This window comes from Sabethes cyaneus, chromosome 1, assembly GCF_943734655.1.
Source record: "Sabethes cyaneus chromosome 1, idSabCyanKW18_F2, whole genome shotgun sequence".
Taxonomy (NCBI): Eukaryota; Metazoa; Arthropoda; class Insecta; order Diptera; family Culicidae; genus Sabethes; species Sabethes cyaneus.
The window spans coordinates 164,163,447-164,234,651 of NC_071353.1; the positions used below are offsets into that span (position 1 = coordinate 164,163,447).

Sequence of the window (71,205 nt, forward strand, 5' to 3'; positions counted from 1 at the left end):
TGTTGTTGTTTGCCTCATTTTCAAGCACCAATACACACACAACTGGAAAGCTCTATTCATCAATCGATATATGATTCGTGCTTGGTGGGCAGGTTATCAACTATACCGAGGGCAACAGAAATTCGAGAACGATAGGCGAAAGTGGATCGGATATACACCTTGAGGAGGCTTGAGGAAAGCAGCGAACGAGATCCGCACAACCTACACACTTAAACGATTCGGTAAAATTTACCGAGATCTAAACAGCTGAACGTTCGGTAAATTTTTTTATTGCACCAAACATTACTAATGATCTGTAAACGTCGATTGGCACTATCGAATTTTTTACCGAACGTTCAGCTGTTTAGATTTCGGTAAAATTTTACTGACTTCGGTGCTTTTTGTTAAGTGTGTATAGAAGACGCAACCTCAGAGGCTCATACCGACACAATTCAGCCAACGATATCCGGGCTGTAGACCTGAGAACGTGATCTAGCGACAGGTGAAGGCCACGGAATGTCCATCGTCGGCAGTGGAGCTCTCTGATTTCATTCCTCTGTTCTGCAGGACCGGCGGACACGGATCAAACTTCCTTGATTGTTCGTGAACTAAACTATAACATAACATATAACCAGTACAATGCGGCAATGTCCGACCGAGCACGCATAGCAGTGTACAATAATATCTCGAACAAATTGCTCTGAACTTAACTGAATTTTTGAAAATGTTGAAATGCTGAGTCTGATTGTAATGTTTTTTTATAGTGTGCATTTTTATTCGGGTTTCATGTTTTCTCATTGGTTGACGACTGGCGCATTTTGCAATAAAATAATTAAATGTCGAACAAGAAAAGATTGGAACCTGTACAATTTAAAGAAATCAAACCTCGAAACCCTTGCCGGGCTTGCCAAAAACCTAAATTTTTGCTGAAAACGATTGCACGCTTTTCAAAAACCGCAGCGCGGTCGCATATGTGGCGCAGCTTCAGGCACGGTCACACGCCCGCGCAATGCGAGCAACGCGGCGAAATTTACCTGTCAAGGTGGTACTTTTCGCCCGGTTCCGCATCGGGATGGCAACACTTTGTGCCATCGTCCCGCGAGTCCCGTCACCGTCGCACCAACCCAACCCAACCCAACCCTCTACGACCCATCTACACACGCAAGACTGGGCACGATAGACTGCTCGTTCGAATCATCTTCGCTCGCTTGCACACATTCCCTGGCCATCATCAAAGTCGCGAACAAGCGGATTTTTTTGCTGCGTGAAAAGAGAGTGCGTGAATCGAGTTCGAGTACCAGCTTTTCCGAATGGCTGCGAACAAAAGTCGCGAATTGATTCGCATGTGTCGCTAGAAGTGCTTTTTCAGGTGCGATAATCGTTCGTTCATAAGTAGTGTTGCGTATTGTGCATGCTTTCGGGTGAAAAATTTGCGTTTGAAAAACCGAGAAGTGCCTCAAAATTTTCCCTGTGGTGAAGCAGTAGAGAAGAAAAAAAAAAGGTTGAAGTGTCGCACACGAACACATCGATGTGCAGTTCTCATCATTACAAGAGCAGTGTGCCTTATTATACCTATACCAGCGAAGCTAACCATCATCATTGTCGGTCGGCGGAATAATAGCAGCAGCAGCAGCGGTAGAAACAGCTAAAAGGGAACCGAACCGATAGAAGCCCACAGCCAACCAAACCAAGGCGGCTGACTGTCATCAATAGGCAGCATCGGTCGGTCGGTCGGTCGGATCGGATCGGAGTAGGAAGGAAGCACAGTATTCGCTGTTTTTAGAGGAGACGGTACGGTGCACACGGGAAGAGGCTCGGTTGCGGCGGCAGCGGCAACAGCAGCAGCAGAGGTAGTTGTGGCATTTTTTATATATATTATACCTTTCGTTTTGCCTTCATTTCTCGGTGTCTTTTCTCTCCGCCGAGGCGATGTGTATCGAATAAGGGATGCCAGGTGTTATTGGGGAATATTATTTGTTTCTTCGGACGGGGTATTATTGTGCGCTTTCGTGTGCCGGAGGAGGGTTCTTCACAAAAGTGTGGGTGGCCGGTCGGAAAGGTCGGCGGAAGAGCCCCGGGTCGGAGCGGGAGGTTCGTCAGTCATCCAATCTGCCTGCCCCGAAGTCGTGTGCTGACTGCTGCCTGCTGGACTGGACTGATGGAGGCGACTGGAAGCCGAGCTAGGTCAAGTGTGAGCTTGCCAGACAGAGTTACCGTCCGTGTTGTGGTGCCTGCCTGAGTGGGCCTCTTGAGGGGGTGGAAAAGAGCAGGAGGAGGCTTGCTCAGCTTTCCTTGAAAACAAGTTTTTATTAGATTACTTGAAGCTCGGTCAATACGGTCAACCGGAGAGCCGATTGTCGGGTAATAGCTAATTGTTACATTAGTATTCATGTAATAGTTTACTTCCTTAATTGATTCCGTTTCTATTGTAATTGGTCGGTAATTATAAGCAGTCATGTTTTTATTGACCTTTTCCAGTTCTAGTAGTTGGTAGACTTGAATGTTGAATTTGTTAACATACAAATCTCACTTGTTAGAGATTTGATTAATTGGAAACTAAAAATCCAAGATAAAACTAAAATTAACTTATTGAATGTACTCGCAATTTCCTCCTCTAATGCAAGGTTCGAATCGATCGCGATACTGCAATTAATTAATACTTTTCAATTTGATTAGTACCAAAGTATTCTGCCCATTTACAATTTGATTTGTAGCTTTACACGAGTGAGAAACAACCGGACGAAAGGTTTCAACATGAACGTGGAGAGAGAGAGACAGCAGAGGCAACGGCGGCAGCAGCATTCGACCGCGATTCACATCGGATTTCTTCCGCTGGCTGGCTGGTTGGTTGGCTCGTTATAGATAGATGGGGTTACATTGTGCCCGCCATCGCTGCAAGCAAGGCAGAGCCAGGCAGGCTCGATCAAATCGTCGCCATCATTAGCCCATTCATCCGAAACCATGAACAAACCCACGGTCAGTTGCACGCCGACAATTCCACAAAGCCACCGAATAGTGCGCGGCTTTAATTTTACCCGCTCATACTAAATAAGCGTGAAAAAGCGATTCTCCGATATTTCATCATTTTCTGGTGTTTTTCTTGTTCCTCAAAGTTCACCTTTCGCGCCAACCGCTTTTGACTTGAAGTCCGTCGTCGTCGTCGCCGCCACCTGTGAGTTCGACTAACTGCATGCCTCCCCCAACCGTGTAAGCAATCCATCGGGGCACAGGGAGGAACAACTGCACACAGAGAGTTCGCTGTGCCCACTGGAACGAGGGGAGCGGAAGCGGCAGCGAAGCAGGAACAGGGCAAAGAACGCCGTTGTTCGGTTGTCTTCTGGAATGCGATCAGATCCGATAAAAGTGCGGCGATTGGGAAAAAACAGACTCGAAAGCTTATTGCTAACGCTTATTGTGTTAGAAGCGGAGAAGTTGTTGAACTTTTGCTGCTGCTGAACATTTCAGGAGAACGGTGACAATTGAAATTTAACTTGTATCAATCTTATTATTGTCATCACAACCTTGTGAGGTACTGTTCCTTAAAACAGTTTATTTGATACTTTGGGTACGGATTTCATCGTTCAATAGATTTACAACTAAAAGTATCGATTATTTAAATGTTTTCCTTGGCCTTTGCTTCACATATAGTAGTCTATATTGTTCCGCAAGGCAATAACTTGGGTTCTTGGTAGGCAATAGTTATTCTTACGAAAATCTATAAATGCTTAAGTAATAAGAAAAGGCAAACCTATTTTGTGCATTTCCTCAACCAGAATCTTCCATCCCTGCGTCCTACATAGTTAGTATTGTAGCTGCAGTTCCTGGACACGATCCTGGTGGCGATAAGGGTTATTTAACTTGCTCTCTCAGGTTTCGTGAAGTTCTCTCTGTGCGTAGCGATAGTTTCTGCGATGACATCCTTCTATTCTTAGCGCTCGTCCGAAAGCTCTCGGTTTCAGCTGTTTTTCCATAGTCGAGCCACCAAAGCTAGTGTTTATCGTTCGTCCCAGTTCTGTACGTTGGAGTGGTGACGTTAGATTGCAACATCAGGGAAGTATACCGCAGGAGTATCCGTTCGCATACTTCCGATGTACTATCAGAACGTCAGAGGTTTGTAGGATAAATTCGCTCCGTTGGACTTTCTATACCCAGCTCTGAGTGTACTGTACCTATCTTGAAGAAAATGTGCTTTGGGGCTGACATCTCACTCACGAAATGGTAGGATATTGTATGCATTTGATAACTCTGGAATGGAAATCCATTTCTCCTCCAATCTGCTACATTGCTACATTTCGTTTTTGAACGTCGTATCTCGAAGCCAGCTTAAAATCAGACCTTTGTTTCATCCCTAGAAAGTGTTTCGATTAAAAGAATGGTTAAAATACGCATTCGTAAGTGCCCCCTTCCTAAATGATATAAAACCTGGCTAAAAGTAAATTTGGACGCATAGAACAATCTATAACTCAAGGCTGAATTGTCGCAGAACAACCCATAAATGACTGGATTACAGTATTTTTATTCAGCCTTATGTTTCACAGTGCTACATCATTGCATTTCTCTGGTTCTGATAAAATCTTGAACTTTTACTTTATAGAACTCATCATAGCCTGCACAGTTGAAGATGCAACTGAATCAGCATGTCTCTTCCACTTCTAACGCTTTTCTTTAGCACTGTTGACGGTCTCCCCGCTTCACCGAAATCTTTGTTTGACAATTGCCCAAAATTTTTCAGATCGAAGCTCCGGACAATTTGCAGGGTTCATCTCTTTCGGCATCAAATCGACCTCTGTAGCTGCATACCACTCTAGCACCGCTTTTCAGTAGTGACAGCTAACTAAATCAGGCCAGAATATAACGTTACCCTTACTTTAGTGGCAACGGTCCGTTACCGATCCTGCGCCGAACGAATTATGGTCCTCCTGCACCGTCGGTCCTGGGCTGCCGTTCTCCAATCCCCACGAACACCAGCTGAACGTGCATCGTCTTCAACAGCACACATCCACGGGGTCTGCGGGGCCTGGTTCTCTGCTGAAAATAGTTTTGGCTATTCTTTCGTCGGGCATTCCGGCCACGTGTCCAGCCCACCGCAGCCTGCCACATTGCACTATACCTTCACTATATCAGCAAATTTGTATACTTGGTACAGCTCGTGATTCATGCGTCTACGCCACACTCCATTTTCCATTTTGCCATCGCAGAATTTTACGCTAAAAAACCCCAAGCACTCGCCAGGTTCCTTTAGCGTCCCTGATTCGCGTCCGGAAAGGGCCACCGGGAGGATTAGTCTTCTGTAGAGCGCCAATTTTGTGCGAATTTGCAAACTACGGGACTTCAGCTGGCTGCAACTCGTCGTTTCACTTCGCGGCTTACATCATTCCTCCGGCATTTGTTCTTCCTCCCAGATCCTGATAATGATCCGGTGGATTGCTTCGTACAGCCGCTCGCTCCCTGCTTTTAGAAGTTCAGCCGGGATACCGTCCTTCCCAGCAGCCTTATCGTAACTACCTAACAGGAGCATATATGTTCAACTTCAATGGTTGGATAGAAGCTTCGCAGCGAAGACAGCTTGGGCAATTCGTCGTCTCAACTCCAAAGGCTGAATACCAAGAAGTCGGCAGCGATCTTCGTATGATGGCAGGTTCAGCGGGTCACTCCAAGGCAAATGGCGAAGCGCGTAGCGGATAAGTTTCTTCTGCACCGTTTCTATTCTGTTGCACCAGTTGGCGTGAAATGGGCACCAAACAACAGAATTAGTTTCTAGGATCGATCTCACAAGAGGCGCGATTTAAGGCAGAGAGGATCACGAAACTCATCGGTAATTTTGAAAATAAATCCTAGCTGGCGGTTAGCTCTTGAGATGATACTTTCATAGTGGTTCCTGAATGTTAGCTCGTTGTCTAGCAGCACTCCCAGGTCTTTGAGACATTGCACACGAAGGAGGCAGTGGCCCGAAATAGTGTAGTTATGTTCGCTTGGCGCACGCTTTCGGTGAAACGAAATTATGTTGCACTTGTCTATACTTAATGTTAGACAGTTTGTTGCACACCAACTCACAAAAGAATTCAGGTATTCCTGTAGTTCCACGCAGTCGCTTTGGCACGTGATGACCCTAAAGATTTTTGTATCGTCAGCATAAAACAACCGACAGTCCTGCGGAAGCCAAAGCGCGACATCGTTTATGAAAATCGAGAAAAGAGGCGGGTCCAGGTTGCTGCCTTGTGGAACTCCAGATCGATTGGAGAAGCAGTTGGAAACAGTAGATCCTACTTTGACACTCCATTTTCTCTAGCCCTATTCCGCGATCTGCACGGTAGAAAGCAGCTTTCAGGTCTAGATAGATAGCATCGGTTTGCAGGCTAGAGTCCAAGCTTTGGATACAGCAGGAAACAAACTGCATCAAATTTGTGGTTACTGATCTTTTTGGAAAAAATCCATGCTGCTCAGCATCAATGTAGAATTTACAGCAAGCAAACAAAGCGTCATTAACAATTATCTCGAAAAGTTTTGAGCAAGCGCACAAGGACGTGATCCCGCGATAATTAGTTATGTCGCGTTTATCGCCTTTTTTATATATTGAAAAAAGATAAGAAAATTTCCATCGGTCAGGGAATTTGCGTTGCTCTATCGACATACTCAAAAGCTTGGCGATAGGAGAACTAAGTGCAGAACCGCATCGTTTCAATACAGCAGAAGGGATGCCATCCGGTCCAACTGCATACGAGGTCTTCAGGTTATCCAATCCAGCAATAACGTCAGTATTAATATGGGGCAGCTCGAATGGGAAAGCGTCACGTGGTGCTACGTTGCTGGCTTCCTCAATTTGGGCGCGAGAAGCGATGGAGTAGTTGAATGTTAATTTGAAATGTTCGGCGAAAAGGTCGCACTTCTCACGTTCACTGTTGGCGACGCAATTCCCTGAAAACATGGACGACGGAAATCCATATTCCTTGTGCTTTGTGTTCACAAATGACCAAAATTGTTTCGATTGCATACGAAGATTATCTTGGATGCGCTTCACATATCGGTTGTACAAATAACGATTGTAGCTACGGTATTGGTGGCTTGCAATATTAAACAGAGTTTTGTAGTACGGAGAGCGATGGCAACAGTACTTCCGTAGTGCGGCGGAACGCAAGCGCTTAAACTTGCGTAGGCGTGCATACGACCACGCTGGCTTCCGTGGCGGTGCACGAACAGGAACTACCCGATTGATGACGGCTTCAATAATACTGCTGAAATGGCATACGGCATCGTCAATACTGGGCGAGGCTTCGAGAAATGTATTCCAATCAACATCAGAAAACGCAGCGCTGAGTGCTAGATAGTCAGCCCGACGAAAATTCAATCTTAGATTTTGAGACGGCTGGTCGTACAGCACTGGTAGATTTAACGACACAGCTATAGCAGGATGAATAGCTTCCAAGTATATCAGCGGTTCATGCGAAACAGATACGGCACAGTTGGGCACAGCTAAATTGTTCGCAAGAATGAGATCCAGCATGCGCTCGTCCAGATTCAATATGCTATTGATTTGGGTCAACCCATGCAGGTTAAAACCGTCTAACAAGGAACAGCAGCTGACAGGCATTTGTGAGCGCATCGTATCCACTACGGGTAAACCATCATCTGAAATTACCCAGTTCAAACCAGATTGGTTGTAGTCGCCGAACAGTAACACTAATGTGCGTGGATCCACACGAGACAACACAGAACCGATTGAATCAATATGCTGTTTAATAAGCTGAGAGTCAGGGGGCAAATATATGACACCCACACTGACAATAGCACACGACGTTTCTATAATCACCCACAACTGTTCGAGAGTGTCATAGATAGGGGCTGGATCGATGCGGCAATTAAAATTATTGGAAACAGCTATCAGTACACCTCCACCGCGCACCTTGCGACTATCCGGAACACGGTATACTGATTTCCAAATAGTTGCGTCGAGAAAATGCGGTCGTCAAGCCACGTTTCGGTAAGCACTATTATTTCAACGGCGTTTAGGACAGTGATGGTCAAACTGTGACCCGCCAGCCGCATGCGGCTTTTAAATATGGTCCTTGCGACCCGCGGATTGGTTGGATGGATGGTGGACGGGAACTATAGGCGCCTTATGCTTATACCGTGGCCATCACTGGTTTAGAGAAAATACAACAATTCTCGGGTACTTTTTCATTTCGACGTATCTGCAAATGAGAGATTATCTTCGTGTCTCCTCTCTTCCGCTTTTTACGGCGATACTCATTTGCGATATCGATATCTCTCATTTGCAGGTACGTTGAAATGAAAAAGTACCCGAGAATTCATTCGATTCGCCCCCGCTCCAGCTGCCAGGATACGAAGTGCGACTGATGCGAACTGGACTGGATACCGTAGCAACTAAGGTTGTGAACCATTTCGCGAAATTTTTAACTTTTTGGTTAAAATTTGACAGTACGATGGTTTTTCGAAAATAACCCTTCACTGATTTTTTGTTGGATTTTTTTTACATTGGTATGGATGCTTATCGCATAATAAATTTGTCCAAACAACCCGGGTTGAAATGAGATGCATTTTATCTATAAAATAAAAGCAAATGAACATCAAAAATTCAGCCGATTTTAACTCGGACAGAATAAACAATATTTTCATCCTCACCTTATATGCTCTCATTGAGCAAAAAAAACTATCAATCTGTCAAATATGAAATGGTTCACATTCTGAACTGATTTTAACCACTCAAGGAGAAATAACCACCGAACTGTAAAATTTTAACCAAAAAGTTAAAAATTTCGCGAAATGGTTCACAGCCTAAGAGAAATTGGTGCAGAGCAATCCTTGTAGCTGATATCCTGATTCGGAGGGCCGAAGACCGGAGAACGTGAACTCCGCGCAGTAAATCCTATTGCGGGCACGACATTCAAGTGTCACATCTACTGCAGTGGCGGCGATAAAACAGAGCATGGAGTCGGATTCGTATTACATGGACAACAAATGAAGCGTGTCATTAGGTGGAGGCCCATCAATGACCGACTATGCGTGTTGAAAATTAAGGGCAGATTCTTTAACTACAGTCTGATAAATGTGTACGCACCGACGAACGACTAGCCCGATGACGTAATAGAGGCGTTCTATGATCTTCTCTACAGGACACATGGAGAGTGCCCAAGACATAACAGCCTCCATCCTACCTACAATCCTACATCCCACAAACGACAATGGTCTGAGGCTAATCAACTTCGCTGCAGCCAGAGGAATGTTTATCTGTAGTACCCATTTTGCACGATGGAACATTCGGAAGCACACATGGAAACACCCTAATGGAGAGGCTTGCTCTCAGATCGACCACGTTCTGGTAGATGGCCGGCACTTTTCTGATGTCGCAGACGTGCGATCCTTTCGGGGACCAAACGTTGCCTCGGACCACTATCTCGTAGTAAGCATGTTCCGCACCCGGTTGTCCAACGTATTCAAATCGAAGCCAACGAGGAAGATGCGACTGAACATTCGGTGGTTATCAGCGGAGGGAGTTGCTGCAGAGTACTCTCGGAAAACTGGTGAACGGATCGGTGAAAATCTCGGAGAGAACCTGAACGAACAGTGGAGACACATCCACGACGCGAACAGTACTACAGCGCGGCAAGGGTTGTGTACTACTGCTGCAGCCACTTCCAGTGAGTGGTTTGACGCAGAGTGCCAGCGAGTGACTGATGAGAAGAATCGAGCCAGAAGTCTCACCATTTATAGACTTCAAGGCGGCGTACGATTCAGTTAAACGAAACGGCAGATTATGCTTGAACATGGTTTTCCAACAAAACTGATTAGGCTGATACGTGCTACCCTTGATGGTTCAAAATCAAGCGTCAGGATACCGGGTGAGACTTCAGACTCGTTTGTGACGTTAGATGGTTTGAAGCAAGGTGACGGACTATCAAATTTGCTGTTCAACATTGCATTGGAAGGTGCTATTCGAAGGGCCGGCGTGCAGAGAAGCGGTACCATCATCACAAAATCTCATATGCGATCCTAGGGTTCGCGGACGACATCAATATCATCGGTGTTAACCGTAGAGCTATGGAAACAGCGAATACGCGTCTTGAAGTGGAAGCTGTGCGAATGAGGCTTTTCATTAAATCTTTCAAAACAAAGTATATGTTGGCCCGTGGGTGTTGGAACTGCGGTGGTGATAGTAGGAGATACTTTTGAAGTGGTCGACGAATTTGTTTACCTTGGTACGTTAATGGCAACCGGGCCTTTAACGGATTACCTAGCCAGCTGAAGTCCCGTAGCCTGCAACTCCGTACAAAACTCGCGCCCTATAAGACGCTAATTCTCCCGGTGGCACTCTACGGCCACAAACCGTGGAAATTGAAAGAAAGCGGCCGATGAGCTCTTGTCGTTTTTGATCATTTTCGCGATTATTTCTTGGCGGCATATCAGACAAAAGAGGCGCCACATTCTCTGATGGTGCATGAAACCAAGATGCGGATATTGTAAAGCGACTAAACCACGGCAGACTAAAATGAGCTGGTCACGTAGCAAGGATGTTGGATGAGAGACCAGCGAAAGCAGAGCGCGTACCCGTTGGATGAGCGCTGTTGACATAGCTGCTAGAGCAGCGGGTGTTAGGGGCTACTGGAGAGCAGCGGCTCAAGGCCGAGAAATATGGAGACGGCTCCTGAAACCGGCATGGATTCGATAAGTAGATTGTCGCCATAAAAGTCAAATAAGTAAAGGATGAAGGAGGTGTTATTGGACATAGTTGAAGAGTTTTAAAAATTAATTCGTGGTCCGGTTATAAGCAAATGATGGAGTAGCCGCAAATCGCTCAGAAAAAATTGAAAATCATTTTACTTCCGCCTGACTCAACCTCGGTTGTGTAAACGGCAGATATATACATTAATCGACCATTTAAGGGGCAATTCTAGACATGCTTTGGTACCAAGGCTTGAAAGTTTTTATGGTATCATGGTATTCATGGTATCGGACCGACTTCATTGATGAACACCCATATGAATTTAATACACCAGTGCAATTTTTGTTTTTCTTGTTCAAGATACGCAACATGCAAAAGACAATCTTGCATGAATTTTTGTTTTTTCAATTACATTTGTAGTTTCAGTTCAGAACACCAAACATGCGTACCGGAATTAACGAAGAGAAAAGTTTAATAACACTTTCAGGTGAACGAAAAAGGGATTTTAGAAAGGCTTGTAGCATAATCTAATTATCCTTTTTCAAACAATATCATTTTCTTTTTGATCTGTTACAAACGTTTAGGATATTCACAGTGTACCATGCGCCTCCATTAAGTCAAATGCCCATACAAATTTCAAGTTAAGTTTTCTCAAAAAAGTTCCAAAGGCTACACCTATACGAGCAGTGCAGTGAAGTTCTAGATCGACAGGACTACACTATGGTGTATATGGTTAAGCTCTAAGCCTGTGATCGATAGTGACGTTTCCTTGTTAGTTGTGATATTAGATAACTAACTGCGATTCAATGAGCATGTAGCATTAACTGCTGCCAAAGCTTTTTCTGTTCTGGGTGCCGTTAGCCTCCATACAGCTTTTATTACAGACATTTATGCTCTTAAGTCACTGTATTGCTCATTGGTACGGAGTATACTTGAGTATGCAGCACCAGCATGGGAACCTTATCACGTGTCGCACGCCCAATAATTTGAACGAGTTCAAAAAACATTTTATACGGTTTGCCCTTCGTCAACTCCCCTGGACTAACCGACCCTACAGAGTTGCCTCCATATACCTCACTCTGTTTGCTGGTTGGCTTGGAAACACTCTCCGCAAGACGCCTTTTAGGCCCAGACACAATGCATACGGATTTTACTACGTTGCGGAAATTTGACAGAAACCCCATGGAAAAACTGTAGGCAGGGCATGCTGCAAGAATGCCGGACAACTGCCGTATAGTGTGCTTCTAATAGTGTTTGCTTCTAATACGATAGAAAAGACAGTGAGAAAAATGCTTAGACCCGGTGAGGTGAGAATAAAAAACAGGAGGTCAAGTTTGGAATTCTAAAATGTACGCCAATAAACAAGCTTCACTTCAAAACCTTCAAGGTTTTTTCAAACGGGTTTTTTTCTGAAGCACCTGAAAAGGCTTGCTGTGCATTAAATTTTAAGAAGGGTAGAAAATTGAACGAACATTCTCCAATTTTTCTTCACACATTACAAAACTCTTCAATAACAGCTACTAACTATCAAAAACAGCGGTATATCAGTCGTATCCCAAAAACAGCTATTTTGTTCCGAAAACCACGTACGTTCTGGTAATGCGTCAATCTTAGATTGAAATTATGATTTGATAGAAGTTTGTGCATTCATTGATAGCAAATCATAGGCAGAGTTATCGTGAAAAAAGCTAATAAATGATACGGCATACATGTTTGTCCCTAAACGGTATGCTCGGGACGACAATTGTTGTATTCTTGACGCCATAGGGTTATTGTTGTGAATGAAATTGTTATTGAGAACCATTATTTTTTATGAATATAATAAATAAGCTAAAACTAAGACAATCTCTTATTTTATAAAAACGCCAATATCAAGTGAGGAATACTACACATCGAAAGATAGAACGACTCATCTGGCAGAATTGTACATAAATCGGTTAGTGTGCTTTGTGTGCAGCCTCCCCCAGCGGAGAGCCAGGTCGCCACCATCCATCTGAAATGCCACACCGATTCCAACCCCGACCTCCCCACACCACACCCGCAAGTCGGGAACAATTCGAGCAGATGTTCCACATTTTCCACAACTCTCTCATCACACGGCCGCGGCGCACTGATCATCAAGCAAGTGGCTGTGCTGTGCCTGTGAGATGGCTGAAATTCAAATCTGTTGTTAACGATACACAACGAGCACTTGTAACCGGGGGCAAACGGAGTACCAATGTAAAGTAAAACAGCTACAAAACAGCCATAAAATTGCCCATTCCCATCCCTCCCAACAATCAGTCAGTCAGTCAGTCCAGCGGTCGGTCGGTCGGCCCGCCGCGTCGGGGTCTGGGCAAAATCCGCTCTTACACACCGCCAAGGCGCCCAATTTCGATTCACTATAATTGTCTTCGCTTTCTGCTTGTTTCTGGCTTTTCCTCAATTTTTATATTCACATTTCATTTGCCGCTCGCTGCTGTTGCGCTGCTTTATGTGCGTGTAATACAGGGCCTGTTGGCGGTGTTGGCCACTGGCTGGCTGGCCAGCCAGGCTGGTCTCCACATCACAGCACAGAGCGAAACCCGATTGAAAAGGCATAGCCAGCAAGCAACCAATTGTCCAGCTCAAACCCAACTGCTTCTTGGTCTGGTCGGACGGAGGCCAGACCGAAGACCAGTTAGTTACAGTCGGGTCTCTTTCTTGTGCCAGCCAGCCAGCCAGCACATTCTTCCTAACCTGCCTATGTATGTACACCACCTTCTTTGCTTTGAACTTTGGAAGCCCGATTGCTTCTGCCGCTTGCCATCATTATTTTTTTGTTCGTAATTTTCATTTCGTTCTCTCTCTACCTTTCTGTTTTTTTTCCTCCGTTCCAGAGATACTCCCCGACATCGTCATCGTCGTCATCGGTTTTGGCGAGGAGGGACCACCACCGTCGACGAGGACCACAACTGCTGCTAACACACACACTCTCTCTCTCTCTCGGATGGCCTGCTGCTGGCATACGGCCAACGTCCGACGTCGTCGCAGCGGAGACAGACAAGTACTTGCATCGGTGAGACGCGAACCCGTTGCTTTTTAGGCTGCGGCAGCTTTTCGACAACCGCCGGCCGTCACAAAAGCAGCACCAGCACCGCCCAGAGGAGAAGGGGAAGTGAAAATGTAATTGTTTTCGTTGCGCGATGAGTACCGCAAAGTGTTAGAGATTGGTGACCCCTGTGGGAAGAATCGAAGCTAGCGCTAGCTACCAAGCTAGCCAGCCAGAACTGAGGGGGGAAGAGCCAGCCAGCCTGCTTGCTTGCTTGCGTGTGTTTTCTGTACAATGAAACTGGTGTGTCGCGATCGATTTTCCTACGAAGACGAAGACGCAACCGGGCAAGATCGACAACGACAACGGCGACGACGACGACGATTGGCAGCGAGATTCGACGGTGAGAATGATGCCCTTGCCATCCGCGAACGTTGGTCATCTGCATCTACTTCCTACCCGTTGTCGTTTACGGCCAGTTTCCCCTGCTGGCAGTGTTACATTCAGGCAAAACACAACTTTCATCACCAACAGCAACATCAGCAACAACCATCAGAGCAGCAGGTCTTCTATCGCCATCCCACGGAGCACTGTAAGCAATGGAATGCCGCTGAACGGTCATCGATTGGTTCTGTCCACCACGCCTGCTGTCCCCGTGACTGTCACACTAGCGCCGGTTATAAACTTCCAGTGGACCAGTCCCGCTTCTACCGCCGCTAAGCTGCTGCCCCGAGATTCGGCTCTAAAGTCTGCTGACACTGTTCCTTCGCGAGAATCGACCGCAACAGCATCCGCCGCACCGTCCGTTTCCAGACGTTCGAAGGAGAACGACAGTCACTGCCATCAGACACCCGTCGTCAGATCGAACGTCAGCAGCTGTACAGGTGAATGAAACCTACCCGGCCGGAGTTCCGTCATCCGTGCTACGACAGTCATCTGCAGCAGAGCAGCAGTACCAGCAGCATAACTTACCGCTGGTTTCTTCTCTTCCACAGTACCATCAGCAGCAGCAGCAGCAGAGTTCAGTGAAATCACATTCTGTCAGTGCAAGTGCAACAACGAATAGTTTAGTTAAATCACCCTCCCCAACCACATAGATAACATCATCCACTAAGACGAAAAGTTACACGAAAATAATAATAGTTTATTACACTGCCTGTGTCGTACAATAATCGCTAGTGCCGCAACAGCAGAAGCAGAAGAAAAAGAAGAAAAGTTCGAAAAAAAAGCGAGCAAAAGACTCGTCAGTGAAGCACATTTTTGGAAAAGAAAAAAAAATAAGCGAAAAAAAGTATCCCGTGTGAAGGGCTGGGAGAAAGACTCCCCCGACTGGCTAATAAGAAGACGAGACCAGCAGAAGACGACGACGAAAAAGAAGAAGAAGCAAAGTTAAAAAAAAGTTAAAGTGAAAAGTTTTGCGCCGAAAGGCACGCAGAGAATAACCGAGTGTGTTGTTGTTGTTGTTGTTGAAGTTAATTTTTTTTTCTTTTCGCCACACACTGAGTGAGTGTTGTTCTCCTCCTCCCCATAGCCGACCGTGTACCGTGTACCGACCCGTACCGTGCCGTGCCGTGCCGTGCCGTAGGTACGTGAGAGTTAAGAAAGAAACCGAATCACCGCACACACACACCCAAACAAACACAAACACACACACAGGTACAGTCCCAGAAGCAGACCGGAGAAGAACAAAAATAAAGAATAAGTGAGCATAAAGAAGACGAAGACGACGAAAGCCAACCTTTTTTTCATTCAGAGCAATGAATAGAAATATAGTAAAATTCTATGCAATACTATTCATCATGCTGTCATCAGTTGTGTTAATCACAGGTGAGTTTGTTTTTGTTGACTTACCATGCAAACCACGGGGTTGACTGACTAGTATAAATGGGGCTAAACTAACGACGACTGACCGACCGACCGGCGCGGCGGGGCGGTGGCTCTCTTATCAATGATCTAGTTGTTGTTTTGTGTTCATTTTTTTTACGCCTCACAGTTTATGTGGTGTGAACAACAGAACACCTCCCGATCCGGGCGGTCGGTCCCAGCCAGTCGGTCGACCGTCGTTTGTTGATAATCATGGAACCCGGCCGGGTTCAAACGCACGTATAGTGAAGCAACGCATCGCACTCGCACGCCACCCAGGTTGATGTTGGGATTTTACGGGTGACAAACAACGGTGATCGATGCGTGCCGTGACGTGCCGTGCCGGCACAGCAAGAGTGCAAAAGTTATTGCCTATGTAAAATTATGCCGGAATTTATTCGTTTTAATATTTTGATATACCTACACTAATAATAATGAAAAAGACGGAACCGTTCTGAATTAATTCAATGGTCGTCGTAATTTATTGTATAACAAGTGATTATCGCGGCGAACGCTGACAGCTCCTACCTTAATCGCGATAATTAATCGTTCGTTGGGGGAAATTTTGAGCGCTCTGTTTAGCATCATTGGAGTAAATTATCACTTAATTTGCGCTGCCCGACCGAACTGCTGTTCCAGAATTGAGCAAGAATTGGTGTTTTTATTAATAAGTTGGTGCTTGTAAACCAGGAAAAATTAGAGCATGATACTTCCACAATCAAGTAAAGTTTTTGCTCGATAGAATACATTCTGTTAACCGACGTGCATCTACAGCTAACTTCTAAAGAACGGCAAATGAGTTAGTGAATAATAACTCCTGGATGTTATCGTCCTGGTTAGAAAGCTTAGGTACAATTTATTGTGAAACTGTTGGGGGTTTACAAAATTTTCGTACAGAATGGGGGAAAGGAATCATGAGCCCTACGATAAAACTGAACCTTGTCGTGGTGTAGGGCTATTTATCACAACTGTCACAAATATCTCCGAAAAATGTCGGATTGATTGAGTTGGTCGGGGGCTTAGGGTTAGTAAGGGGATGTAAGCGGGATACCAGATCCGGTTGGATGCCGAAGGACCACTCTGTAATGATTACGGGTAGTAACAGATCTTAGGTAGCAGATGGGAAAATTAGGTCAATTCGTGTCGCGTGTTCGAGTTTCGGCTAGGCGGTGCTGCTAGATAGAATAGGAATTTTGCACTGGCACCGTGGCTGTCCTGAGCTCTGATGGCCGCCCGCGGGCTCTGTCGATGGGAAGGGGTCGAGTCTTAAAGAGACGTTTAAGCCCAGAGCTTTACAGCACTTTGGTCTCGAGGGTTGGAAGGCGGGCGAGTCTCTATATTTTGAAGCTTCTGTCGACTATCGCGAACGTCCAGCTTGTGCTGCGCTCAATTTACTTTGTATCGTGGGAATGCACTGTGAATGCTAAGGGGATGAAAGATTAAATTTGCCCTGATAAGTTGATAACCACTAATGCTCCGAAATTTGTCTTACCTATTGGTTCATTTGTGGTTGTTTGTGTTGGAAAACTGAAAGCGGGCGCGCGGTTGAAGACCGGTATCAGGCGGGGCTGACGAATCCTCCACTTCTTCACTATACCACATATTGCAACTCGAGTGGTACAAAAAGTCCAAAGCACATTTACAAATTCGATCTATTATTTTTCTTCTCATCATCATAATTATCATCATCATCGTCATCATCATCATTATATTTAAAATATGACATTCCGGTCTTTGGCAGAGAGATTTTAGAGTCAGTTCGTGGAGTCCGCGCAGGGTCGAAACGCCTCCGCCTGCGGGTATAGGCGTGACGGCTATGCTTGGGGCTCTACCTGTGTTTTAGTGGGCGACAGTGCCTGTCTCGTCAGGTAGAACTGATGTTTGAGGTCCCTCTGACACTTTGTTGACATCACAAAAGGGCCCAGCGCAGAGTTTTATACGCTATTAAGCGACCAGTTGGATAACCCGAAAAAAAGGAAAAAGCAAACATTTGCATCTCTTAAAAGCATACACTTTTGCAGAAGAAACTAAACACGTATCTTCTATACAGAGCGAGTTGATGAACAATTTGGGTAAACATGAGCAATATTTCGTACTGCTATAGATTAAAAAGTTGCAAAACATTCAAAACTGATATCCAACCAACTGATCTCCTGTCTGAAGAAATCTTTCAGACAAACGATGTGGATCTGCTACCAGTTGATGTCTTTCGGAATGGTGGATGGTTTCCGGAAAAGACTCGTCCAGTGCTGCGTACCCGTTCGTACACGTCTTCCAAAATAGCCTTATTCCTGTCTGTATCTCGGACCCCGGCTGGTAAACGGCTGGATAATGCGGAATATAGACCCATAGTGGTCGTTAGCCTCTTATCCAGCAACTTCGATCCCGACCTCCTCGTGATACCAGCCGGAATACGAGCAACCTTTGCGGAGATCGGGTAACCAACCCCGGTGGAAACTAAGGTCGCATACTAACCGGGAAGGAGGTATAGTGAGTCTCGGCACTTGGGACACTTGGGACTTGGAAATGCAGATCGCTAAATTTCGCAGGTTGTGAGCGGGTGCTGATTGAACAGCTTGAACCCCGCAGACTCGGCATCGTAGCTCTGCAGGAAATCTGTCGCAAAGGACAGAAGACATGGAAGATCCGTGGTGGAAAGGCCCAGTTTCACCAAAGCGGTGGCGCTACCAACGAACTGGGAACGGGCTTTGTAGTGCTGGGCGGAATGCAGGATCGCGTGATTGATTGGAAGGCGATCAACGAGAGAATGTGTGTATTGAGGATAAAGGGCCGTTTCTTCAACTATAGCATCATTAACGTGCACTGCCCGCACGAAAGTAGACCCGACGATGAGAAAGAAGCGTTCTACGCGAGGCTGGAGGCATCGTACGACAGCTGCTCGTCACGGGACATCAAGATCGTCATCGGGGATATGAACGCCCAGGTCGGTAGGGAAGAAATGTATAGACCGGTGGTAGGACCCCATAGCCTGCACACCGACACAAACGATAACGGCCAACGATGTATAAACTTCCCGAGGCCTGGTGATCCGAAGCACCTTTTCCCGCGCAAGGATATCCACAAAGCCACCTGGAGACCACCTGACCAACGTACAATGAACCAAATTGACCACGTTCTCATAGAGGGATGGGTTTCCCTAACATCACGAACGTATGCTCCCGTCGGGATGCGGATATTGATTCTAACCATTACCTAGTAGCAGTACATGTGCGCTCAAAGCTGTCCACCGTATACCGGACACGTCAAAGCCGCCCTCCTCGGCTGAACATCAGGCAGCTAGATAACCCGCAAGCTGCCGAGAACTACACGCGAGTACTGAATGAGGCACTGCCTTCTTCCGATGAGTTAGATGCTTCAAACCTCGAAGACGATTAGGGCAGAATACGCTCGGCCAACGGAGAGGCCGCTACCGCGGCACTAGGTATTGAGCCTCGGAGTACACAAAATGATTGGTTTGATGGGGAATGCCAACAAGCGGTGGAGGAGAAAAAAACGCTTGGAAAAATTATCTAAGTATTGCCACTAGAGAGAACCTGGCCAAGTACCGACGAGCTAGGAACCAGTTGACCACGATCCTGAGGAGAAAAAAGCGCCAAAAGGAGGACAGAGATCGTGAAGAATTAGAGCAACTATTCCGAGCTAATGACACGCGCAAGTTTTATGAGGTGAACCAAACTCGGAAGGGCTACACACCGAAATGTGTAGGGACGAGGAAGGGAACCTAATTACAAACGAGCGCGAGATGGTCGACAGATGGAAGCAGTTCTTCGATGAACACCTCAATGGCGAAGTCGCAGAAGGAGGCGGAACGGAAATTAACCTAGGAGCGCCCATGCACGCTAGCAAAGGCTCTACACGGGGATATTTCGAGGATTTGGGAGGAGGAAAAGCTACCGGAGGAATGGATGGAAGGAGTGGTTTGTCCCATCTACAAAAAGGGTGAACGGCTAGACTGCTGCAACTATCTTGGTATTACGCTGGTAAACGCCGCCTACAAGGTACTCTCCCAGATCCTGTTACGCCGGCTGTCACCGATAGCACAAGGTTTCGTAGGGAATTATCAGGCGGGTTTCATGGGGGCTCGCGCAACTACGGACCAAATTTTTACTATCTGACAGATCTTGCAGAAATGTCGGGAGTACAACGTGCCCACGCATCACATCTTTATTGATTTCAAAGCAGCATACGATACAGTCGATCGAGACAAGCTATGGCAGATAATGCACGAATACGGTTTTCCGGACAAACTGACGCGACTGATCAGAGCTACATTGGATCGAGTAATGTGTTTCGTACGCATCTCTGGGACACTCTCGAGTCCCTTCGAGACGCGACGAGGGTTGAGACAAGGTGACGGTCTATCCTGCATGCTGTTCAACATCGCTCTTGAGGGGGTGATCCGACGAGCGGGCATCGAAACGAGAGACACGATTTTTACCAAGAGTAGCCAACTTCTAGGCTTTGCAGATGACTTCGATATCATTGCCAGGAACTTTGCGACGGCGAAGGCAATCTACGCCAGACTGAAAGCGGAGTCTAGGAGAATTGGACTAAAAATAAATGCGTCGAAGACCAAATACATGAAAGGAAAAGGCTCAAAGGAAACAAATGTGCGCCTCCCACGGACGGTAACCGTTGACGGCGACGAACTAGAAGTGGTAGAAGAGTTCGTGTATTTGGGATCGCTGGTGACCGCGGACAACAACACTAGTAAGGAGATTCAGCGGCGCATCCAAGCGGGAACTCGGGCCTACTTTGCCCTTCGCAAAACGCTACGATCAGGAAGCATACGCCGCCGCACGAAGCTAACAATGTACAAAACCATTATTAGACCGGTAGTTCTTTATGGACTTGAAGCCGTGACGCTGCTTACGGAGGACATACGCGCCCTTGCCGTGTTTGAGCGGAAAGTGCTGCGGACGATATTTGGCGGAGTACAAACTGAAAGCGGAGAGTGGCGGAGGCGTATGAATCACGAGCTACAGGCACTGCTTGGGGAGACTCCCATCGTACATCTAGCGAAAGTTAGCAGGCAACGGATGTCGTAAGGATGCCGGACGACAGTGCGACGAAAATAATCCTGTTCAACAACCCCACCGGCACCAGGAACAGGGGGGCACAACGTGCACGATGGCTCGACCAGATCGAAAGCGATTTGCGACTTCTGAGACGACTAGGAAATTGGGGACGAGTGGCCCAAGACCGAGTTGAATGGAGACGAGTGCTTGAAACAGCACGAGCCACCCCGGCTCTATGCTGCTGAAGAAGAAAAAGATCTCTGAGCCCGATAGTTTTGACCCGGATTTTATGTTAAACGATGAAGAATGAAACTAGCCCTAGTGGGTTATGAACACGTAGTTTCTTCGACAAAGTTGTAAAAACTGGAAAAACACGTAACTGTTGAAGAAATAAAATTTCTATCTCTGCCGATTGCAGAACTAGAGGCCATTTTCTTCAAAAGTTCTTTAGTTTTTTATGTTTAGCTTTTGTTAGTTACATTCTACAAGGTAGTTAGTTCTTAGTTACATTGTTCTAACCTAGGTAATTATCGAAGAACTCAAAACATACGTTTGTGTAGAATACCGTAAATCTCTTGGACCTTTACTTGCTAAGTTATCGCATATCCAGGCAGGATTAATTCGTCACCCAGCGATCGTTGTTCATTTCTCCAAATATGCTGCATTTGCGACAGTTGCTGCAGTGGCACATTTCGCTAACCATATTATCCACGTTAACGGCAAGTACAGTCAACTTTCACTAATTGCACTAAGCTCTTAGCCCATTTAGTGAAAGACTTTCGTTAATTGGGCTGAGACGTCAAAACCGAGGGATATATCGATTGTTTTTGTCGAAATCGTCGCAGAAAGGTTTATACAAATATACACTTATATTAAATACGGAATCAAAGTGGAACCTAATCTTTGCGTTGTTGAAATTTATTTCTAGATTATTTAACAAGTAAGTAGTAGAATTTCATGCGACAATGTTAATATATATTGGCATTTTTAACTGTTTCACCGTGATTCTAAAAATGGGAGGGTCAAGTTCATAATTGATCGGAAAACGATGTGATGCAATTGTATTCCATTTAATTAATTTTAATATTTTCTATATAAAATATTTTCCACACTTGAATGAACTATATTCAAGAGCCCCTCAGAAGAGAAAATACGCTGTCAGAAATGACGTTTGACTTCGTTTTAGATGGGCTATAGCCCAATTAACGGGAGCCCGATTAAAACGTAGCCCACTTAAAGATAGCCTAACGAACGAAAGTTGACTGTAACTGTCTTCTTACTGCTACAAATCTTGGATAAACTAGAATCACGTGTTCCGATGTTTCTTCAGTGTGTCCACAGTCGAGACAGAGCGGCGACGTGGCGTGCCCAAATCGATGCAAATACGCGCCTCTATTCTACAAGACGATCGAAACCGGATTCGATCAAAAATTGCGCTTCGATCAGAATACAACGTATGCTACAACACACGTCGATCGGGACGTTTCTGATCGTAACAGGCTCGATCGGAATGCAGAATCGAGGCGACTGTCTGAAGCAGCCACGCCCGGACAAAAATTGCGTCAGGCAGAAGTCGTCCATCGAGAGATCTGGAATAAGCCGGTAGGTCCATCGTCCTTTCCCCGTCGTATTTCACTCTTGCTGCCTCTTCTTGGCCAACGACTCGGTTCTCGCAGTTTTCCGACTTCCACGGATTTCCGTCTGTTTATAACACTTCAAAGAATCACTGACCACTGTTCGCAGTGGTTCTACGAAGAGATCCCGTTGGTTAGGCTGCGTCTCCATGAGCCTCTGGGTCTGCCTCTTCTACGCTCTCCTTGCGGATTCCAGCCGAGTGCTTCACTGCAGATTTCGTTCGCTCCTTTCCTCAAGGTATGACCGATCCACTTCCACCTACGTTCATGAATTTCTGTTGAGTTCCTCATTGGATATCCAGCTGTCGGGCCACCAGGCACGAATAATATATCGCAGGCACCGGTTAATAAATAGGGTAAGGAACGAGTTAAGCAATGTCACCTATTTTAATCAGTTGAACATAAATGAGCCGAAAATGCACTTTTTTATTCATATTTTCAAAATCTTTTGATAGGATCATCTTCACAAATCACTTAACCATACATTTGATTCACACAAACACAATTTATTGGATTTCCGACAAGAAATATGATGAATTAAAAATTGTTGTCCAAAAACGTACATTTTTCAGTTACTGAAGGCAATCGCCACCTCGCTACTAACGAATCCATCACATTTTTCAGCACTGATTACAACCACTCTAAAAGTCAAGCACTCAATTGTCACATACCATATTATTCACTCTCTTTTTTTCTATTATCTAAGGCTTTGTCACTAGCCGAAAGTTTTATTATTTTCTAACAAAACTGAAAACAAATTCTGAATTGACGGAACCTGTTCACCAGTAGCAGCAGCAAGCAACGATGTGTTTCAATGTTATTTGCTTTGACAACACTGTTCTGAGTCGGATCGTTTGTACTGCTATATGTTTACCTCTTTTGTTCTCCCACCATCCTTATGAACAGCGAGTGAGACGTCAAACTCGCAGTTTCCCATAAGAACACCAGAGAATAAAAGAGACGACGAATACCGTTAGCCGAACGGTGCGGTGAGTGTATGCCCCGATAAACAATTTAGACAGATGGCATTTTACGCATCTATGCCGATACGCTATGCCGATTACGCATCAGATGCCGATTAGTAGGTCGCGGATAGGAACGCGAACTTACTGAATAGGGGGAAAAGTTCGAGGGATTTTTTAAGGGGACGTAAAAAAATTCAGATTTCAGGATTGCTTAAAAAAGCACCTTGCGGGTGAAAATGGGTTCGGTCTGTTCAAAATTAGTTCCGCCGCTCGAACTTTTAAAGCGAAAAATCAAAAGTTTAGCTCAACAATAGTGTCTTCCAATGATAACAGCTTGAAAAACTAAAGATAGCAAGAAGATTGGTATGCTGATATCCCCCACTTAGTCAACCCAACGCTTGTAATAAGGTAAAACAATCAGTGACCCGCTTAGACTGCTTAAAACTAGTTCTTTACCCTACCTGCATTTTTTGCGTTGCCTCCGCTGAGACGCACCACGTTTCGCAGACATACAGCAGTACGGATTTAACGTTTTAATTAAAGATTCGGGTTTTCGTATGTAGAGTGATCTGGTTTGAGCGCCAAATGTTTCACAGATCTGCAAAGGAACCGCTGGCCTTCCTAATCCGTGTGGCTATATCAGTCTTGGTACCACCATCGCGCGTTGTCTAACTACCAAGATATTGAAAGGCGTCTACCTGCTCAACTTGTTGTCCCGCTACTGTGAAGCTGGTGGAATTGTCAGTGTTCACTACCATAGACTTAGTTTTTGCTACATTGACTGTGAGACCGGCCGCCTGGGAGCTCTCGGAGAGGTCATTTAACTTGCTCTGCATATCATCTCGGCGTTGTGCGAGCAAGACAAAGTCGTCGGCTAGGTCGAGGTCATTTAGCTGCTCCATCGTTAGAGGATTCCAAGACAACCCTCGATTTGGTCTACTGTCAACTACTTCAACTAATATCTCATCCATAACGCAGCCAGCAGCACCACCAGCAGAAGAGAATCCTGGAATTCGTTGACCTGCTCCAATATAATGCAGAGCGTTGTGATATGGTCTACACATGATCGGCCAAATCCGGCTTGCTGCCGCCGGAGAGTAGCATCAATCTTCTCCTGGATCCGGTTGAGGATTACCTTACAGAGTACTTTGAGAGTAATACAGAGCAACTTAATACAGCAGAGAGTAATACAGAGCAAAATAATACAGAGTTACCGCATTCAATTAGGTCTCCTTTTTTTTAGGACCTGGCCAATACGCCCTGCATCCAGTCCACCGGAAAAGTTGCGGCTTCCCATATTTTGCTAAAAAGCTGATGCATCATCTGAGCTGACAAAGATAGGTCAGCTTTGAGCATCTCGGCTGAAATACTTAAATGTCTATCCCTAACGCTCTATTGTGGATTTCATACCTCTTGATGGCTGCTGCAATTTCATCCAGCGATGGCACCTCCGAGTCATTCCCGCTTTCACCTCGACGATCAGGGCATCTCCCTTACTCCACTCCCTACGAGGTTTAGGTTTCTGCTGTTTCCTTGTCGCGTTCTTCTCCACTTGTCGCCTTTCCCTTTTTTTCGTTTGGGCTTTCGATGGTACGCCATCCCTCATCTGCTTGCTTTTGGTTACTTTCCTCATAATTTTTAAGCTTCTTCCAATTTTCTTCGCCAAGCGTTTCTCTTTATCGTTTTTCCGAGCGAACTCGAGATCCTCTCGGTGTCATTTGTACTTCCGCAAGCATGGCATCTGCAGTGCCTCCAACAGCTTGGTTCCATGCTGGTAACCGCTAGTTATCTAGCGCTAGCGAGGAGGCCAAGCTTGGGTTGACATTGTCCTTCCTGGGGTTATGAGAGCCAGATCAGCGTTAGTCGGGAATGTTACATCTGAGCCTATCAACCACCAACATTCATGCTGATAAGTTTTGAACATATTTGGAGGCCTGCCAAGGTTGTAACGGGACGGGGACAACCATGCCAATATTTTGCTTGGCAATTCCAAAAAGGTGTCACCCTCTTTTACCCAGGTAGTAAAGTGACCCAGTTGCCGACTCTTCAAGCGCCAAATTGGATCCATTAAACCATAACGTGTCCATTACGCAATATCATGGCCAGTATGCCGTAATCAGGACTACTGGCGTCGATCCTAGATCATAGGTTGGTGAAATTACACAATGAGGAACAGCTCGCTGTCCCAAGTATGCTTTTTCCAACCATCATTTTGTAATTTTCATTTTCAATAACGTAGTAGTAGTAGTGGCGGTATTCTACGCTTATTCTTAATTTGGATTATTTCCAACCAAATGTGTCCTGCAGTACCTAATCTTTTCGACCGAAAAGATCAGAGAATCAGAGAAATTGATTTAGAAAATGTGATTGTGCCACCCTGTAGTAATAGTTCCAGGGTAACTATGGTTACGCAATTGAGTCGTGTTGTCGACAATATCACTTCAAAGTGAAAATTTCTTTACTGCGTAGTTTGGTGAACAATATATCAATGCTTAATACAATACTAACCTGAATTTTTCGTTTTCTATTACCTTACCTTCGACTTTTTTATTATCTTATATCAACTATTAACTTAAATCAGATCGCCTTATAACCAAATACCAAATAGAGCCTATATGCATTTCTTCTGCTTCAGCACGCACAATGGAATACAAGATGAGTTTTGATTCTGCCATAGCATACTTGGATAACTTCTCTACATTTTTATTTGTTTACATTCACATTTTGCTGGCCCAATAAAAGATCTACACTGAAGATTACTTTCTCAAAGTGAATGCAAATGCGCATCGTGCGATTCTCAGAAAGCAGGCATCATTTTCGGAACGTTGCGCAACGAACAATGACATTCAACCTATGATTCATCATTCTAAAAACACCTTTTTACGTTCTCCATTTTCTCCCACATACAGACTGCTGTTCGAGCAGATCCATGCCGAAATCCCGCCCCCGGCCGGTTTCGCACTTTCGTGGTGTGATAACGACATCGTCGGCGAAGATCACCACCACAAATGGCAATGGCGATTCTACCACGTTCACCCTGATAACAACCAAGACGACTTCGACGACGGTCAGCGAGTCGCAGTCGGAGACGACCTCGACGGTGACGGATCCGCGCAGCGGTCCCGGACCCGGTCCTGGAGGCGGAGGCGGAGGCGGCGGCGGTGGTAGTGGCAGCGCGAAAAGCAGCAGCCCCACCAGTAGCAACAACAGTAACAACAACAACAAGGACCAGCTGATGCGCATGGGTAAGTGCTCGCTGCTGTTCGAGGAAAACTACTGCCTGAACGGTGGCAAGTGCTACAACTTTACGATTGCCAACTCTACGATGCCCACGTGCGAATGTGCCGACGGATTCATGGGTGAACGGTGCGAGTCAAAGTACTTGGATGGGACTTACCTAAGCATGCGTAAGTCCAAGATACACATCGAGACGGCCAGCATCTACTACGGGGCGGCACTGGCACTGATAGTGGTGCTTATTTTGCTATATTTCCTACACTGTTTCCAGTCCACGTCGGCGGTGGGCTCCTCCGCGTCCTCCGTGGCGGGAAGCAGCACCAAGCTGCTGAGAAAGAGCAAAAAGGTGGTGAGTTAGCAAACTTCCTCCTGATTACTGATAAAGTACACCGAGCCAGGTCGTATTTCGTTTCGTTGTTTTGTTCATGTTGGATATAGGGTAGGAGTTTAAGGGATCGAACGATCCGAAGACGACGATAAATTATGGACAAATTTAGACAGCTTACACACAAACACACACGTTATGGCATGCAATGCGCAAAATAGGAGACGAGTTCCACCTTATCACAGGAGGGTAATTATAAATAATTCTGCCTTCGGCGTCCTGCGCTCAGGAGCAGGAGCTGCCAGGGCAGAATGCGCGAAATTGCAAACAAACTAATAATAATCGAAAGAGAATCCCAACGCGTGCGTCCGTGATCCGTGATCGGCCGTTCGAGTTTCCAGCGTGCCAACTGACTGTGTTGTTATTTTTTTGTTGCATGCAGGTTGTGCATGGGTATGAAGCCGAAGTATGACGGGACCGCTGGAAACTCGGATACCGTCCGCGGCAGCCGGAACCACACCGCGTAGAGTGGTTGTGGTCTCGGTGGCGGCAGCTTGTTTGCGCTGGAATAGCAAACAAAAGTCGCGCGCACTCGTTGGACCCCGCGAAACAAGATAAGAAGATCGAATCGAAACAGTGACAAAAGAATACTGCATTAATTTATTGCTTATCCTTTATATTTTCTTCCTTTAAGAAGTATTTCCCAAGTGTAAAAAGTAGTTGTTCTAAGAAGAAGCATAGTGTTTAAGGGAAAGTGAGGTTAGTAGGTTTAAGAGATGGGAAAAAGTGTAGGTAGCCGTTAACGAGTAAGAACAAAAATCAATGCCTTTAACGAAAACATAAGAAAAGCTATAACAATACAAAGAGCAAATATAACACAAAGCAATAATAGTAACGAACATACAAGCCAACAAACAATAGAACAAAACGAGTCAACAGTAAAAATCCGGTTTCCTGTTTTGCCAAGAAAACAATTACACCTCAGAAATAATAGACAAACAATCGATATCATTCATTACATACCCACACACACTCACATTCACATCCATTTGCCCCCGAGCACGAACTACTAACGAGAGCCAAAGAGTACGTTTTAGTACTTTTAGAATTTGTAAGCAGCAACAGAAGCAAACAGCTTAGGGATTTTTTTTTTGTTCTGTTTAATAATTATTAGTTTTCTTGTTTACGTACGCAAACGCCAGATATTATTATATGCGCATACCTTAATAGTAATCTCATTGCGCGCATGCGCGACGCAAGCAAAAAAGAAAAGAAAAGAACACAACAACAGCAGCAGCAGGTCGCTTAATATTTCTGAATAAAGCAAACTCCATCAAAACGGGGAAGCGCGCGCGCCCGCTGGCTGGTGGGGTCAGTTAGTTCTCAATATCTGCGGGCTATAATGGGCAGAAGAAGACGCGAGGCGCGCATTTGGGGAGTCTTTGCGATCTGGCGCAAGAACCGCGCGCTCGGATCGTTTGGATACAAGGATGGAGAGATTTGGATAACAGTTCGATCTGGGTGGAGTAAGTCTTTGACTGGTTTGTTTGTTGGAAATGAAAAAAGGCAGTTAACAACACGGATTTTCAACAATTCTTTGCCTATTTTATAAGATTCTTTGCTGGTTAATGTGCATATTTCTGGAAATGGAACTGTTTTTAATGTCTAACATTTACATAATCTCGATTAGCTAGGTCGTCCAATGAGGTATTGAGCGGTAGTGATTACGTACGAGTTATTCAACAGAATTTAGATTTAGTACTGCTTCCATCTCCGGCCAAATGATGGATCAATTCCTTCAAAAGTTAGTCGCCTATTGCCAGTTACCCATTTGAGATTAGTTTTGGTGGACTTCACTGCCGGTTCCCACGAACCGTCAAATTTAGGAGTACCTGGTAGTGTAAAATACCATTATTACGATTTTTTTGGCTTTGAAATTGCAAAAACATTAGCCATAGCTAATGATGAGCACTGCGAATAGCTCTTCGATCGATGAATCGTTTACGAAACGCTCTCCGAACTTCGTCGGCCTATGGAAAGCCACCGTGTGAAACACGGCACGGCAGAATTGTGCTTTACAAGGATGGTTTAGGGACACTCTGCTGGTCTAGTTCGGAAGTTATCTAAACTCTAGGCCACTCACCCAACTGACTGCTGATTCTGAAGACCTTGAAGTGCTCACTCCAAGTCAGTTATGGGTGGCGATGAAAAAAACTACAAAATATAGTTCTTGAATCCTACGTTTATTAAGGCTTTTACAAAAATGCCGGGCGGTCTGCCGGCAGTTAGACGAAACCTTATCCATGGTCGATGAAAAAATAGATGTTTGTGGCCTTAGCGATCAATTACTTCTCCCTTTTGGCCACAAAATCGGTGGAGTAGAGGTTCGCCCAAAAAGTTTCTATCGGTCGCAGCTGGGGAACGTCGGGAGGGTTGGCGGTCTTCAGTACAACGTCCCCCTTCTGCCGGTCCATTTCCTCCAGTGATCTCTAGGCATAATGAGTGTAGACCAGATCCGGTCAGAACACCACATCCTCGTTCGCGTGATACTTCCTGATGAAAAGGGCAACTTACGGTAGGGTACTTCGTACCCCTTTGCATCTCCCCTTATCGTTGATCGTCAGTCACAGACATTTTGCGGAGACTTGACGGGGGACGTAAAATAGCCGGTCCTCTGCCAGTCGTTGCCGTCCAGCGTCAACTAGGTCTCGTCATCCATTATGACCTTGACGCCGCTTTTCGCCGGAAAGCTGTTTTTTACTGGCAACTTCAGCCGCTACTTCTGGGTGATTGCCTGCTGCTCGGACACGGTCGGCCTCGACAGTCGCTTCAGCATAAAAATATCCATTTTAGCCAGGTCGTTTGGTCGGTTACTCGGACCTCCGAACCACCTCATGGCGCAAAACGTTGCAGCACCGTCGAGCGGCCAGAATCAGGTTTTCGTTCGACGCTATAATACTTCTCCAGAAGTGAGAGGATATTGTAAATACCAGATCGACTATATTTGGCGTCCAACTTCTTTGCTCCGGGGTGGAATCGGCTGTACGAACAAAGCATCGAGCGTAGTTGCTTGACTGTTTTTGCCATGGTTGCTGCATATCAACTAATACCGATGACGTAACCCTTGCTTGATTGAAAAAGAAACTCCAGATTGCGCAATAAGCCTCGCTGCCGGTAGATTCCCCGTCGGATCTTTCATCGCCAGGATCGCCCCCGAAAGCATCTGAAACACCTTCGTGTACAACAACTAGAAATGCTATATTGTTTAACTACGGGTTCTAGAGACTAAACTCAATAAAGTTGAACAGATGAAAGACCTTTTAATCGTTGTTGCCGAAAAACTGGCTAAAGCCTCATATCTCTCCAGTCATCCAGAAAGCAAATCGCAAACTTGGGATTATTTGCTAGAGAATTTAATGATCTGCTTCAAAGCCCTCTACTGTTCCATCGTTCGGTCTACCCGGACGAACCAAAAAAAATTTGCACAGAAACTCTGGGATTCCTCGCATAGGAATTGTGTGGTGGAATCCTACATAAGATTCCTATAGAATGCCGTGCCTATAGAACCGGGATTCTCATATGAGATTCCAACAGGTGAATCCTTAGGATTCCTTAAACTTGGCAAGGGAATTCCCCTCACAATGTAATCGGATTCCTCTTTCTTAATCTGTACTAACATTTTTTATCAGCTTTTGTTTCAAATTTTGGATTTGGAGAGATTTGGACTAGATACTGGTACGGAGAGAAGATTCTGGACCACATTGTTTATTAGATTTTGGACCAGGTATTGAACCACATTCTGGACCGAAGCCAGATTTTGGACCGCATTTTTGATGAGTACTTTACTCAGGTTCAGGCCATTTTTTGGTGTCTTCTAGGGCTCTTGGCGTGGGTCAGTCTGGTCAACTACACACTACGGCGCTGTATGTTAGTTAGTAAGTACACTGGAACTCGCCAATATTGTATGATTCCCTCAAGCAAGCTTTTGGGTTATGCTTCTAGACAGCGTACAGCGTACGTCCATATGAAGATCATTGTTAGTTCCTGGGGATCGAAACATTGGCCAAAAGGAGACATATGTCACAAGCAATAATGGTTTGTGATCTGCTGAAACTTGTCCGAAGGATTATGTAATTTATAAAAAGTGGTTTTTGACCTACTTCATTTCACATTTCCCACAAGCCACCGGAATGTGGCACTCGTGGACTCCTTGAGGAACAGAAACTTGGCTGTCTTTTTTTGACGACTAAATCTCTTTCTGAGAACGCTGTGGTGGTCCTTCCAGGATTTCATGTCTGGGCTCGAGCGTAGTCTTTACCAAGGCTATTTCTTGTTCCATTTGCTTCTGAATGGAAGGGTAGACAAATGTTCCTGCATTGCCACTAGGGAGAACCTCGCCATATATCGACCATCGACGAGCAAGAAACCAGTTGACCACGATCCTGACATCCTGAGGAGTAAAAAGTGCCAAAAGGACGATCTTCGTCGTCCGTGAAGAGTTAGAACAACCTTACCTGTGTAGAGACGAGAAAGGGAATCTAAAGACAAACGAGCCCACAAGCCACCGAAATGTGGCACTCGGAGAGGAATGAAATTTTTATTCGATTTCCTTGGGTAACAGTAACTTAACTGTCTTTATTTGGGTAAACCGCCTAAACCGGAGTAATTCATTTGGGCCTTCGGTGAAATTAGTTGTATTGTCTGGCCCCAAATGCAATGCATTGCACTAGACCTCTGCGGCTACCAACCTAAGGCTGCCAGAAAGGCCGAATCGGCGCACCGTGGAATGAAACCCAAATCTAGGTGGACACAAGTAATTACGCTATTTCTCACGAATCATGCCTTCTGAGCACTTTCACACGCATGGAAAACGCACATTTTGTTTGAAGGAATCAAGTTGCTATCTCCTTCGGTTCCGAAGCTGCAGGCATTTTTTCTAAAAAATATGCTTTTTTTCAAATATCAATAACGTAAAAACTGCTCAAAAGCAGTAAATCAAATTTTGTATAAATGTTTAGTGATGTATTGACCTGCGAAATTAATTGATATCACATCGATCCAGGTCGGCCCTTTTTTGCTAGACCGTATTGAATATTGAAGTAAAAATTCCCATTTTACTTACCAAAATCACAATTTTTACGTAAATTGAGTGGATTAAAAAACGAAAATAAGTCTAAATGCTTGTTTTTATCTTTATTATCTCTATTCAGCTTCAGAAAGTAGCTCAGGTCAATTGAACGGTTGATTGTAAAGTTCAATTCAAATGGGTTTTGACGCTCTTCATCCAATGTTCCCACAAGCCACCGAAATTGGCACTCGAAGAGGAATGAAATTATTCGATTTCTTGTGTAACAGAAACTCGGTTATCTGTATTTAGCTAGATCGCTTTAGACGTAGTAATTCATTTGAGGCCTTAGCGAAATTGGTTGTGAATATTGTCAGGTCCGAATGCTTTCACTAGACCTCTGCGACTGACAATCCAAGGCTGCCAGAAAGAACGGCAGAACAAAGGGATGAAATAAGAGATCTCGACTGCCGACGATTACCCGCCATGGCTTTCACCTGTCGGCAGGACAGGCTCTGGTCAACAGACCGGATGTCGCTGGCTAAGCTGCGTCGCTATGAATCTCGGGGTCTGCTTCTTCTACGTTGCCCTTGCGGGTTCCAGTCGAGTGCTTCTCTGCAGATCCGCTTCTTTCCTCAAAGTGCATCCGATCTACTAACACCTACGTCCTCGAATTTCAGCAGTTATCGTCAGTTGATAACATCGATGATGGAGTTCCTCGTTGGATATCCAGTTATGTATGTCCGATGATGTATCGGACATCGTATGACGATGTCCAGACTGTACCCTTTCCTTAGAAGCAAGTTATTTAGCGGATCAATCGATAACTGCGTGCATAGAGAACAGAGCGTTGATTTTAATCATCCAACGGGTGACAACGTCTTAAGGCGGTCTCCGCTTTTGAAGTCCCAAAGCCACATTTTTTTCGATCGACGATATGAAAAAAGTATTCGATACTTTCCGATCAAAATAAATAAATATCTCTACCACTTCAAATTATTCAATATCCAGCTCCACAGCAGCGGCAACTCTGGTAGATATCGCATTTTTCCTAATAGCTTCTATGAGTTTTTGGTGGAGTTAAGAGACCTTTCAAAGACCATATCGTTGTAGAGTCATTTACAAAACTATGAAACTGCATATCTCCTGAAATGGTATCATTTCTTTGCATTTCATTTGCTCGTAGTTTCACACTTTTAAAAGCAATATTGAACGATCTCACCCGTAATTCGTACACCTGATCTTGATTCCTCCAAGGTCGGAATCGGCCTAACGCGTCGGGCACTTGCGTTCTCAAGCATATATGCAATAACTCACTTCGACTATCTGAATCATGCGCTGCCTTAAAATTCACAAACAGATGATAAGCCTGTAAGTTACATTCCCGGCGGGCACGCGATTTCTGGCCTGGTCCTGATTTTGAATAGTTGGTTACCGTAGTATAACATGTGACTACATTCCCACCCTCCTTTCCCCAATTTGTGAATGGTCCCTTACTAGCTACAGTTCCGATAAAAGTTTTTAGAGTGATATACTCCTTGAATCTCCATATTGATATGAATCTCCATCCTGTATTCTGATCAGGATAAATTTGGTCGGACGATAGCTTAACGAATGGTGACTCATTTGGATATCCTGACTATCCTTATATTCACCATCAAACATTTTTGCTTAAGAGTAACTTATTCGGCTATTGAAGCGCGTGTAACAAGCGCATGAAAAGCTGTTATATAACAAAAAAGTCCCTTGAGTCTTTTCTTTAAAATCTTGAGTTGTAGGTATTTAGTTCAGAAACAATCAAAATATCTATTCTTTAAACTGTCACTATTTTTCCTTTAGCTCAGTCAAAATACAGCAGAAAAATCGATGGAAATTGTAACCCTTCAATCCAAGTAAACTGGGCAGTGTTTTGACATTTCATACAACAGAACTATAGCAACGCAGAGTCAACAAATGGAAACTCCCTTAGTCGAATTGTTATCCAAAACCTTCCAACCGAGAGCAGCAGAGAGAAAACCACATCGTATCAGTATTAAACCCACAGCGTTAGTTTTGTTCCGTTAGTTATTTTTTTTTGGGAAAGAAAATTTTCTAAAGGTTTCAAATCAACCAGTGAACGGTTGACGTTTTTTTAGTTCAAATTGTTTTTGAGTTTTCGGTGCAACACCTACTTATCAGCTTTAATCTCCTAGACCTAAGATGTTCCCCCTCCCTCGAAAAAAAAAAGTTGAAAACATTCGTTCTTCCAAGGCAGCACCCTGCCGGAAAACCCCGTAGTGCAATGGGAATATGATTTCCAAAAAAATAAAATGGCGTTTCCATATTCTTGTTGCATTACATCCTCTCTAGAAGATATGACAAAAGTGTAAAGTTTTTTATATCTGTCGTTTTAATTTTAGAAGCATTTTGGCATAAAGCTGTCGAACTTAATTTTTTGATACTCAACTCTCTCGCAAAATACTTAATAACGCAGACGAAAACAAAAAAAACACACACACACACATGAAGTAATTATTTGGTTCCTATCAACGACGGACAAGTTGAGCTATTTATAAACATGAGAGAAAATCATCACACTTGCTACTTGACTACTTCGAAAGCATCATTTTTACTGTGCTTTTTATAGATAAACAATCAAAAAAGAAAAGTCCTTACGGAACAAAACACTTCCACGCCACTGGGAAGAACTCTATTTAAAATGTAACTAACATTCCAACTTATTATACACAATTGTACGATTACAATTTATATTATATATTTTTTAAGAATCGCTAGCTACATTTTATAATTACACTAAAAGCAGCAAGTAATATACACTCACCTATACACTCACAATAACGCGCATACTCGAACATAGTGGATTAAACAGAATAAACGCTTTATGCCTTATATTGAAAAAAATACGAATCAAAATACGAAATCACCCATGACGATGCCTTTATACCAAGAGAAAGAAAAATCAAACGCTAGTAAAAAAAAAGAGAAACAACACGTAACGTAAAGTTACACACTTATTGTACTTTTTTTTACACTAATCTCAAAAAGATAAAAGAAAACGAGAAAATTTGTTCCCGTTTTTTTTTTGTTCTGCTGTAAAAAGTTGATTAAGGCAAACTGTTTAGATTCTGCCAACTCTTACTTAAGCAAATCTTTTTTTTTTAATTATTTAACACTACACACAAAAAATAATACACCCACACACCCACAATATACACGCATCTTACTATTGTACTCGCTGCTAATAAACGGGCAAATACATATACATACACGCAAATAGAGGAGAGAAAAAAAAACCAACAGCCCAGTATTTTTCATACGTACGCGCGCGAACACATTCGTTCGATTGAGAGAGGAAGCGAGTGAATGAATCTGTCTGTCTGTCTGTGTGTGTGAGAGAGAAAAAAACCTTGAATGTTACTTGTTAAATCGCATCGTTGTTATTCGCTCGCGTGTCCCAATAGTAATCGAAAACAAAAAAATAAAGCAACTTGCAATGTAACTATGTATTTGGATGGAAATGGAAACACATTACTATACAATAAAGACTGATGTATATGTCTTAACTACTTACACTTAACTACTTAATATTAACCAACAGTAATGAATAAACTCTCTTTGTGACGTATAAGCATCCCACATTCACATACACATCCACACACACACTCAACCGGTACACACGCAATCAGAGTCACACATGTTTTATACTGAAAAAAAATTTATTAAAACCTTAGGGAGAGAGGCACGCTTCTGATACTGCAAGCAACACAATTAATTGCAAACAATTGTCAGCAGAAGCACTATGGGTGGCAAACGAATCGAACGAACGCTTAGCGTAAACGTGGATAAAGAAAAGAAAAAAACACTAGGAGCAGAATCGACAATAAACCTTCCAACCAAGAGAAAAAAAACCAAGAACAGAAGTGAAGCCACACGGAAAATCTCCGCGCCCTAAAACACGGACGGCGTGTGTAAAAGGTTTTGTGTGTCCGCCCACCAAAAAAAAAGCTGGCCGACAAATTATACTATTTAAAAAAATATATAAAAAAAAAGTTTAAAATAACATTGAATCGGTTTGTTTTATTTGGTGCATATCATGCGTGTTAACTTCAAGTAGGTAAGATGAAAGAAAGCCACTTTCTACTAGCCCTCGGTTATCATAGTTTTCTTCGGATCTTATACTACGAAGTCAGTCCGGAGTTCCACAAGGTAGTCACCTGGGCCCTTGCTCTTTAAAGTTTCAATAAACTATTTACCTGAGTACATCAACGGGTGCGTTCGTGCTAGGGTACGCTTTACGTTTTACTCAGAGAATATAATTTGCGAACTTTTCCTGCAATATGGCTCATTAGGCGGCGCACACTTTCTTCGTCCATTGTTTTGACTATCTTATTCCACCTGGTCTTCATCTGATTGATGTCTTTGACAACTTTTCCCTTTACCTTGAGTCTTCTCTTCATGATTTCCCAGTATTTCTTAATAGGGCGGAACTAGGGGCAATTGGGTGGGCTAAGTTCTTTCGGAACAAACTGGACCCCTTTCTCTGCATACCATTCTTGAACGATTTTGCTGTGATGACAGCTTGCCAAAACATTACGGGATGGTGGTGGGATCGAATGAACGGCAAAATTCGTTTTTGGAAACACTCCTTTTGATACAGTTCCGACGTTATTGTCTTATTTGTAACGACTTTCGTTTTTCTGCCGCAGCTGCAAAATCATAAATTTTCGTGCAAATTTGTCGGCAAAAACAAATTTAAATTTGCTTGGAACATCCCCCCAGTCGTTTCCAAGTAAAATTTTTGACCTGGCATTTGCCAGAAGTCAGCCTTGACATAGACAAGACCACCCTTGGTTAGCACCCGGTCGTATAGCTTTCGAGCACGGATTTTGGCCACACTATCCTGTTTTATGGTTCGTTTTGGTTGTTTGCTGGCTCGATACGACTTCATTCCTTCCCGGAGTCGAATTCTCCTCACGGTACTATGGGCAGGACCGAATTTTCTGGCCAAATCACGGTCCGATAGATTGGGATTCCTCTTGATGGTACGGTATTTCTGGGCACTTTCAGCTGTTTAGCTAGCCTAGATGCAGATCACAATGGACTTTTCAAACAACTGTGCACAATTTTTTCCCTTCTTTCGGCTTCCATGTTGTTTGTTTACAAAGTACAGTTGTTTTGCGGAATGTCAAAAATACATAGGCGAAGCTAACAAAATTTCCGACACGGGGGTACCAAGAACTTCCAAATCCGTTCACCAAGAGCGCCACAATATGAGCAAAAGTTTGTTCTAATTTGAAATGAAGCAAGGGTTACATAGCATAATACGTCACCAAAGATGTGGTTTGATGGCGTTTCTCACACAACTACGGCGCTGCAACCCCGTTGGTAGCAAAACCACATCGAACAACTGCGCAATCTCCAGCAAAAGATCCATAGAACATTTGTTCGTTTTCTTGATCGTGTCAACTCTCGGCAACAGCACCACGTCAGGCTTGAGATGCAACGCACAAGAAGGGTGAACTGCCTAAATACCAGCAGACTGTCGACTTCCTGAAATGCTAATGCCAAGTTCTGGTGAATTGTGAAGCGGCAGTCCAATCATCCACCACAAAGAAGCCATACGGCGTCGACCATCGAAACGTCCGGTGTTCGGCCCTATCCAGCAAAACCCCAACCAAGAAGAATGGGAAGAAGATCCGAGCAGCTGGAGTCTGATTCAACTGCCTGCGGGAAGGTTCTTCCAACAAGACATGTCACAATTGTCAACGCCGACGTCACACGTTACTTCATAAAAATGGTGAACCCAGCCGGGGTACGAAACATTCACTTGCCACCGAGACGGTGGCAACCCCGTCACCCGTTTGCCTGGTGCAACCTCCCAGGTGGCAGCGCCAGTGAACCAAAGGTTCTAACAATCACCTCGACTCTGCATTCCGATCGGGCTCGTTCCGATTAGAAACGTCCCGATCGACGTGTGTTATAGCATACGATGTATTCCGATCGAAGCGCAATTTCTGATCGGATCCGGCTCCGATCGGTATGTAAAATAGAGGCGAATGTGTTCCCCAAACTTCGCCCAATCAACCAACACTGTACTGCTGTTGACTGCGGCAGTGCAGGTCTACGACAGGAGGAATAGCGACTCCCAGGTCACTTATATCACGGAGGAGAAGGCCAACCGTTTTGACATCCAAAAAAAGCCAGCCAACGTCCCAATTGTTGGAATCAACTCCTTATGAACTCAACCTAGTGATAAGGTGATAAGGTATTATCAAGTTTTGATTCCGTGTATCAACGTTGCAGGCCAGCTTGGAGAGTTTGTTCACTCGAAGAGTGACTGGGACAATTGCAACTTCGAAGATAGACATCGCCCACTGGACGATCCCAAGTTCCAAATACCCGACAGAGTCGACTTACTGATTGGTGAAAAACTATTCTTTGGCATGCTGAGGCTAAAAATACTCAGTCTAGCAGATGGATTACCACAACTATGTGACGCACATCTTGGAAGCATCCAATGTTTCTCTCAAGTACTGCCACGCATCGGTTGCGGACATCGAGCGGAACTTGCAACAGGCGACATGGCAAATCGAGGAGTTATCAGACTTCCCCAACCTGTCCATCGAAGTCACCTACCAGCGTGAGATGCATCTGGAAGATTCATAGTTTAGCTCCCGTTCAACAGTGATGTTCCCCTCCTGGACGACTGTCGTGCTCTGGCCCTGAAGCATTTTTTGATGTTGAAGAAACGACTCGTTCATTCACAATCCAGAAGACCCTCGAACTCAATATGCGCACTTCATCCGGCAGAACGAGGCTTTCTCTTACCACCGGGAAATCAAGAAATCTAAAGCCTCACCTAACCAACCAGAGCTACTACCTTCCTTACCATGCCGTGCTTCGACCTTTCAGCTGAAGCACGAAATGTCGTGTTGTGTTTGACACAAGTGCTAAATCTTCGCTGTCGCATTTTTCGCTGAACGAAGGGTACTACACGTCGGTTCACTAGTGTGAAATGATCTACATCTCATCATGCTTCGATTCCGTAAATTCAAGGTAGCATTCATCGGAGACGTTTTGTAAAATGTACCGCCAACTAGTCGAAGCCCCATCGGATCACCGATTCTTGCTAATTTTCTGGCAAGAGTAGCCTCCGTTGCCTTTGCGTGTCTTGTAGTTGTGCACTCTTACTTATGGTACCGCATCGGCCCCCTCTCATGAAACCAGGTGTTTGGTACAGCTCGTCAAGGAACATGGCGAGAACTTTCCCATCGCCACTCGTATTGTGAAGGAGGAGACCTACTTGGCGACGTACTGTCAGGAGCTGATTCGGAGTGGAAGATACTATCGTGGTTAAACAGTAGTTGAAGGAACTGCTAGGTCGTGGAAGTTTTCCTATACGAAAATGGTGCTCGAACTCACAGCAGCTGATGAAGAACCTTCCTATCGATGAACGAAGCGAAATCCGAACGATAACTCCTTAAAGGAGTTAGGACTGCTTTGGGACCCAACCGCCGATACACTGAGGATCGCCAATCATCCGAATTCCTGTAAAACAACCACGAAATGTACGATGTACTCCGAGATCGCTAAATTTTTCGATCCCCTTGGACTGGTTTCACCAGTTATCATCTTGGCGAAACTTCTCGCGGTTCGCCGAACCCTTTTTGTTGATGTTTCGGCAAAACTTCGTCTCTTTACCAGAAAATCCAAATTGGCCCTTTTGAGCGACCTGTTGACCCGATTACTAATGAAGATACTCTCAGTCCTGGATATGCCGGATCAGACAGTTGTGTTGTGCAGTGACAGTGCCATTGTCTTGGTCTGGCTAAATAAAAACTCTCAACCATCAACCAACCAACAGCTGCAGCTGTTGGTGCGAAATGGAGTCGCTGTGATACAGCAGCACACAGGCAAGTTTCGGAGTGAACATGCCTGATCCCATCAGAAAAGATTTGATGACCAACATCCTCTGGTGGAGTGCTCCGAGTTACCTTGAAGTGATGTGCTATACTACTAATGAAATCAAACGAGTCCTCGACAACGAACCATGCAAGAGGTTAGGAAACCTTCGTCCTCCAACCATCATTCGTTCATCACACGTTCATGCCTGAAATGCTTCCGAACCAACCCAACGACAGCCAAGGGAAAACCCCTCTGCTACGCACTTGGCTGGCTCAGAGGACTAGCTCCTCTCTGGAGCCACCAAAATGTTACGAACTTGACTACTGATTGATTATGGTTTAAGACGTCGTTCAACAAATTAAACCGTTAATTAACAGTGTCTTTAACGACGGACTAAGCTTTTGGATTATCGGCAATCAAGCTAAAGATAGGAATTGGTGAGAGAGAAATAAGACCTGCTGGTCGTGAGTTTACGGTTAAGACTAAATTTATTAATACAAAAGTGGTGTTTATATACAAAATTTGCATCAACTAACCTAAGCTAAAACTCCTAGAGGAAACATAAATTCGGACTTGCCAGAAAGGGTGAAAGAGAAAACAACATTTACTGGGTTTCTAATGCCCAAGACGATTGCGAGGCCGCGACAGCGGTCATCGAACCGACAAACTCGCGAAAAGGGTCGCGGTAACCACGCCTAATACAATACAGGCCGTTAAGCTAATGAGGGACGCAATCAAATCTACATTACGCTTCCGCCGTGCTAGCCAGAGGGTATGTTATACGTTCTTTCGTGCTGTGGAGGACATCGCAGCTGTGCAATCGAATAGCACTTCATCCCGCCAGAAGCATCAGAATTTGAAGGATTGTGGAGAGCAGCCATGAAGTCAGCCAAAACCTACCTGAATCGTGTCGTCTGCAACGTGAAGTGGACATTGAGAAGCTTGGGACTGGTATGGCTCAAATCAAGCCATCTTCAGTTTCCATCCTCTATTCGCTGTCTAGAATGACCCAACAGATTCGTAGGTTACCACACCGGCCGCTTACTACCACGTCGGACGATCACTCATCGCAATCCGCAGAGCCCTCTTTAGAAGACGTCAAAGCTTCCCGTTTTCAGCTCCTCTGTGAACATTTTTGGTGTGCTTGGTGCCGAGGTAACCTGAACTCATGCAACTATGAAAGATGAACTTGAAGGAGATGTCCAATGTTCGCGAAATTGAGACCCATCTTGCCAGTTTACCCTGGTGACGATGGGCTTGTTCGTGCAGTTGATATTTTCTCCGACGACTGCAAGTATCGACGCTCTATCAACAAAATTTCTATCCCTAACCCATCGATGGCAAAGACCTAGAACCAAAGCAGGTGACGGCTGAGAGTTGCTCAAGGAACTCTCAGGGGGAGTATGTTACGTTTTCTATCGAATGCAAACGGTGCGTAACAACAAATGAACAACAAAAAACAACCGTCGCCATCCCGCTGCTATATGGCCCGCGATGCAGTAATCAAAAGAGCAAAATCGAGGCGAAAAGTGTATGCCAAGCCTCCATGATAAGTCTAGTAAGCTTACTCGGAAAGCCGTTTTCGTCCAAAATTTTCCATAGCTCTTGTCGGTTTACGCTATCATATGCGGCTTTGAAATCGATGAATAGGTGATGCGTGGAAACTCGAAATTCGCGGCACTTCTGGAGAATCTGCCGCAGGGTGAAGATTTGGTCCATTGTAGACCGACCCTCCATGAAGCCGGCCTGGTAACTTCCCACAAATCTATTGGCTATTGGCGATAGTCGATGAAAGATGACTTGGGACAGCACTTTGTAGGCGGCATTCAGGATAGTGATCGCTCGGTAGTTCTCACAATGCAGCTTATCGCCTTTTTTGTAGATAGGGCAGATAACCCCGTCTTTCCACTCCTCCGGTAGTCGTTCCGTATCCCAAATCTTGACAATTAGTTGATGCAGACAGCCAGCCAACTTGTCCGGGCCCATGCCATCCTTTCCCGCTGCTTTGTTTTTTAACCGCTGGATGGCTTCTTTAACTACCCTCATCAATGGGGGTGGCACATCCTCGTTGCTTGCTGCACCAATGTGGTCAATTCCTCCACTATCATGGTCTTTCGCCTGCTCGCCATTCAGGTGTTCATCGTAGTGCCGCTTCCACCTTTCGATCACCGCACGGTCGTCAGTCAAGATACCTCCATCCTTATCTCTGCACATTTCGGCCCGCGGCACGAAGCCTTTGCGAGATCCGTTGAGTCTCTGATAGAACTTCCGTGTGTCGTGAAAGCGGTACAGCTGTTCGAGTTCTTCGCACCGCTTCTCCTCTTGGTGGCGCTTCTTTTCCTTGAAGAGTCGGGTTTGCTGCCTCCGCTTCTGTTTGTATCGCTCCACATTCTGACGGGTGACTTTACGCAGCATTTGTACCCGCGCTGCGTTCTTCTCAGCCAATATCTGCTGACATTCCTCGTCAAACCATTCGTTACGTCGATTCGGTGCCACACTGCCACAATGGCTGTTTTCACGGCATTCCAATAGTCCTCAAGAGGGGCTTCATTCAGCTCACCCGCTTTCGACAGCGCGGTTTCGAGAGATAACGCGTAGATTTCGGCGACCTCCGGTTGCTTCAGTCACGCTAGATTACACCGTAGCGGACGTCGGAATCGTATGTTGTTCACAACAGATAGTTTTTGACGTATCCTTACCGTCACTAGGTAGTGATCCGAATCAATGTTAGCACCCGGATAGGTTCTGACGTCGATAATGTCTAAAAAGTGCCGACCATGTCACCATGGCGTATGGCCATGTTCTTGGAGGCGGCGAAGTCGACAAGTTTCGTTCGTTTGCGGGTGAGCGCTGAACCGTCCAACCACCAGTTTGAATTCCTCCTCCTGACCAACCTGAGCATAACAGTCCCCGATGATAATTTTGACGTCATGTCTTGGGCAGCGGTCGTATTCACGCTCCAACTGCGCGTAGAATTCGTCTTTGTCGTCATCGGTTCTTCCGAGGTGAGGGCTGTGCACGTTAATTATGCTAATATTAAAGAATCGGCTCTTGATTCTTAATCTGCACATTCGGGGGTTAATCGGCCACCACCCGATCGCCCGCTTCTGCATCTCGCCCATCACTATAAACGGATGGTAAATAAATTGGATGGTAAATGGTTGAATAATGCACTCCAAAACCACCATGATGTTCCACAGCCTCTTATTCAGCAACTCCTATCTCTACCGCCTCGTGGTACCATTCGGGATACGTTCCTTAGTGGAAATCGGACAACCGGTGGAAACTAGGGTCGTATGCGGACAGAGAAGGGGGCACTCATGCGAAGGCTGAAGTATAAACCATCCGCCTGCAGGCAGGGATGGTTCGATCACTTTGACTCAATTTTGATTCATTTGACACTACCGTCTCACCCGAGCAAAATTTGACGAATTGATGTATGGGACATTTGTAGATAATAACTAGATCTACAATTTTGCTGAATAAAGTGTTGCTGTAGCTTTTGTAGTTACGGCGCTACAATGCTAGTACCTTTTTAGTAACTAAATGAACGTTCATTTAGTTACTAATGAGGTACTAGCATTGTAGCACCGTAACTACAAAAGATACAGCAACACTTTATTCAGCAAAATTGTAGATCTAGTTATTATCTACAAATGTCCCATACATCAATTTGTCAAATTTTGCTCGGTTAGGACGCTACTGTCAAATGAATCAAAATTGAGTCAAAGTGATCGAACCATCCCTGCCTGCAGGACGGTTCTCTCGACTCCCAGAAACCAAAGCAGAGGTTCCAAAGCCCCCAAAGGAGGATGGTTTTAATAGCTGTTATCCATGGCTATTATGTAAAAACTTGAATGGATAAACCCCTAATCCGAGGTGCGACGCGACCCGTGCCGAGGGATGAATGGTGGAGGGGGTTCTATAAATTCTCTCGCCGCAGCGGAGCCTGTGCAGTACCAGGGCGCCGTCCACAGTACTTTGCACTTGCTGCATCAAGCCGGTCACTGATGCAGTGGACGATTTTTTACCGTGCAAACTCTCTCTGACGAAAAAAACAAAGAAAAGAATGAGGTGGAGAGGAGAGTAGGGAAGGAACAGGACTTGAACGATGCGCTAGCTGAGGGCTGAGTTTCAGTCCTGATCCTCGTCTAACCTCAACACGCCGACTCGTTGTGAGTCGACAAACGAAGATGTGGCTCCAACTCTCCACTCACGGGTATAGATTCACTCTGCCTGATCTCTGACTGTGTGCTGGAGGGTGGGCTGAAACAAAGGGAGAGCCGAACAGTTATGCCAGTAGGATGGCTGTACAATCGCTCAAACAATCTAAAAATATATAACGTCGAGTATCCACCCTGGGTTAAGTTGCTGAGTGTCAATAAGAGAGATCTCAGCAAGCTTACCGGTCTTGTGACAGGACATTGTCCGAGCAAATATCATCTTCGGAATCACGGTTTCGTATACAAGATGATATTTAACCTCCGAACACTTGCTCTGCAATTGTGGAACACAAATAGTACGCAGATTGCAGTATTTAAAAAAGGGGAGATAAAAATTTCAAGTTAAAGTTTCTTTTATTTCAAGTCTAATTTTATGTGCTACTGGTCCTATAAGCCTATGCTTAAGTCCAATTTTTTGTGCTACTGGAAATCCAATTTCATGTCTAGGTAATTGAAATTCGAATTGGAAGTCTACAAATTCAAGCCCAATTGTGAGTTCATTTCAAACTCCAATTTGCAGTTTAATTTGAGTTCAAGTTTCAAGTCGGTGTTTCACCGTCTGTTCAGGTCTGGGCACACCAGTCTCGAACTATTTTTTAAAATCCCAGTAGGCTGTGGTCATCCGTCATAATCACGTACCTACTTCGCGATTTTCGTTTTTCTTGCCACGTGATCAGAAGCGTTGAAACCGTTTTTTTTTCTTTGCAATTCTTGCTCTTCTCCTGATTTTATAAGCAAAAAATGATAAATTTGTTAAGGCGATAATTGACGAACATAATCACAGGTAAGTAAACTTTTGCGGACTACTTATTCCAGTCGGTAGATTCTAGAAATCAAGTTTTCCCATCGTAAGCTGGACAGACTTTTAGATCAATTACACAGTAAATTGTGATTTTTTACCTAACCTAGAAGCAAACAGCGTTTTCAAAAAAATACTTTTTTTATTAAAAACTATTCACCCTCCACCTCATCATCCTTTTCCATTCCCTCGATAACCACCTCGTACTCCATCAGCCCTTCGCCGCGCGCCTCCACCTGCTGGCTTTTATTGTACAACGCATTCGTTCTCATCAGGAACACATTCAACCCGAAGCAGTTCGGTGTCAGCTTGCCGAACACCTGCGCCGTCACGACCGAATCCATCTTATCGAACCCAAGATACAGCAGCAGATCCAACAGATGACACCGCAACCGATAGCTGGCCACCCTGCCATCGTCCAACGGCCAATAGCGAACCAGCAGCTGTCTCACCCGGGCCAGATATTCCTCCCGCACGAAGCAATCGCCCATAAAGCGCGCATTGGTTACGTACTTGCGCACCATAAAGTGCATTGCCTGCAGCAGTCCGTGACGAAAGTTTTCATTCCCGCGCACCGTATAGAAACAGATGACGAGATTTTCCATCAACCGCCCGGCGTCTTCATGCGGGTCGTGCAGCTGTGCGAAACAGATCGCCGCCAACCGGCGGACCTGGTCGTTTTCGTGGCTCAGATAGCGCCACATTAGCGTTCGATACTCTAGGATGATCGATTTCTGGCCTGGAACCGAGTAGGGTCGGTATTCTACTTTGGAGAGAAATTCTAGTACTAGTATGAGGAAGGGGGTTCCCGGTTGGTCGCCGCCACCGCGCAGTTCCTTCAGGATGTATTTGTTTGATTTTACCAGCTTGTAGATTAGTTCGTTTAGGGAAACGTAAACCGGCAGCCAGTCACACTTCGGGTCGGAGCATTGCTGTCGTTGGCCGACCAGCTTGGTCACGATCGAGGAGTACAGTTGCAGTGCGGCATTCCGCGTTGGCCATTCGGTGGATTTGAACCTTTCCAGTGCGATTGTCATAAGATCATCAATGTACTCGAGCATGGTTTCGTTTATCGAAGCTTCCCGCACTAGGAGGTTCAGCTGGTGCAACTGCAGAACGCCTATCTTTGCCATCGATTCGGCCGATATTGCTTGTTGTTGCTGTTGGTGCTGCTGAAGCAGCGGCAGCCGCTGCTCTTCGATGTAGATTTTCAGGTACGATCGTTCCGCATTGGTGTAGGTGTCGTTTTTGATGAAATTATGAATCAACCAGAGGTAGCCTCGGCAGCGCCGGAAATCGTCGTCCTGCATGTTCAGTCGAATCAGCGCTCGGAACATGCGCTCTGCCAAATCCACTATCGAGCGCGCCTGCCGGTTGCGGTAATCATTGCGGACAACTAGGCGTTCCTTAAGAGTGGCAATTTTGCGAATCACTTTCCCGAAGGAAACTCCGGTAGCCTCGATCGCTCCGCGATGACAACAGTTCAGCGAAATCATCACAAACATTCGCAAACAAATCGACAGTTGCTGGACGGTGTCCAGCCGAGAGCGATAGTTGTCCAGCACCCAGCAGACGAAGTTTTCCGCAAAGCAACCGGCCGATCGCAGTGCCTTCCAGAGCATCTTGAGCATCGTCTTTTTATCGGCCGCCAAATTTGTCGAACGCTGTGCCGATCGATCCAACAACAGCTGCAGGCTGTTGTCCATGATTTCGAAACTCGAACCAACGAGAGTGCATTCCGCGGGGCCCTTAGCGCAGTTGAACGAGCGCAGCACGAATTCAACCGCTCGGTTAACCAGCAGCAGCATTCCGTTGAACGAGCGAATTCCTTCCAGAATGCGTAACGTACGAGATTCCTGATAACCGAAGAACGCCTCCGTGATGCCGTCAATTTGCTGGTACAGCTGGTAGTCGTTTCGCATCATCGCAAACAGGTCGCGATCGTGATCGCGCAGCGACGTCTGCAGGGCAGTGTGAGACTCGTCGAAAAAACTGATCATCGCTTCCAGGATGGCGGCCGGAGTACGGTAGGAGTAGATTAGGGACAGTTTGCCCTGCAGTGCCGGTCCGAAGTGATAGGCGCAGTTCTTGTTGTACAGCAGTTTGAGTGCGATCGATCGAACATCGTCGAAGTCGGACGTCAGCAGGTGCTCCACGGTGTAGATCATATCGTAGAAGGTGTCCGCTTCCATTGGCAGCAGGTAGCTTAGGGCGGTTCCTCCATTGTCCGCTGCAATTATGGGTTTTTCCTGCAACCGGTACGGTGATTCGGGTGTGAATTCCAGAAAAAGTGAAGCAAATGCCTGAAACATTCGCAAACTTGTGACGGTGGCGTGATAGTTCTTGGACGATTGCTTCTGCAGGTGCTGGTGGAACACGGTCGATCCCATCAGTTCCGATACGATCCCGTAAGCATCCTCGTTCGGTTCGTAACGTTCCAGCGAGAGGGATGCAATGTAGTTGAGCAGTTTTGTACATTGTGCCACAAAGGTGTTGCACAGATTAACCGAGGGCGTACCGATGCGCTGTAGGATGTATTCTTTCAGCTTGAAAATGTAGAACACACTGGTGGACGGATGAATGTTTGTGTTTGGCGTTGTGATGTGATGAACCAAAATTTCCACCAGCAAAGCCATGGGAATGGGTTCGAGCTCTGCCTCCGTTGCTATCTGTAGCATCAGCACAAGCAGGATGTTGAGATCTTTACAAGATTGAAACTCTCGCCGGAAGAGGTGCATGTATTGGAAAAATTTTGCGAAATTATTTTTCTTCAGGTATTCCGGAATAAGTTTCCTATTTTCTCCAACTCGCAGCTGATCCAGCTGCATCATATGGAACAACTTTTTCAAATCTCCAGCCGTTAGGTTGGAGAACCACTGCTTAATCATCGTTCGAACCAAATCGATGCTCGCCTCCTGCAGGATCTTAACCTCCAGTTCGTACAGATCTTCGTCCTGCTGTTTCTGCAATATACGAACGATTCCCTGACTGCCCGAAAACAGATGCTTGTAGTGCAGCGACAACGCCAGTGCCGCATACAAATCGATCCGTTCGCCAGCCATCTCTTCGAGATGCCTCAGCTGGTACTTCCCTAGCAGCGCCATCAGTACATGCAGCTTATTCCGGTTCAACCAGCTCCAGCGCAGAACCGTCGGCAGCACCACCGATCGGGTAAACTTATGATCGTCGATCAAATTCTTCAAAATACTGAGCATGTTTTCGCGCACCCCCCGAAAGGGGGACTCCAGATTCAACAGCACAATGTGCCAAATTCGCTCCCACCGTTCCGCGAACAGTTTCTCGTACTGGTCCATCCGCTGAAGCACCAGCAAATTATCCGCCACCGTACTGAAGTGCCGCGTGTAGCAACCCATCGCCTGAAACAGTTCAAAATTTTTCCTCACCACAACGCTCAAATCCTCCTCACCGTGCAGCAGCAAAAAGCCCGAATAAACCATCCCGTAGATTGCGACCGCCTCATCCGCCGGGGTGCTTCCGGCAGGGGGCAGAATGCCCCCCACCGGAAATATCATCCGACACTGTCGATAGTTTTCGGCGTAAATTTTGAACAGCGACTTAGCTATAATCCTTCGCTGCACGAACGTACTGCGCGAACTTTCGCTAATCGTTTTCAACCGGCCGAGCAGTTCGTTGTTCAGATACAAACGGGTTCCCCATTCCGCGGTGCCGGGAACAATTTCCTCCGCCGGATCATGCTTCGCGGCTGTCCGTCGATCAGCAATTAGATTGCACATTTCCTATCCGAAAAAAAGTAACGATCAACGGATTGCGTAATTAATGATATACACAATTTTCTAACCTGGCAAATTTGCAAAACCGTGCTGATGCCTCCGGCACGATCCAACCGGTCCAGCCAGCTCAGCCGACGCTGTTCGTAGATGTTCATTTCTTTCGCGCTGCCACTCCTCCCTCGCTGTTGCGTTAACTCGCACGTATCAAACCGAAATCGTACCGTTCCAAATCTATCCTTGCTGACCCCAATCGGTCTCCGATTCGTACATATTTCCTGTACAGTGGTTTCTAATTGAACCGGCAAAGAAAAACCACCGACAGACGCTGCACTGATGCGTGAGTGAGCGATTACGCACGTTACGTTGCAAATATTTTCCTTCTTTGGAATTAAAAGATGTTTTGACAGCGACAACTCGACAAGTGGTTTATTTTTTTTACGGTTTTTTTTTCAATGTTTGCATTGCAATCCGCTCTAAAATTTATCTTTTTCGATCTGTTTGGACAAGGGGTTTCCAGTACGGCGCATAAGTGCGTAGTAACCAGAGATTACTTTTGTAATCTTTTACGAATTAATTAAGTAATCCATGATGGTAATCAGTATAGTAATCAATAATAATCTTAAGTAGTCATTGGTAATCATGATTAATTTTTAGTAAACACAAGAGATTGATTATTGGTAATCAAAGGTAATCAGTAACGTAATCAAAAGTAACTTTTTTCAAAGGTGCGTATAGTAATCATTACTGTTGGAAAGCCCTTGTGTTTGGAGTGTAAAGTCAGGGGGCTGATATGACGTCACATTTTCGTTGCTCACATGCAGGGCTTGAAAAGGGATCGCAAGTTGAATGTGACTGCCGTGAATGCGAACTTTCCGCATTCGAACTCCGCTTTTTGAACGATCATTTGACTGTTTTTCTTATCCAGTCAATATGCCGCTTGCGCTGCTGCCGTCTTACAATTCATGCGGCATCTCAGCTAAGGCAAACAGTCAATCTCCCGTTTTGCTTTGCGCTTTGAGAATATAAACTGCAAACTGACTGGAAGCATACGGTGACGTATTTTTTCGTTTCTCTTTTTGTCTCCAAATCGGCTGCTCACAGTAATAGTTTGTCACCCGGACGTCGGTCCGACGCAAGCAAAATATTCGTTTGTACAGCCTGAATTCGTTAATTGGGCCACGACTGCACTCCAGCTGATTCGCTAATTGGGCCGACTGACAGTTGTTAGAAAATTCTAAACTCGAAAATTCCATGCAATTTTGACATTCAAGTTGTCACATAGCCCAATTAGCGAACGCCCAATTAACGAACCGCCCAATTAACGAACCACCAATTAACGAAACTTTGCTGTATTGGACGGAGTCCGACCGACTTCTTCCTTGCACATGTAGTGGTTGTTTTTTTGTAGTATTGAATCATACGATTGTGCGGTTGCTTTTCGTTAGCGTGGTGATTGCCAGTCATTTGACTGTTTTGCAGTCATTCGCTGCTCCAAACGGTAAAGGCAACTTGATCGAAACGAAAATGTCAAAAAGCATTAGAACCTAGTTAGAACGCATTCATACTGTTGCGTGCATTCGGCGCCAGTTGCCAGTTGTGTTATGCATAGCGTTCGTATTCCACCTCTAAACGGACGGTGTGAACTTGAATGCGCGTTGGTGTGACTGCGGTAGAAAAAAAGGATCGGTCGAAGCCCTGCTCACATGAAAAAGGCGGCAAACGCAAGGCGATCTCACAAAACGAATTTAACTAACCATTTTCACAGTTACATGTATTTCGCATCAATTGCCTGCCTAACATTAGCTATGTGATGCTAAAACCTTGGCTAAAATCAAACTAAAACTAAAAAAATTTAACAATTTGCACATCCGACTCGGTTGTCAGCTTGAGCCCATCTATGAAGCTGTCAGCTTGGGCCCGCTCTATGTTGGCTACGTTTTTTTGTACAGGTTGGTATTGGAAGTGTCATTCCCGTGTGTAAAGCACAGAGAACAGACTACCAGGTAATTGACAAAAAGTGTGTAAAAGGTTTTTATGTAATCTACGAGTAATCCTTCAATAGAGCACCCCTCGAGCAGTAAGTGGCAAACTATAAGGGTACCGCCAGAGTGCAAGCGACATGCGACGCGACGCGACATTTCTTGCTGTAGTTATACGTGCAGCCCTTTTTCGCCTGAAGCAGGACTGTGCATTTAGCAACATGAGAGCGAAGTCGTGTCGCGTCGCTGTCGCGTTTACTCTGTACGGGGCCTAAATCTTGATGTCGCTGCCATCGCTGCTATGTAACTCCAGCACAAAGAAATATTGATAAAGGTACATGGATATTTTTTGATGCGTTTGGCAAACTATTTCTGGAGGGCGCTACCGAGAGATTTTACACACAAAAAATCGATTACTTCCTTCGAGCCTGTTAATCTGTTCTCTGTGTGTAAAGTTCATTCAGATTAACCCTCACTCGGTTTGTTTACGCTTGCGACATTCGCCCTTTTGTTAATTCTATCTTCAGTTGGTAAAGTTTATTCAGATTTATAGCGAATTCATAAATTAACCTGGCTCAGGTCGATTAGCACTCAGTTTTAATCGCACACCGGCAGGCTTCGGTTGCTGCAGGCGACAGGCCACAGATGTCCGACTCGCACTTAACGGCGGATTGAGCCTCTGAGGTTTGCTATCGACTGGTGGTTGCTACGTACGCCTCTTGCGAGGTTTTCGCTGCGCCCGTCTAGTCTTCGCAGGAGTGCATTGTTTAGGTGGCGGCGGGGCACTCCCGGATGGAAGTTCCGCACTTTCCAACCTCAACGTTGTGGGATTGCATGGTCTAGGTGGCGGGGCGCTCCCAGAAGGGAGTTCCGCTCGTACCTTCCTCGACTTTGCAGCAGAAACTGTTGCGCCTGTGTTGATCAGACCTCTGCCAACCTGCCGCATGCGTGCTTTGCCAAACATGTAGTTTAGCATAAAGCGCTGCTCGGTGATCTGGTTTGCCGATTTTTGGTCAATCTCAATCAACAGTTCGACGGTATTTCCAAACACATTGCGACGGCGTATCTGCCACGCTTGTGCCGCAAAGCCGTCGTTCTGATTCTGGAGGAATCTCAAAATTTTCTCGTTCGTGGTGCCGACACTGTCCTGGAAGTACCCTATGAAGGTATGTGCCTTCGGCAGGTCCTTCGTGTTGTAGGCCCGTAGTTGTACCCCTTCCCACGTTACGAGAGTAGATGCCGTTTGCTTCAGCCATTTGACCGTACTCTTGTCAGAGCACGCCAGTGTCAAGTAGCCGTTCTTGAACTGGCAGCTCCTGAACTTTGGCCTAATGTCTGGAGTCTCCTGGTCAGCAATGTGATCCAGAAGAACGGCGCGGACAGTCTAAAGCTGATCCGGTTAGCAGGGAAACGGGATAATCAGCCGTACACACTTAGATTTTTTCACCGAGCACGGTAAAATAAATTGCCGAGATCCCAACAGCTGAGATCTCGGTGAAAATCTCGGTAAAACATTGAAACACCGAGATCTTGGAAATCCAAAACATCAAACAACTGTCAAACTTTACCGACAATCTCGGTATTATTTTTCCAAGATATTCGGTAATCAATACTGAAACTTGGCTAAAATTGCCGAATATTCGTAAAGCGTAAGCGACCCAAACTGTCAAATTTTAACGAGATTTTCTGTAAAACACTAGCTGAAAATGCCGAACTACGGTATTAATATGCTGAAAACTCGGTATTTTTAATAAGTTTATGAAAATCAATAAAAGTTTGAATAAAACCATAAAACTATCATAATTACAGCTTGGTTCGACTCATGCACCTTCCAGCATTGGACAAAAGGTAGGAGTCAAAATGACTACTTGTCAAGCATAGCTACCAATACCCCCCCCTTCCTTTCCGCTCTTCCCCCTCCTTCACCAAAAAATTTTCATTTCTTTCCCCTACAGTCCCTTCATCAATTGTAGAACCATCGTTTCAAAAAAAAAAAAAAAAAAAAAAAAAAAATATTAATATATGTATGACCTCATTCCAAGGTCAAGACTAAAATCTTGAGATTAGTCTATCATAATTAACCAATATGCGCATTTTTTTATATTAAAGAATTATTGTTTAACAGTGTAATAGTATAGTTAATAGTATAAACTATTGAAATATAAAGGCAAAGTTAATATGTAGAACGAGTAAATTTTTCACCTGTAGTGGTTGATTTACCTACTAAAAAAATTGTTGCTCTGATAAACACAAAGAATTGCTTGTCGTTGGGCATGCAGTTGGTGGCAAATACATCGTAGCATTCGCATAGTCTAAGAAAGCCTACTACTGCATGGCAGCCAACGAGGATGTTGTATTCTTTCCATGAGATGACGCATTGGCCTCCACACTGCAACATCTCACCCCGAATTATGAGCACTGGATTCACGTTATGGGTTGGGAGGGATTCGTCAACCTAGAGAAATGTTTTTCATATTTTATCTTCCAAAATTCAGTACAATAATTAAAAAAGCTTACTCCAATCCATTGCACCAACCCGTTCAAAGGATTTTCCTGTATTGCGGCTGCACGCGTGCGCTTACAGCCTCTGGTAGGGTTCTTAAACCGAATAATAGCCAGGTATCGTAAAAAAATCTGCAAGAATTTCTGCGTTAAGCTAAAATATTCACATATTTATAAACATTCCATTTACCATCCGAAATTTCTTTTCTTGAGATGCCGATACGCGGTTAGAATTTCCACAATTTCAACTTCACCGGTAACGAAACTGCTGTCGATCGCGCATAGTTAATTTTTGACATTGCTTTCTGAAATCGCGGTAAAACAGTTTGTGGTTTTTTTCAGTAGCATTTAACGAAATTTCGTTAAAACGATATTGAAGTACCTAGATTCGGCACTTTATTTTACTGAGCTCGGGGATTTACTGTTTTACTGATCTTCTCGGCAAAGAAGATTGCAGTATCTCGGTAAATAAGCTTCATTTCCGATATCTCCAAGGGGTCGGACACTCAGCACATAGTGCCCCGGCACTGCAGAGATATTAAATACGGCACACCTCTAAAGCCTTATAAAAATAACATTTATAGGGCTTTACACACCTCCGGTTCAATTTTACATTGAAATGGGAGCACTGCCAGTTGTCAAAATCATCTCGCACGGTTGCCATATCTATCAGATTTTAAATAATTTAACAAATCTTCCAGTTCGGCACTTTCGGTACAGCACCGGCACAGTTCGGTTCGTTTCAAGTCGCCTAACATAAAAACGGCTGTGCCGAGGGACCGACCCCTTGGATATCTCAGTAAAATAATATTCCAAGTAACGGTAAAACGAGAAATGTTTACCGATATCACGGGAAAACAGATCTATTTTTGTGTAGTTCGGTATTTTACTTTACCGAGACTTTATTTTGGAATTAAGTGTGTAGTTATGGCTACGCTGAAAGCATCCACTATTTCCCTGTATGTGCACCCCGAGGGTGGTTTTGGTGCCGAAGGACCCGCGCAGGCTCGGCTGCGTGGTTTCTTTTTGGTGGGACTTTTGTTGCTGATATTCGGGGACGCCGTATCAGCAGATCGTTGCCTTTTGGTAACGACCAGGTCCCGCTGGGCAGGCTGGCCGGCCGGCAGAAGGGAGAGTTTCTCTGCTTCCTCCTTTGAGTAGCCCTTGCTACGATACCACTTCTGCCGTCGCCGTTGCGCATTAGAGAGACGCTTGGCCACATCTCCGGAAGCCTCAGGTTGCTCCTTGACTTCAGGTAGCGTCGCTGGATCGGGAAGGTTATCCGCGTCACTCTCCGCATTCCCTGTTGGTGAGTTTAGGATCAGGGATGAAGCCGAGAGTCCTCCTTCCAGCGACATGCTGTCGAGGTTAAAGTTCTCTTCCATCCCTGTGTCCATCATTCCACCAGTATCGACCGTGCCGATCAGAGTGCGCCCTTCCGGTCTATCGTCGTGCGCCACCTCCACACCTACTCCCGTGTTTATTACCAACTCTTGGGGGTCGTTGGTTGCCCCATCAGTTATTTTTGTAAGGTTATCCATGGCGATGGTTGTACTCTGCTGGGGAGAAAATCAACTATCCTTTACCAGCTTGGAACAGAGGGAGCAATTTACTGCACATGGTGCTCTGGTACCATGCAGGCTCCGTTCGACCTTGGGAAACTTTATTAGATCCCCCCCCAAGCATTCTTCCCTAGGCACGAGTCGCATTACACCGAGGATTGGGGTCCTTTTCCGCATGTTGCTCAAAATTTAGCATGTTTCTAGACTATTTGCTACATTGAGAGCAAAAGATTTTTACAAGATTTGCCACGGAAGAGACTCGATGTGCGGTTCCGGATGGATCCACCACAAATTTGCCATGGAGCCACCCGGAGCCGCACGCCGAGCGACAAATCTTAACACTCCTCCTTTATCCTGGCTTGTGACAGACAGCTCGAGTCCCGATCCAATTTCCCCATCACCCGAACACTCTTTTTTAGGGAGCCACACAAGGTCCGTCACTGGCGGAGTTTAAAAACTGTTTAGCATTACGGTTTACGGGTCGATCTGTCAAACTGCCCGTACCGTTCATAAATTTCGGATTCGAGTTAGCACGAACCCAGGTTATTTTATGAATTCGCTATTAGTTTGCCACTTACTGCTCGAGGGGTGCTCTATTGATGAAGGATTACTCGCAGATTACGTAAAAGCGACTACCTGGTAGTCTGTTCTCTGTGGTAAAGCTTTAGGTAATCTGTAATGGTAGAGCCTGTGGCAAAACTTATAAAAAAGCGTGTTTACGGGGCAGCATTTGCCATATATTTTTCCCACAAACCTTGAATCGGTTTTCGTTGCTCTTTTCGACCTACTGGAGGATACCTTTCTTATTTCGTACAACGTCGTCGTCATCTGACTGACGGATCATCTCACGCACACCACTCATCGCTCACCGCGCAGCAGCCAGAAAAAAAGTGAGCTGTCATTCTGCTGTCACCTTCTCGTAGTCATCATCGCTTTCGTTCATTTTCACCAGCAGGCGAGAAAATGAAAACTTTGTGCGACTCGAAATCGATGTGGTTTTAAATTCGGTATTTTGTGTTACCCAACGTTTCAATTTGGGGTAGTGTAGTAAACGGTAAGTATCCTGTGAAATGTAGAATTATGTTTTGCGTTTGAAAATCGCGATTCGATGGCCTATAAGATGGATTTTAAATCACTCACGGTCAGTGCTATGTAATTAACCTCAATCGAAGGGTCCAGATTTTGAATGGGTGGTTTTTGGTGCCTGCGGGGGTTGTAAAGATTCACGCCAACTAGAGGGGCCATAAATTTTCCTAGAACAGTAAAAATGTCGAATTATTTTCGTTTGAGAAATATTGTACGTGAATTAAATCGTATCTAGGTCACCTTTCGGGGCTTTTGGGCGGGGGGAACGAGAGGAAACTGACTGACATTTTCTTTGTTATGGTTTACTTATTGTTTTTTTCTCCGCAGTGGATATCGTGAACTTTTTGGTCAAATTAAAATGGTTAAAAAGAAGTCTAGCGAGTTCAGGGATGACGACTCGTCGACGGAGTCGAACGACGACATCAAGGGACTGAACTATGTGACCGCTGGACGGGAATGCTGTCCTCACGTGAAGCAATCGATAACTCCAACCGTCGTGCAAAGAATGGTAAGAACGGCTGGACTGCGTAAACAGTGCGCAAAATGTGGTGATGGACAATCGAAGCCGAAGCTACCTGCGGAGGAAGCAGTTGTTGGACAGGAAGAGGAAGGTTTCGAAATCGAAGAAGACTCCAGCCTGTGGCTCTGCCTGAAGTGCGGCACACAACTGTGCGGTCGCTACCGTAACAAGCACGCATTGGAACATTTTAAGACTCCCCACTCGGATCAGCATGCTTTGGCATTGAATACGACTAACTTTAAAGTTTGGTGCTATGCTTGCGATATCAACGTAAATCCAAAGTCCCATTCTAGACTGGTGCAATGCATTGAATTTGTGACACGCGAAGCGGGTAAGGCAAAAAGCATTCAAACACCCGAGGTGTTTGACATCGAATACAAACTGCGCGCCACAGCCGAATCGATCCGTGCTGTCATGGGGGACGTTTTACCGATACCAGTTGCCTCCGGATCAACCTACGCCGGTTATACTCAGCCGCAAACGAATAATGCTGCTGCTGCTCCTACTACTACTGCAGTCACTGTTCCAAATTATCGCGACATTCGACTGGATGGAGTCACCAAAAAGACACTCCCACTAGCTCTGTCACCAATCGGTATCGTAGACAGTTTGCCACGCGTTCGCGGTCTATCCAATCTAGGCAATACCTGCTTCTTCAACGCCGTCCTTCAATGTCTCGCTCGGACACCCTATCTGCTCGATGTGCTGAAAGAATCCGCCGAGAAGGGCGAAAAGTTTCAACTGCCCGGCGGTCTGCTCAAGCTTAAGGACGGCACCGAAACGGAACTGCGACCGATTGTCGGTGAGCTGAATCCGTGGGGCGCCCTGACCCAGGTGCTGGCCGAAACGCTCGGCGAACTGCAGGCCGGCGCCAGCGGGGTCTTCTCACCGGACAGGTTGCTGAAGCAGCTGATCAACAAGTGGCCCCAGTTTGCCGGAGCCGATCAGCACGATTCGCACGAGCTGCTGCGGCATTTACTGGAGAGCGTCCGCAATGAGGATTTGAGAAGGTACCTAACTGTTTCTTTTTAACAAACTACCAACAAAAAGTGACTATTTTCATTTTAACTTTTTCCGCAGATACCAGCTGGTGATTCTGCTCTCGCTGGGCTACGCCAAGAATGTCGACCCGCAAAGCGTCGAGGACGCGATGAAGGAGAAGATCAAATTTTACGGCTCGCAAGCTTCCGACCGGATCATCCGGCCGGAGCCGGTTTTTCGGGGCTTTCTGGTGTCCACGCTGACCTGCCAGGACTGTCAGCACGTCTCTTCCCGGCATGAATCCTTCCTCGATCTATCGCTGCCGGTCAGTGCGGAGAAACCTCAGCCTCCGATCCGCCGGAAAGGTAGCCCCGAACTGGACTTTGCCAGCAGTGGTAGCAGTGCCCCAGCTAGCAACAGACCGCTCAGCAAGGTGGAACGGCGACGCATGAAGAAGGGAACCCGCAACAAGCGGGAAAAACCATTGCTGAACCTAAACCCTGGCACCGAAGAGGCCAATGCGACAGGTGCTGTAGTAACCACCGTTGCTGGTGGTGGTGCAGCGGATGGTGCCGGTGATGCCGGAGGAGGAGGAGGGGATGCCGATTCCGGAGCAGACGACGACGGCATGTCCGATGCGGACGTTGAAGATAATCTGACGGATGATTCGCAACCCAAGAAGGCCGCGCTGGCCGGAGTTGATCAGAATGGCAATCAAGCAGCTGGAACACCGATTGGGCCGGAGAAATGTGATGACACTCCGGAAAACCCCAACAAGGAGGTTCCAATCGGTGATGGTAATGTGGTTTGCGAGCTGGGATTGAGTGCTGAAGGTGTGGTGAATATGATGGAGAAAATGAGCTTGAATAGTAACGATGGTGGTGGTGGTGGGAAGCAGGAACAGGAACAGGATGCCAAAAAAGCGAAGAATCGTCGTCAGCGAACGTACAGTCACGCTGACTGGGGCAGCACCTTGGCACCGCGCTATCAATGCGAAGACAATGAGTGTTCCATTCAGTCGTGCTTCAACAGTTTCACGGCCGTGGAGCTAATGACGGGCAACAACAAGGTCTGCTGCGATGCATGCACCGAACGGATCAACGGCAAGGACGGCAAATCAGTTAACACTAACGCAACGAAACAATTTCTCATTTCATCTCCTCCCGCTGTGCTGATTTTGCATCTCAAACGCTTCCAAGTGGGACCGCGTGGATCGCTACGAAAGATGACCAAATCCGTCACTTTTCCCTTCGTGCTAGACATTGCACCGTTCTGTGGTTCTCGCGTCAAAAAACTCCCAAACGTTAAGCCAGGTCAGAAGAAACTACTTTACTCACTGTACGGTATCGTAGAACATTCGGGCACGATGCACGGTGGCCACTATGTGGCCTACGTTAAAGTCCGTCCGCAACTGTCGCGCAGCGACAAACGGTGGGAGTTTCTTCCGAAGGGGTCCCGTGCCGAGCTGGACCAGGAGGACGAAGAAGCTCTTCAGCTGGAACGAGATTTGGCCAAAGAGCAGGCCCGCCAACTGATTAGCAACGTTGGTAACGCACGCGATAGTGACGATGCACTGACTTCTTCCAGCAGTTCGACCAGCAGATCATCCACCGGGACCACATCGGATGGCGAAGACGAAGGAGCCGTTGGTTATACTCCCCGGCCGGAGCTGCTGCCGGACGTGGAACCACCACCTGGCAAGTGGTACTACGTTTCCGACAGTCACGTCCGTGAGACGACCGAGGACAGTGTGCTGAACGCACAGGCCTATCTGCTGTTTTACGAGCGGTTCTTCTAAGTAACTTTGTTCGTTTGTTGGTTGTCCTTGCCGTCGTTCCGACCGGACGGTTGCGTGCGTTTTATCTTGAATGGGTGCATTTACAAACGCATGCCACGCTGAATGATTAGATGGCAATCCTTTAAAAACGTGCAAATTAATTTATTTGAAATTAATACCGATTAAAGCCAATGCAAAATCATTGACTTAGCTACTTTTTTGTATAGCAATCCTCGAAAGTATGAAACAATACTTTCACCACAGTCGAGTACTACCTACGACATCTAGAAGATCTAGGCTGGAGCTGGTTCTATAGAAATCCGGAAGAGTTGCGAGAGCTGTACTATTGCGAAGTGAAAGAACACATGACCAGCTCACTTCAAAGCAGATTTGCATCACGATCGGTCATCGGAACACAAAATTTAATCAATAAAATTTCAACTTCTACCTTTCTTTTTGCCTATCCTACTGCGAGTGTCAATATATTATAAATATATGAATAAAACTGTAATTATTGTGCTTCTCTTTTTCGAAATATAATAAGACTATTGCTGCGACACGGTTTGGTTCGTTTTCCATCGATCTAAACGTTGAAGATATTCCTATTTAGATGTCTATCAAATAAATTTGGCTGATTGGCCACTTCAATTTGGAGTCAGGCTCTTTCAATATTCTGTTCGTTTGGAAAGAAGTCATGCAACGTTACAACCTAGTAGGCTTTGACAAGAAGGAAAAAACTTCAAAATGTGCGTCTTGCAATGATAATTAATCTAATTAAGCGGAACTTATAATTATTATTAATCAATTTTTGATGGAACAGTAGTGAATAGCAATGACATGGTTGAATGTAAGCAAATGTTTATGATCAAATCAAGAGTAATCATAGCTAGCTTAGTTATGAACTTAAATATAAAACAATTATGTCACTTTTAAAATGTTAGCACTGCCCAAACTTTGAGTCGATATTGTTTCTGGCAGCCATGTATATAATCCTATTGAGTGGGACAACGTTTCCCGTAAGGTCGAGGAACGCGAGAATAACGAGCGAAGTCATTCTGTGTGCTATCTTCGCGAACCAAGGATGTGTTTTGGATTCGGATACGACAGGAACGTTCGTAAGAAAGTAATTTAAACAGAATTATTAAGATGTTCCAACTCCACTCCGGCTCTAGTAGGTCCGCAGGGTAGCATGAATATAGGACTCTTGGTGGCGTGAAGACTACGGCACTGGAGTTCCTGACTGGAACTTTGCCAACTGGCCATCGACGTCCCCAAAGGGTGGTTATAAGAGATTTCAATGGTTATCATTGACCTGGCAAAGGGTGAACCTGTGCGTCCCATACACAAGAAACAATTTGAAGACATAAATAAACATGCCTATTGAACAAGTGCTTAACACAAGCGTTGGTAGCTGAACAACACTTGTGTTGAAAAACTTACTGGTTAAAAGTTCCATACATCAAAACTAGCGTTTTTTTCCACAGTCTGTGTATTTTTTAATAAATCATCGAATAAAAGTTTAATAAAAAATTTTAACAAAACTCTTGTGATTAGTTAACAATCTCTTAATAGTTAGTTGAAGATAAGCCGCTTCTTTTAAATCAGAAACTGTTTTACAATATCTAATTCATTGTTGAGTAACAAACTCAAATGACGTCCCAAGGGACAAACCGGTAGCACTTAAAAGAGTATGTTACGTTAGTGGGCTTTCGGTGCAGTAATGTAGCCACTAACTGACTAACATAAAATATTTATTAAAATGTAAACAGTATAAATATATCGACGCGTGTGAGTCTTATGAGACTGATAATTAGACTGACTCGTCCTCTGATCGCCGATACCCCTGATGACGTCTATTGCAGCTGACAGGTATGTCAACTGATGAGCCAATGTGATGAAAGTATCGGTGAGCGGAGGGGCCATCCAACACCTCCCCCTTTTAGTACAGGTGATACGGATCGTACCTCGCAGGTGGTCTTCGTACCCTCGAAGACTGGCGAGGAACCGATTGTTGCTGTTCGCTGCTACGGGGATCGCGTTGATGACGGGGTTGGCTTCGATGTTGTGGATTTTGTTGTTCATCTGCCGGCAGCACTGCCTGCTCCGGATCAGTTGTGCTAGAAACACCATAACTATCCAGTAGTATGCTCAATGGAATGTGCGGATCCATCGGTTGTTGCTGCCTACCCTGCTGCTGCTGTTCTGCCTGGTCACGACTTCTCATTTGGTTGCAATGCGACCGGATCAGACTTCGCTTCGCCGGTAACCAAATGTTGTACATCACGTTTCCGATACATTCGATTACTGTTCCAGCTTCCCAAAACCATTTGTTATTCCTGTACACTTTAGCCCAGACGTTGTCCTGCGGGAGGTAACTCCGAGCTTTTGCACCGTGCTTACGATTGTATTGTTCTTCTTGCATAGACAAATCTGGACGGCTGACTGGTGTAGGTGGACGTAGAAGTTCCAACGACGTACGAATCGCCCTACCTAACATAATTTCAGCTGGGGACTTTCCTCCTGGAGCATGACGGCATGGCGTTGACCTGTAGCACAGCAGAAACATGTCGATAGCTTCCTCCATGGTCTTACCCTCGGTTTTAATTTTGCGAACTGTACTTTTAAAGGTACCGACAAACCTCTCTGCGAGACCGTTGCTTTGTGGGTGAAACGGTGCGGTCCTTAAGTGTTGAATAGCATTTGTGGTACAGAATGATGCGAATTGTTCACTTGTAAATTGTGTACCGTTGTCCGTGACTAACGTTTCCGGTGCGCCGAACCTGGCGAAGATACCACGAAGTAAACGGATGGTTGCTGCAGTAGTGATATCCTTGGTTTGAATTACTTCTGGCCATTTAGAGAAAGAATCGACTAGGATAAGGTAGTATTGCCCCGACATAGGGCCAGCATAGTCCAGATGAACCCGCTGCCATGCTTTCTCCGGTGTAGGCCACGATGAAAGAAGCGTTTTCCTGTCCGTTTTGGCTACTCTGGCACAATCGTTGCAAGTGCTAACGGTTCTAGTAACATCTTCGTCGATATTGGGCCAGTAAACATACTGACGCGCAATCGATCGCATTCGCTCCACACCTGGGTGACCTTTGTGTAGCTGCTGAAGAACACGCTTCCGAAACACCTGTGGGATAACCACTCGTTCGCCATACATTATGCATCCATCTACAATAGAAAAAGCGTCACGACGCAGATAAAATTGTTGTATTTGGGGATCTGCGTTTTTCATGTTCCGCGAAGGCCATCCATTGTTTATGAACTTAACCACTTCTTGTAGATTATCATCCGCTGCAGTCTCTGCGATGATTTGTTGAAACGAGAGCGGGAGGTCCGTAAGCGCTTGATTGGCAACGCTTTTGATCGTCGACTCAAGCTCCATAGTTGCGATAACGAACTCCTCTTGTGGCTGAATGTTATTATTTATCAACCGCGATAGTACATCGGCATGCCCAAAGCTTTCCGTAGACACGTAACGAATTTCAAAATCGTAGAGCAGAAGAGTGAGCGCCCATCTCTGAAGCCTGTTCGCTGTGTAAGTAGGAATGCCCTTCTTGGCTCCGAAGATCGAGAGGAGCGGCTTGTGGTCAGTTTCCAGAATAAATCGTCGACCAAACAGCATTCTGTGAAACTTAGTTACCGCAAAAACTAATGCCAGACCCTCCTTTTCAATTTGGCTGTATTTACTTTCGGGTGCTGACAAACTACGTGATGCATGACATATAGCACGAACAGTGCCGTCTGGAAATTTATGTGCAATTCGGGCCCCTAGCCCAAACTGTGAAGCATCCGCCGACACAATTATTTCGAGCTGCGGATTGTAGTGCGTTAGCAGTAGTGGGGACTGAAGAACTTCACGAAAACGATCAAACGATTTCTGGCACGCTGCCGACCATACATACTTTGTATCCGCTTTGAGCAATTGGTCCATGGGATGACGCAGGGCGCGCATTTCCTTCACGTACTTCCCATAATAAGCAACGGCGCCCAGGTAAGAGCGAAGGGTTGCAATATCATGCGGTGCCGGCATATTAACGATTGAAGAAATCTTTCCTGGATCTGGTTTGATGCCCTCTGCGTTCATTATATGTCCCAGGTATTTGACTTCATTCAATCCGAAATTGCACTTATTCATTCGAACTGTGAAGCCATACTCCTGTAATCGCTCTAACACGAGAAAAAGATTTCGCTGATGCTCATCTTCGGTTCGACCGCCGACTAAAATGTCGTCCAAGTAACCGACTGCGCACTCGAGACCAGCTAGCAATGTATCCATTAATTGTTGGAACGAACCTGGCGCTGATTTGATTCCAGGAGACAACCTAGTAAACTGGAAGAGCCCTTTATGTGTATTGATGGTCAGCAATGGTTGACTAGCTTCGTCAACTGCTACCTGCAGATACGCATCCGATAAGTCTATGTGGCTGAAGACGCGGCAGTTGGCCATCTTGGCAAAAATATCCTCTGGCAGAGGTAGGGGATATTGATTTGGTTCAAGAACACTGTTGAGCCCCGTTGAAAAATCGGCACAGATACGAACGGTCCCGTTCGACTTCCGCACAACAACGATGGGAGCCGCCCAGTCAGAAAAATCCACCTTCTTGAGGATACCTAGGCTTTGCAAGCGATCAAGTTCTTGCTCCACCACACTTTCCATGCTGTAAGCGACCGGACGCTTGGGTCTGAAGACAGGCTTGGGAGTGCCTTTTAACACAAGTTGAACTGGCGTTTTGTTACAGAGGCCCAACTTGGCCGTAAACACTGCAGGAAAACGAGACTGCAGCGTAGAGACTATGCGAGATTGCAACCTGTTGACACGGTTGCAATAGGATGCGATCGGCTGGTTCCATAACCCGAACAAATCCATCCAATCTATACCCAAAATGTCTAACTGAACGTTGGGGCTGGCGACAAAGCATTTACCCTTTTTTGATATGGAGTTAAGGGAAATGTCGCACTGAAGCTCTGCCGTCAGTTGAAGCGGATCTCCTGATGCTGTTTTGGCACTGCAAACAGCTGCTGCTGTCTTCGGTCGACCAAGCTTCACCCATGATCGGTGTGAAATTATCGTTATGTCGGAACCGGTATCCAGTTGCAGGCGAAGCGGAACGTTGTTAATCTGTAGATGGACAAATTTCCGCCCTTGGCTGATTTTCTGGACGGTGAGGGTTTTTGTTGATGACGCTCGCTTCTTTTGCTTGTAGTCCCTGTTGCTAGTAGGTTTTTCCGAATGCTTGAGTGACGAAAAACATTTACAGTACCCTTCCTTGTGCCCTTGCTTTCCACACTGATGGCATTTGTGGTCCCGAAAATGACAGTCTTTATGGAAATGCATTCCTCCACATGCCCAGCAGGGTGTCCTTGGCTGCTCCTGACTGGTGCTGCTGCCGGCGAAACTTTGTGTGTGACGTTTCGGCCTGAATCGGGTGGCATGCGTGACTGCGTTCACTACGGACGATGAATTTTCGACGAGTACTGTATCCTGTTTAAGGTTCACTAAGCTGTTGCACTGTTCAACCACTTGCTGGAGGGTCAAATCAGTTGCATCATTCAGCTTATTGATGAGACGCATCCGGATTTCACTGTCGTCTTTGGACTTCAACCCGCAAATGTAGATCAAGCATTTAAATTGCTCCTCTGTCAGCTCCGATAGCTTGAAATCTACGCAAGCCTTATTAACTTTGCACGAGTAAGCGAGGTAGTCGTCACTGTCTTCCTTGGCTGTTTGAAAGCAGTGATACCGCCGACGAAAGATGGACACTGTGGCACCAAACAGGGTGTTGCAGTATTGATGTATTACCCCTTGTTAGGTTTAGCGTTCACACCTTTTCAATATATATATATATATCACTCTTGAGCAAATAGCCAATACGCATAGTCTAGACCAGCCATCATTCTCACGCGTGCAGTCAGATGGTAAAGTTCGACAAGCCCAATAAATATATTGTTAAACACCAGCAATTCGTTTTAATCAGGAAACATAACATGGTGTCAGAAGTAGTCGCGTACTTCTAGTGTCTTTCCGGCGTCATCGAGTGAAATCGCGGAAAATGTCTTCGTCGTGAACCCGCGGGGATACTTTCGGTTTTTGTGAAATCGCGAAAACGTTTTCGTTTGTCGAGAAAAAACTGTCGTGTTTGAACGTGTCGATTCACGTCGGTAGCCATTTTGTTTCGTTGGTTTTCGGATTTCCTCATCTGAAATGGATCCAGACCAATTTCGGATGTTCCTAGAGCATCAGTCTAATGTATTCGTACAATTGATGAATACTATATCCGCCCAAGCACAGCAACACCGGGCACAATCTGAACAACATGCTAGATCCGCCACGGTTCCAGTGCCACAACCGTCGCCATTGTCGTTGGAAGGAGATATGACTGCCAATTTCGAATTTTTCGAAAGGAATTGGAAAAACTACGCAAGTGCCATGGGAATGGATAAATGGCCACCAGCGGACAATGGCAGAAAAGTAAGCGTGCTTCTGTCGGTCATAGGTGAAGAAGCCAGAAGAAAGTTTTTTAACTTTGAGTTAACCGTAGAGCAACAAATGAACCCGGACGCTGCTTTGTCAGCAATTAAAAATAAAGTCGTGACGAAGAGAAATATCATTGTTGATCGACTCGATTTCTTCTCGGCTGTTCAGTCGCCAGGTGAAACTATCGATGATTTCGTAGTCCGTCTCAAAATACTTGCTAAGGTGGCTAAGCTGCGAGACCTAGAACTTGAGCTTATCGCATTCAAGGTAGCTACGGCGAATAAATGGCCCAACCTCCGCACTAAGATGATGACTGATACGGATGTCACACTGGATAAAGCTGTCGATTTGTGCAGGACAGAAGAAATAGTGTCGCAACGATCTCATGAGCTAGGAGGTCCTCCTGTACTACAGTCCGACGTAAATAAAGTCTTCAAATCCAATCAAAAGTCAATGCGATGTAAATTCTGTGGAGACTACCACGAATTTTCAAAAGGTTTCTGTCCGGCGTTAGGAAAACGCTGCCACCGCTGCAAGAAGAAAAACCACTTCGAGAAAATGTGTAAAGTTGGTAAGAAAACTAAGCCACGAAAGTCGAAACGGGTAAAAGAAATAAAGGAGAATGCTACTGAATCAGACACATCGTGTGCAGACAGCGTATCATCATGCGAGGAAACGGATGACGAATACGAAATCGGTAAAATTTATGACAATTCGAACTCAGGTGGAAGTGTGCTGGCAGAATTAAATCTAAAATTCGGTAAAAAATGGAAACCTGTTCTTTGTGAAGTAGATACGGGTGCTAATACTAGCTTAGTTGGTCACTCTTGGCTAGTCAAACTTTGCGATGCGGACAGTCCACTCATTTTGCCTTCCAAATTCCGACTTCAAAGTTTTGGTGGAAATGCCATCAAAGTGTTGGGCCAAGTCAAAGTGCCATGTCGTCGTTTCGGTAAACAATTCGTTCTTGTCTTGCAAGTAGTAGACGTCGACCATCGTCCTTTACTATCAGCGAACGCTTCACGAGAACTTGGTCTCGTCAAATTTTGTAACACGGTCTCATTTAGTCAACCTGAACCAGCTACCAGTTCTCAACAAGATAACCTGCTTAACATACATCGAGTAAAGGCGCAGCAGATTGTGGAGAATCATAAAGATTTGTTCAGCGGTTACGGAAAACTTCCCGGAATAGTGTCACTGGAGATAGACCACACCATCACTCCGTCAATACAACATCCTCGCCGTGTGCCTATTGCAATGCGCAGTAAGCTCAAAGCCGAACTGGAAAACCTCGAGAAGGATGGAATTATTGTAAGAGAAACCGAACACACTGAATGGGTGAGTAATATTGTGATCGTCCAACGTGGCTCTGGGGTTCGCATTTGTCTAGATCCTGTAATTTTGAATAAGGCGCTGAAAAGACCTCGTCTACAATTTGTTACCTTGGACGAGATATTACCGGAACTGGGCAAAGCGAAAATTTTCTCCACTGTTGACGCCAAAAAAGGCTTTTGGCAGGTAGCTCTCGATGAACCAAGCAGCAAATTAACTACCTTCTGGACCCCCTTCGGTCGATACCGATGGACACGTTTGCCATTTGGTATAGCACCAGCACCAGAAATCTTTCAACTCAAATTGCAAGAGGTGATCCAAGGCCTAAAAGGTGTAGAGTGTATCGCTGACGACCTTCTTATATACGGGGTTGGAGAAACATTTGAAAAAGCTCTAAAAAACCACAATGAAAATCTGGATAAACTGCTATGTCGTCTAGAAGAAAAGAACGTAAAGTTGAATAAGAGCAAGATGAAATTGTGTAAAAGATCGATTAAGTTTTACGGGCACGTTCTCACCGATCAAGGTCTGAAACCGGATGAAGCAAAGGTATCTGCAATCAGAGATTTCCCGAGGCCAATGAGCCGAAAAGAAGTTCATAGATTCGTGGGTATGGTCACTTACCTGGGACGCTTTATCAAAAACCTTAGTGATAATTTGGCGAATCTACGTAAACTGATTTCGGAGTCTGTACCCTGGAAGTGGACGGAAATTGAAGAAAAAGAGTTTAATGATGTCAAAGCTTTAGTCGCCGATCTCACAACATTGCGTTATTATGATGTTTCCCAACCGCTATTCATCGAATGTGACGCTAGCTGCATTGGTCTTGGAGCCGCTGTATTCCAAAATAATGGTATTGTTGGATACGCTTCACGAACGCTCACAGCAGCCGAGAGAAATTACGCGCAGATTGAAAAAGAACTTCTCGCTATATTGTTTGCCTGCGTTAGATTTGATCAGCTAGTAGTTGGCAATCCCAAGACAACAATTCGAACGGATCACAAGCCTCTTCTAAATATTTTCAAAAAACCGTTGTTGTCAGCACCCCGTCGATTGCAGCATATGCTGCTGAATCTTCAGCGTTACAATCTTTCCGTTGAATACGTCACTGGGAAAGAAAATGTAATCGCCGATGCGCTATCTCGTGCCCCTTCACCGAATCTGCGACAATGTGAGGAACACAAGAAACAAAATATCTTTAAAGTTTTTGATAAAATCGAAGAAGTCAAGCTCAGCAAGTATCTGCAGGTTTCTAGTGCAAGAATTGAAGAAATCATCCAGGAAACGGAAGCAGACCAGTCCATGCAACGTGTGATGTACTATATTCAAAATGGCTGGCCTCAATCCATAGATCGGGTTCCGGACAGCGAGAAAATATATTTTGGCTTCAGGAATGAATTATCATTTCAAGATGGTTTGATTTTTCGAAAAGACTGCATTGTAATTCCATTTGTGCTTCGTAATAAATTAATCACTAGCTGCCATGCAAGTCACAACGGTGTTGAAGCAACACTAAAGCTAGCTCGAGCAAATCTTTTTTGGCCGGGTATGTCGGCACAAATTAAGGACGTAGTGAAAAATTGTAGTGTATGTGCTAAATATGCGGCATCACAACAAAATCCGGAGATGAAAAGCCACGATATTCCAATTTACCCCTTTCAGCTCATCTCCATGGATGTATTCTTCTGTGATCAAAAAGGCTTGAAGCGCAAATTTCTAATCACGGTTGATCATTATTCGGACTTCTTTGAAATCAACTTGCTTAAAGACTTAAGTCCTGAGTCAGTAATAGATGCCTGTAAGCAAAATTTCGCACGCTTCGGAGTCCCACAACGTGTCGTCACAGACAACGGTACCAACTTCGCTAATCAGAAAATGGCTAAATTTGCTTCAGACTGGGACTTTGAATTGGCAACTTCCGCACCACATCATCAGCAAGCGAATGGTAAGGCTGAGTCGGCAGTTAAAATAGCGAAGAATTTGATGAAAAAATCCGACGAAAGCGGTACAGACTTTTGGTACGCTTTATTGCATTGGAGAAATATTCCAAATAAAATAGGCTCGAGTCCAGCAGCTCGACTACTATCTCGTTCCATTCGGTGTGGTGTACCAGCTTCTGCAGCGAAGTTGCTGCCAAAAATAGAGGACGACGTGTCCACTAAAATTGAAACGAATCGTAGACACTATAAATTACATTATGATCGTAAATCACGTAATTTACCTGAGTTGCAGGTTGGATCGCCAGTTTATGTACAACTTCATCCTGAAACCAATAAAGTGTGGACGGAGGGAAGGATTTCGCAACGATTTAATGATCGCTCGTATCTGGTGAATGTGGAAGGAACCAAGTACCGTCGCTCACTGGTACATCTGAAACCGCGTAAAGAGCCCGATTCGCCGCCGATCCGCTATTCGTTATCCTGTCCGAATGTCTTGGAGGGTCCGTCTTCGCGTTCGGAAGATCACCGGTTGTCAACAGGTAACCAAAACATGAATCCGATGAATTCCGCCGATCGAAAAAACACAAGCAACGAACGGGAAATGTCACCCGCTACGGGTCGTACAACACTCGAGCAGCCGACGATGCAAATGTTTGCTGAGACGACACAACCGCAAGCAGCAGTGCCGCCAGTTTCGAAGTCAAAGAGGATTTGTCCCACTACACCGTTGCCGTTACACCGTCCGAAAAGGAAATTGCGTATTCCTGTTAAGTTTAAAGATTTTTTGATGAATTAATTTTTTTTAAAGAAAAGAGAGGATGTTGCAGTATTGATGTATTACCCCTTGTTAGGTTTAGCGTTCACACCTTTTCAATATATATATATATATATCACTCTTGAGCAAATAGCCAATACGCATAGTCTAGACCAGCCATCATTCTCACGCGTGCAGTCAGATGGTAAAGTTCGACAAGCCCAATAAATATATTGTTAAACACCAGCAATTCGTTTTAATCAGGAAACATAACACAGGGATTTCAGCTTCTCGACGGTTTGATCAAACGAAAAATCCCGCGATTGCTTCGGCAAAATAAAGCTGTTGTACCGTTCGTGATCCGGTGGGCTTAGTTTCCGTAGCAGAAGTCTCACTTTGGCGGCATCGTCGATTCTGGCTGCATCCTTGTCGAACAAATCTGCATAGCGGGAAAACCACGCGTCGAAAGTGTGCCCATTGTCTTTATCATAGACGAATTCCGCCATGTTGTTCGATAAAGAATCCAATACCGATTCGTTGCGGGACAGATTTTGCACGGCGATCTGCGTTTCTCCCAGTTGCTGAGAAAGTTGCTGCATCAGCCTCTGCTGGTTGGAGAGAATTTGGAGAACTGCTTCCGAAATATCTCGCGGTGGCTGCTGCTGTGATCCTCCTGGGCCCAACGCTGAATTGAACTCCGCCATTGCTTTTTTTGTCCGCGACGCGATGAAAGAAAACCGTATGTAACCGAATCGGAATGCGCTTTAACTCGCGAAACTTCCACCGACTCGTCGCCACTGTTACGTTAGTGGGCTTTCGGTGCAGTAATGTAGCCACTAACTGACTAACATAAAATATTTATTAAAATGTAAACAGTATAAATATATCGACGCGTGTGAGTCTTATGAGACTGATAATTAGACTGACTCGTCCTCTGATCGCCGATACCCCTGATGACGTCTATTGCAGCTGACAGGTATGTCAACTGATGAGCCAATGTGATGAAAGTATCGGTGAGCGGAGGGGCCATCCAACAGAGTAGATGTGGAATAACTGCTGTGTTGTAGCATCCGGTGCTGAATAAGCGAAATTGCTGAAGTACATGTTGTATAAAAGTCATATCCAACATTTTGCTAGCTACTAATCAACTTGTGAAACTGTCTTTTAAGAGAGTGTTACGCTAGCGGTAAGGAAAAACCGAACGCTAATTAGGCTAATAATTTTACAACAATAACGATCCATGAAAATTGGGTTTTTACAATAATAAAAGAAAAACCATATATAATCGGCAAAACCCAAAATAACAATGATTTCAATACAACTAGCTTCGTCCCTTGTTTCATTAGTCTAGACCGTCTGTCGCAAGTAAAACAGGGAGTAGCCAAAGAATTCGTCCTGCGAGGCGAAGGAAAAGAAAAGACGCCGACAATTACATATACAAGTACAGGCAATAGAACAGGTAGTAATTTTCCACCTTGAGCCTGATTGGCTGATTGAATCTTTCTTAGGAGTGTAGAATAGTGTAGAGTTAAGAAATGAACCATAGAATAAGTTATAAATATTAGTTATTAAGTGAATTAAAAATAGTCTCGTGTCGTCTTCTAACCAAAGTGTTTTTTTTTTGGTTAAAAGAAAGCCTTCGCGTAAAGTGCGGTGAATTGCCCTTTTTTTTCTTCTTTTTTTTTGTAATAACAACATTGGTGTCCTCCAGAGAGGATAAGAGAGTCAGAGTGACTCTAGTGTGTGTTTTAAAAAAAAAAAAAAAAGAAGAGAGTCAGAGTGACTCTAGAGTGTGTTTTAAAGAACAAAGGAAA

General features: G+C 45.2%; 6 protein-coding genes across 7 annotated transcripts; 3 read left to right on the plus strand and 3 right to left on the minus strand.

Moving 5' to 3' along the window:
* Positions 1–1,254: 1,254 nt before the first annotated feature.
* Positions 1,255–35,801, plus strand: LOC128733826 (protein gurken-like). The gene is made up of 3 exons (XM_053827646.1): positions 1,255–1,829; positions 13,516–15,494; positions 26,078–35,801. Exons 2-3 carry the CDS (start codon positions 15,425–15,427, stop codon positions 26,761–26,763), a joined length of 756 nt encoding a protein of 251 aa, XP_053683621.1. The 5' UTR covers positions 1,255–1,829; positions 13,516–15,424; the 3' UTR covers positions 26,764–35,801.
* Positions 35,802–44,776: 8,975 nt separating this feature from the next.
* LOC128734895 (uncharacterized) lies at positions 44,777–48,837 on the minus strand. 2 transcript variants are annotated; one of them, XM_053829303.1, is made up of 3 exons: positions 48,543–48,837; positions 44,883–48,480; positions 44,777–44,828 (listed from the first exon to the last, which is right to left on the minus strand). In XM_053829303.1, the coding sequence occupies exons 1-3, from the start codon at positions 48,627–48,629 to the stop codon at positions 44,824–44,826; spliced, it is 3,690 nt and encodes a 1,229-aa protein (XP_053685278.1). In that variant the 5' UTR covers positions 48,630–48,837; the 3' UTR covers positions 44,777–44,823. The 2 variants fall into 2 exon arrangements, with proteins under 2 accessions (XP_053685278.1, XP_053685271.1); XM_053829296.1 differs by lacking the exon at positions 44,777–44,828 and having other exon boundaries at positions 44,875–48,480.
* Positions 48,838–55,446: 6,609 nt separating this feature from the next.
* Positions 55,447–59,432, plus strand: LOC128733020 (ubiquitin carboxyl-terminal hydrolase 16). The gene is made up of 3 exons (XM_053826562.1): positions 55,447–55,571; positions 55,931–57,133; positions 57,204–59,432. Exons 2-3 carry the CDS (start codon positions 55,962–55,964, stop codon positions 58,900–58,902), a joined length of 2,871 nt encoding a protein of 956 aa, XP_053682537.1. The 5' UTR covers positions 55,447–55,571; positions 55,931–55,961; the 3' UTR covers positions 58,903–59,432.
* Positions 59,433–60,820: 1,388 nt separating this feature from the next.
* On the minus strand, positions 60,821–65,057 carry LOC128732390 (uncharacterized protein K02A2.6-like). The gene is made up of 2 exons (XM_053825638.1): positions 64,970–65,057; positions 60,821–64,650 (listed from the first exon to the last, which is right to left on the minus strand). Exons 1-2 carry the CDS (start codon positions 65,055–65,057, stop codon positions 60,821–60,823), a joined length of 3,918 nt encoding a protein of 1,305 aa, XP_053681613.1.
* A 35-nt stretch (positions 65,058–65,092) lies between these two features.
* LOC128732391 (uncharacterized protein K02A2.6-like) lies at positions 65,093–69,433 on the plus strand. The gene has a single exon (XM_053825639.1). It carries the CDS (start codon positions 65,093–65,095, stop codon positions 69,431–69,433), a length of 4,341 nt encoding a protein of 1,446 aa, XP_053681614.1.
* A 218-nt stretch (positions 69,434–69,651) lies between these two features.
* Positions 69,652–70,095, minus strand: LOC128732392 (uncharacterized). Its single transcript, XM_053825641.1, has one exon. The coding sequence runs from the start codon at positions 70,093–70,095 to the stop codon at positions 69,652–69,654; it is 444 nt and encodes a 147-aa protein (XP_053681616.1).
* Between the last annotated feature and the right edge of the window lie 1,110 nt (positions 70,096–71,205).

Coding starts and splice junctions, on each gene's coding strand:
- LOC128733826 (XM_053827646.1), top strand. CDS start 15,425: ATGAATAGAAATATAGTAAAATTCTATGCAATACTATTCATCATGCTG. Junction 15,495..26,077: donor ATCAGTTGTGTTAATCACAG/GTGAGTTTGTTT, acceptor TCCCACATACAG/ACTGCTGTTCGAGCAGATCC.
- LOC128734895 (XM_053829296.1), bottom strand. CDS start 48,629: ATGAACATCTACGAACAGCGTCGGCTGAGCTGGCTGGACCGGTTGGAT. Junction 48,481..48,542: donor CGGTTTTGCAAATTTGCCAG/GTTAGAAAATTG, acceptor TTTTTCGGATAG/GAAATGTGCAATCTAATTGC.
- LOC128733020 (XM_053826562.1), top strand. CDS start 55,962: ATGGTTAAAAAGAAGTCTAGCGAGTTCAGGGATGACGACTCGTCGACG. Junction 57,134..57,203: donor CGCAATGAGGATTTGAGAAG/GTACCTAACTGT, acceptor CTTTTTCCGCAG/ATACCAGCTGGTGATTCTGC.
- LOC128732390 (XM_053825638.1), bottom strand. CDS start 65,057: ATGGCTACCGACGTGAATCGACACGTTCAAACACGACAGTTTTTTCTC. Junction 64,651..64,969: donor CGATTTCACAAAAACCGAAA/GTATCCCCGCGG, acceptor TTGGTGCCACAG/TGTCCATCTTTCGTCGGCGG.
- LOC128732391 (XM_053825639.1), top strand. CDS start 65,093: ATGGATCCAGACCAATTTCGGATGTTCCTAGAGCATCAGTCTAATGTA.
- LOC128732392 (XM_053825641.1), bottom strand. CDS start 70,095: ATGGCGGAGTTCAATTCAGCGTTGGGCCCAGGAGGATCACAGCAGCAG.